The following is a 72089-nucleotide window of genomic DNA, read 5'->3' as shown; positions in this document are numbered from 1 at the left end:
ATAGCTATATGGGCCGGGCACCGTGGCTCATGCGTGTGTTCCCAGCAGTTTGGGAGGTCGAGGAGGGTGGATCATGTGAAGTCAGGTGTTCAAGACCAGCCTGACCAACAAGGTGAAATCCCATCTGTACTTAAATATATAAAAAATTAGTTGGGCGTGGTGACAGGCGCCTGTAATCCCAGCTACTCGGGAGGCCGAGGCAGAAGAATCACTTGAACTCGAGAGGCAGAGGTTACAGCAAGCCGAGATCGAGCCACTGCACTCCAGCCTGGGTGACAGAGGGAGACTCTGTCTTAAGAAAAAAAAAAGATTTTAAAAAACCCTACATGCCCCTAGTTGCTTCTGTAGGGGACGGCATGGTTCCAGAAGGTAGACTTTGTGTTGAGGACTCTGCAGCGTCAGGCTGGAGACAGTCTCCCTTCCTAGCAGCGTGGGCCGCTGGGCTGCTCTTCTAACAGAAGGGATGGTGGCGTCTCTGGGAGGTATTTGTGGACTCAGATCTGTGTGGATTAGTGACTTGTGTTACTCACAGATACTTAATTTTATGGGTAAATGAATACCTGGACTGGCTGCAACTTCAGGGCGAGATTCGGGAGTAGGGAGTGAAAAGTGACGACGGAACCCTGGGCTTGTCCTGCCATCCCCAGGAACCGGTCGGGGCGCCTTCTCGTCTGAAGTCCCAGCACGTGGTCAGGGTACCCCTCCCCTGTGAACCCCCCCGGAAGTGATCGGGGCACCAATCCCCTCTGAAGCCCCAGTACCTGGTCGGGGCACCCCTCCCTTCTGAATCCCCCAGCACATGGTCGGGGAGCCCCTCCCTTCTGAATCCCCCAGTACCTGGTAGGGGCGCCCCTCCCTTCTAAAGCCCCCAGACCTTCCTGGACTGCGGTGCTGCTTCTCCAAATTCTGCCCTTGGCTGTTTTCTAGGAATCACGTGTACCCGAACAGGCTGCGTGTGTCACTTCTTGTCGGATCTGGGGTGACGGTGAAGCTCATTTATCTTGTCTTCCTCCTCACGTGCCATATCTCACCTGTTGTCTGTCTGAGTTTGTGTGAGTGCGTGTTGTGCGTTCTCAGGCTGTGCTTGGTGCTTAGGTGACAAGAACGTCTTAGAGCAAGGGACTGCCTGCTCCAAAGGACGCTGTGAATGAATCGAGACACGGTTTACTTGTGGGGTTTAAATTTCCTGGGTGTTGGAGGCAATTAGGGGGAAACAAGGTCTAAAAAAGCCCCTGGGGATGAGGAAGGCAATAATGAAAGAAATTACTCTATACACACTTAGCAGTTGGTTTAATTTGTAGGTGAATTTTGCATTTTGGGAACTACGAAAGCTATTGTTTGTAGGGATTCCTTGATGAGCTTCTTGTTTTCTGTCAAGTAGAAAGTAAAGTGGATCGGTTTTGCCTTTAATTCTGACTGACTAGAATCTACTTCCTTTTTCCCCCCATTCACGTTAGGGTGGGGATTGGACTAGAAGAGCTGTAGGATCTCTTTATTTCTGATCTTAAATGAATTTTTTCTTTAATTAGTTTGTTTGTTTGTTTGTTTTGTTTTGTTTTGTTTTGTTTTGTTTTTGGTGAGCTATTACTTTTTCCTTCAATGCACTGTTCTTTGGTTTGGAAAACGGGCTCTATTTGTACCGTGCTTTAAATGTACACAATGGTTCTAAATTGCTACTTTTCGTTAAAGTTAAATACAACATCTTAATTGAAATGTCATCCATAATTGAGGCACAGTCTGAGGCCTGGAGACCCCTCTTGTCACTTCCTTCCAGCCGTGTCTCCTTCTCTGGCCACGTTGCCCCTGGCCACATCTCCTCCCTCCACCACGCCGTGTCATCCCCCCACCACGTCACCTCTGGTCACATCAACTCCCTCCCGGCCACATCACCTCTGGCCTCACTGCCTGCCTCCCTCTCTCCCTGGTAGCCTCTGACTCCTGCTGTCTACCCTCCCGTGGGTCTGTTCAAGGCTCCTTCCCCGTTTTCCACTCCTGAGTGGGTCTCAGGGCCTGGATGTTTCACAGGATGCAAGTTTCTTCCCTTCCAGCCGCGGGTCTCTGAGCGACAAGTCCAGAGAGGGCACTAAGCTCTCCTTACCCACCTCGAGGTCCCGAGCCCTGACCGCCGACCACCAGGGCTTTTCTGCAGGGTGTGGGGCAGACTCATGCGTGAATTGGACAAAAAAGGTGCTTCCAGGAATCCTTGTTTTAAGTGCACTGGAGCAGAGATGGGGAGAGGGGACCACCGGGTTTGCTTAGAATTTGGCCCTGCTCACAGCCAATGAGGCAACATAAGCACCTCCTAAATGAAGCATTCCACACACTGATTTTACACATGACGGTTGAGATGGCTGGAAAAGGCTTCACACAACGAGTGAGTTTGAGCTGCATTTGAAGGAAGAACAGGTCCCTGTAGGTGGAAATGAAAGATAAGGGTGACCCAAGCCATCAGCAGCAGCGGGGGTGGGGTGGTGCAGACTCCCCATGGATGGTGGGCATGGCTGAAATGCAGGAGAGGGCAGGGGTGCGAAGGAACAGCAGGGCGGCAGTAAAATTCCCCTGCAGAGAGGGGACGTGACTGAGATATTACCACATGTATACAACTGAGAGATGATCTGAGGATGATTTCTGGGAGCCTATGGGAAGAGCACGTGGTCATCATCAGTTCTCGGGATCTCTCTTTATGAAGTGAAAACAGTCATGCCTCGGCCTATCTTGTGAGCTGTTAAGATCAAATCAGATAATCTTCAGCGAGCCTTGTAAATGCTAAAGGTTATGACAGACTGTTCCAGCCCGCTTGTCTCCACCCTCCTTTCCTATTCGGTAACGTGAACCCTGCTGGGTACCTCACTATCTGCCTGGCTTTCTCCTCCATAACGTGAGCCTTGAGTACTTGCTGGGTACCTCGCTGTCCACCTTCCTTCCTCAGTAACGTGAGCCCTGAGTATTTGCTGGATACCTCGCTGCCTGCCATACAGCTGACTGTAGAATTGTCAAACGCACTTGACTGGCACATAAACAGAAGTGCTCGCCAGGCCTTGGGAGGGCTTTCTGACATGTGGGTGCCTTCTGTTCCCTGTTAGGCTGGAGCTGCAGGAGCCCTCCTAGACCAGACAGAGGACCAAGGCTGTGGCCTCGGGGTGGGGACTGGGGAAGCTCCCTGGGTTTATTGTGTGGGTGAGAGCAAACTTCAGTCCCGCTGTGGCATTGGGATTCAGGGTTCCTTCTGGAATGTTCTGAGTGAGAAACAGGAAGTGTGCACAGGTGCGTCTTCTGCGGATTTTATGGTTATCTTGGGAGAGCACTGGTGCCTCTGAGCTATGAACCTGTAGAACCACTTCTTCCACTAACGGCCGCCTTTATATAAAGAATGACTTACAAACGATGCCACTTCAGATGGAGGTATTTGCAGGTGTGGCCTGAAAAATGAACAGAATGACTTTCATCTCAAGGAAAGTACCTTACATTTTTCCCAATGATAGACATTTGAGCTTTCCAGCGAATATTAAAATATAAAAGTCTTGTGTCTACCACTTTCTCATGTGATTAATGATATTGATGCGGTTTGGTTTGGTTTGGTTTGGTTTTTTACATATAACGAAATGTGGAAGCTGCTCATAACTCTGAATCAGTGTTATCTACCCAATGTGTGATTACAAAATCGTGTGCTGGTAAAAGCCATTCAAGTGCAAAACGGACCAGTCGACTTAGAAGGAATTGGGGCAGAAAGGTCCAACGAGCAGAGCACAGACTGTGTTGCAGACAGCCTGTACGGAAGTGCCACTTGTTACATTTGGCAGCAGAGAATAACTAAAGTGATCTGAAAACACAGTGAAAATACCGCTTCCTAATTGTATATCAGTATGGGGTTGGACTTTCTTCATAAACTTCAGTCACGGTTCTGCAGCCCACTGAACGCAGATGCAGGCATGAGAATCCTGCTGTCTGAGGTGCAGAGATGTTAGGTGTTTTCACAGCAGCACAAACTGTTGCCACGCTGCTGCTTATTTTGGAAAATGGTTTCTTCTTTAAGACTGTGTTAAGATGTAATGACTTTATCCTTGTAAAATAAACTAAATTGTTACTTTTTTTTTTTTTTTTTTTTGAGACGGAGTCTTGCTCTGCCACGCAGGCCGGAGTGCGGTGGTGTGACCTCAGCTCACTTCAACCTCTGCCTCCTGAGTTCAAGCGATTCTCCTGCCTCAGCCTCCCTAGTAGCTGGTACTACAGGTGTTCGGCACCATGCCAGGCTAATTTTTGTATTTTAGTAGAGACGGGGTTTCACCATGTTGGCCAGGCCGGTCTCGAACTCCTGACCTCAAGTGATCCACCTGCCTCTGACTCCCAAAGTGCTGGGATTACAGGCATGAGCAGCCACCACTCCCGGCTTGATGAGAAAGCTTTTTTGTGCTCTTTAATAAAGTGTAAAGGGTTCCTGAGACCCAAAAGTTTGAAAACCACTGGCTTAAACTGACAAAATTGTCCACGATTCTTCAGTGTATCTTCTAATCTGTTGATGGAGAAAGGACGGTAAGGGTTGCTTTACTTTTTGCCTTTCACAACTCAGTGGTGCCGGGACAACTTGGGTATCCACATGGAAAAGGATGGACTGGACCCTTCCTCACCGTACAAGCAAAGCTCAACATGAATCCAACGTAAGGAGCTGACTGAGACCCATTCTGTCAGTCTGCTGGGTACCATAACGGACACCACAGACCGTGCGACTTAGACAATAGCATCTTATTTCCTTTTTCCTGGAGACTGGAAGCCTGGGATCAAGGTGCGGGCAGGGTTGGATTCTCTGGGGCCTCACCCCATGCTGTGTAGATGGCGTCTTCTCTGTGTCTTCACAGGTTTCTCTTATGTGCATGGAGCACTAAGGACTGTGTCTAAATTATCTTAAAAGAACATCAGTCATACTGGATCAGGGCCTACTCTTAAGATCTTATGGGACCTAAATTACCAAGCTAAGGCCCTGTATCTAAATACAGTGACATTTTAAGTTTCTGGGGTTGTGACTTTAACATGGGAATCTTGGGGGGTGGGGGGAATGGGACAGTTCAGCCCATAACACCTTCAGGGGAGAATCCTCGAGAAACTTAGGTTGGATTAGGCAATGTTTCCTTGGCTGAGACGTCTAAAGCTATAACAAGCAACTGAAGGGAAAAAGACGGTATCAAAATTAAAAATGTTCATTTCAGAGGATACTATTAAAGTAAAAAGACAGCCCACAGAACAGGATACATTATCACGATAAGGACCTGATATCAAGAATGTATTTTAAAGCTCTTAATAAAAATCCAATTTAAAAATGGAAAAAGGATTTGAATAGACATTCTCCAGAGAAAGACATATAAATGCCTTAAAAAGCACATGAGATGTTTAGCAGAATTCGTCATCTTAGAAATGGAAATCAAAACCACTGAGATGGGTAAAATCCCAGTATTGGACAGTGACTTGGTGGTGAATTTGGGAAAACTGAAATCTTGATATATTGCTAGTGGGAAGGGAAGTAAAATGGTACAGTTGATTTGGAAAAGTCTGGCAGTTCCTCAGAAAAGTTATGCATGAAATCACCATACGACCCAGGAATTTCACTCCTAGGCATATGCCCAAGAAAATTGAAAATATTTTTACAAAAAAAAAAAAAAATCTTATGCAAGAATCTTCATAGCAGCATTATTTGTAGTAGTAGAAACAGTCCAGGTGTCTGTCAACAGGTCACTCACTGTGAGATTCCACTCACCTTGGACGTGAAAGATGTCAGCACCGAAGGTCACGCCAAAGGTCATGCACTGTACGATTCTTCTCACAACAGATGTCAAGAATGGGCAAATCCAGAGAAACGGAAGTCGGCTGGCGATTGCCAGGTGCTGGCGGAAGGAAGGAGCAGGTGCTGACTCTTAATGGGTTCAAGGTTTCTTTGGCCCATGGTGAAAAAGTCCCAGAATTACATACTAGTGGTTGATGTGCAGCTTTGAGAATGTGCTAAAAAGACTGAATTGTATCCTTTAATATTGGGGCTTTTATGGTTTTTAAATTCCTTTCAATTTAAAAAGGAACTCAAGAACTTCTTTGGTGTTGATATTTAGATGGTGAAAGAGACAGTATCCAAAACAAGTTACTATGTAACTCACGTCGCCAGAGTTAAACTTCATTTTCTGAGGATCTTAAAGGAAGTGTGTGAGCCTAGGAGACACAACGATCCTACACTAGATGTTACACCCCATCTTACTGATTTCTATCTCACATAACCATATTCAGGGAAAACCGACATGTAAACGTGAGGTGAATGCTATGCAGAGGCACACTCTTCTTACCCGGATGATCTTTAGTGGCACAGTAAGAGATGAGGTCATAGCAACGTTAGTTTAGTTAAATTTCTATGGCAACAGAAATTTGGCACATCTGATGAGTTAAATCTCTCTGCACAGCTCCTAATGGGGTTGCCCATTTCTGTATGGTGTCTGTGTATATTCTCGCTGTGGAAATAAGTGATAGCACCTGCACAAACACTTGCCCGGAAACGTGCACGAAGCTGGTGAAGGCAGAGGACAGGCGAGAGGGAAGCATGGCTCAGCCCTGGCAAAGAAGACCGTTATTCCGAACGCAGAAGATTCAGGAACACAATCGTTGGGAAGACTGGTGATGTCCGTGGATCTCACTGCTGTTGTGTTGTATCTGTGCAGCCAGTTACCGGAGCTGTCAGAACCGCACGTGTTGGTATTGGTATCATCACTCAATGCTTCTGACTTTTCCTGGTGCTGAGGATGACTGCATGTGGCGGAAGCAAAGTACTGACCTAGCACAGATCATCAGATCCCAGTTCTTTTTTATGAAGGGGGGCAGGATTAGAACCACCCCCCCACACTCCCCAATGCTATAAGAACTGGGATCTGATGATCTGTGCTGTCGAGAGAGGCAGGGTTAGAACGCCCCACTCCCCAATCCCATTGTTGAAAATAATAGTTGGCTTGGGAGGGTTTTTATTCCTAAGGTTGAAGCTGTGCATTTCTGGAGCCTGGGCTGTCAGCCATGGTGGCTGGGGAATGCTGGGGCTGCGGTCGTCCAGCCGCTAGCAGCCCTGCTGGTGGGTTCTGCCTCTTTGACACCGTTCATTTCTGAGGCTTGCTTTCCCCGGTGTTGGAAGTAGCAGCACTGGAAGAATGGCCACCTTCCTACAGTGAAGCTCTGGCAGAAGAGGAGAAGACACGGAGTGTCTGTTCAAGGACGTGACGTTCTGGGCACCGCACCATGCGTTCTGCTTCTCAGCGGTGCCTCTTGGTTGATGTTACCATCACCTGGCATTTCCCAGGAGGTAACTCGCAGATGTCACACTGATGGAAAGCCGCAGCAGCGCGGTTCACGTCCAGGGCCAGCTGGAGCACATCAGCAAGGTCAGGCTGGATACATGTGCTTGCTGACAGGAAAATGACAGGAAATATGTCATTTCAGGGAAATGACAGGAAATGTGCTTGCTGACAGGAAAATGACAGGAAGACGACAGGAAAGAGGCCCATGGGGAGAGGAACCAGTGGATTCAAGGCGGGGAACTGAAGGAGCGGGTCATCACAGGGTGGGAGGCTCAGGAGCCAGCAGGCAAGTGGGATGTGGCCTCAGGGTGCTGCTGGGTTGGTGAGGGGCCTTCTGTGACTTTTCTAAGAGTGCAGTCAATTGTAGGGGTGGGTGCCGGCTCCCGGCTCCCGCACATAAGAGCCAAGCGTCTTGCAGGAGACCAACGTGTGCACTGGGAGTTCCTAGTTGCGTATCCCAGCATGCGGCCCAGAGGCCCCTGACAAAGCTCAGTGCACCAGGGACACAGTGGACTTTTGGTTCCTGACCCAACGAGGAAGTGAGGGAGTGAGTAAGGGCCGAGACACAGATGCAAGGATGCACAGGATGGGGTGCAGTCAGGTGGAGAGTCATGCTGTGGGGTCCGGGAGAGATGGGTTCGAGAATAAATGGGACCGGGTTGCAGTCAAGTGGAGAGTCATGCTGCTGGGGTCTGGGAAATGTGTTGTGTTTGCTTCTATGTGAACAGCGGGACCTGAGCATGTCTGTGCTTTGACATTTAATCTGTACACTATCCTTGGCAGGGTGTGTATCTCTGTGGCAGAGGACACCCCGGCCACAGTGGATGTCAGTGGCGGTGGCTGGACTCACGGTCCGTGAATGTTGCATGATCGAACGTGTTTGGTACATTCTCAGCTCCTGCCCAGGTGCCTCCCGAGTATCGGGTGCTGTGGCTCCCCACACCCTTCCCATCTGTGTGTAGCATGACCACCATCTTCCTACCATGTGTTTGTGCTACCACGGCTGCCATGTCTAACGGGCGCTTTGCTTTCCAGCTACTTTCCTATAACCAAACCCTTGAACGACTTTGCCTGCGTTTCAGAGATGATTAGGGTATTAGTCTTTCAAGATTGCTCTGAGGATTTCCAAAAGCAAATGCAACTTACAGGGTGCAAGATATTGGAAATGACAGTAATTATAGATGAGTTTTCTCAGTGTGTTGATTGCGGTAAAATTACATAGCACTGTATTTTTAAGTGTATGGTTTGGAGGCATTAAGTGTGTTCACACTGTGGTGCCACGATCACCGCCATCCATCTCCAGAACTTCCTGGTCTCCCCACGCTTGAAACTCGGTCTACCCAACACCAGCTCTCCTTCCGCCGCAGCTCTGGTAAGCACTGCAGGTTGCTTACCAAATAGGCTTTTTCAGTAAGAGAAGGGGCAAGGAAAAGAGCTCTAAAGACTGTCTTGAGATTTGAGGAAGTGTTTTAGGTTTTGCTGTCTGCTTTCCCACTGTGACGGGGGAACTTGCCCTCAAACCCGCCTGAGATAATCGCGTGAGGATGGTGCTGCATTGTGATAGCTCTGAACTTGATCTCCTTGAACGTTGCCAAGTACATAAGCTTTGGCGGTTACCGTCTAATGTCTGCGGAAGACCTAGAATTTGAACATTGTTGACTTTAGAACACTCTCATTTTTATAACACTCTACCTGTTCTCAACAATAGGAAATATGCTGTGTCCTTTTTTTTAATGCCTTAATATTCTGTGTTGTGGTGGCAGTAGTTGCAGCGGACGCTACTTCTGGTTCATGGTCATCGCCAAACACAAGCTTCTGGAAACCGTGTGAAAAATGAAGGGGAAAGTGTTTTTCTGCAAAGGGCTTTTTTGAACATCCTGTTTTTTTCTGGAATATCTGTTGTGGTGTAAAACGTTTTCATATTTAGGGGTTTGTAACGTGTTTTATACTGGTTAGCTTTGAAACCCCATGTTTTTGCATGTCATGGGGCTGCTTTATCCTATTCTATGATATAGCTGGTTTGCAAAACTATTGGTTATTTCACTTTAAAAACCAAAGCAGCTTACAGATTGAGTGTGATTCCTGTAAGAATTTAATTGTAAAATTGATTTGTGTTCAATAAGCTTACTGGAATGGCTAGATCCGTGGACAAAAAGATAAGAACATGTCAAGTCTCTGGGCCAGGAAGGACTTCCAAATAATACAAGTGATACACGGTAATTTCTTAACAAACAATTAGATTTAGTATATAACTGGTTAAGACCTCTATATTTTCTATTATAGCCATTCCACAGTGCCAATGGGGGTGGGCTGCAGGACTGCCTATGGAATCCAAGGTCTGTGGGCACTCAGGTCCCTGCAATAAAATGGCATCATGTTTGCATATGACATATGCACATCCTCCTGCAGACAGTCATGTCAGGGTTGCTCGTAACAGCTATACCATGCACATGCCATGCGAGTAGTTGTTTAATGAATAATAAAGTCTGAATGCTTACTACAAACACATTAAAAAAAAGTCTTGATCTAGGGTTGGTTGAATCCACAGGCCTGGAACCCCGGGAGAGAGTACAAACTCTAGAAGCAAAACGAACAAAGCACTTGAGGTCAGCAGTGACGGGTGTGGGATCACACTGAATCTCATGTGTTTTGCTGTCTGTGTCACTGTGTCCCGTGTAAACGGGAATCATTTGTAGCTTAAGGTAAAATAGGTAACAGGAAACACTACAGAATGGGCACGAAGGCGCGCCCCTCATTACCCCGTGTTACAGCCAAGCATCTGCCTCCTGGGGAAGGATCTGTTCTGTGGGGAGACTAGATGTTGATGATTTCCGGATGTGTGAAGGGAAACTCCCTCCGAGAAGCGTGGCTTTGGCCGGAGCACATCAGACGAGAGTTAGCGCGGCATGGAGCTTCCACAGTGCCCCTCAGGCCTGCTGCTTCTCTCCTCTCCCCACCCCTGGCCCTGACTCTTACCAAGGGAGGCAAGTTCAGCTCCAGCTGAGCCCCGCACAGGGCTGTGGGTCTCTAGGGCAGGTGCCACCTTCGTCTGAACAGGCTGTGTCAGAGGAGGGTCTGGCTGTACTTGAGCTGTGAGAGATGCTCTCAGAGATCCAGCATCCTGAAAACCCAGGTGCTGAAGGTTCCTCCTCTTCCACCATCCTGCGGGGAAGGGGGTCTTATCCTGCTTCCCCTCAACCCAAGCTGACTTCTTGTCTGTTCTGTACACCTAGGTTTTCAGAGCAGTTATTGTTAATCATCTAGCAGACAAACAACCATAAGGTGACAGCCTGGGAGGGTAGACGGCGCTGGAAGGTAGTTTTCTGAATAACAGCGTTCAGTTTCTTGTTTTGCCGTCATTTGACCCAAGGCCCCAAGATAATTGAAATACCGTCAGCCAAAGACCGATTTTTTGCCTGAGGTTTTTTTTTTTTTTTCTTTTTAAGTTATGGGTGCAAACTTATAACCAGGGAACTGACAAAAGAGAAGGATTTATTTGCAAAGTGAATGTCGGGGATGGTTGGCATTTGCCAACTCTGACTAGCAGGGACCCAGGCTGCTTCCGTTCTGCCGCCCGACTCCTGATCCTCCAGCTCCTGCCCCTGTTCCCACCAGCAGGAAGAGGAGCGGGAAGGTGCCTTTTCCCCTTTAAGGGGATGAGGTGAGAGTTGCACCTGCCAGTTTGCTAGTCCCTGGGGTGATTCTCCAGCATGGGTGGGAGTTGGGTTTGGAGGCCTGAGCCTCGTGAAGCTGGGGTTGCTGTTCCCTGAGCAGCAGGAAACTGGACTCTGGGAAGTGGGGTCAGAGGGTAGCATCCTCAGGAGGGGCCTCTCGTCCCATTTGACATCTTCACTGCAAAAGGGGGTGTGGGCTTCATGGTCCATTGACAAATAGAACGTTATTTTTGTGTTGTTTTTTAAGCACATCGAATCCTAATTCCTTTGGCCTTTACTAAAGTGGCATTTTGTAATTCCACATGATTTCATTGATATACTCGCAGGAGAGAATGCTTCCTGTAAACCAGAAGGATCTCTGAGACGGTTCTCGGCCCATAGAGAGTTCATTTTCCCAAGGTGAAAGACACAGCCTCAGGCGGGGTTGAGGACACACTGCGGCAGCCTCAGGAAGTCCTGGACATGTGTCCAAGGTGTTTGGGACACAACTTGGTCTTACACATTTTAGGGAGACGTGAGACATCAATATATATGAGATGTACGTTGGTTCGGTCCAGGAAGGGAGGCACGGCTCCAAGTGGGGAGGGGTTTCCAGGTCACAGGTAGATCAGACAAATGCGTTTCTGGTGTACCTTTACCAGAGGAAGCAGCCAGATCCGCATTTATCTCCGTGTGCGGATGGGGACTTTGAATTCTCTCCTCTGTCCATGAGGAATTTCCTTGTGGATCGGTTGTGAGGGAGGTACGTGGCTTTTTTTCCCCCTCCCCCCAGTAGCTGTCTCTGTTCGGAAGAGCATGGGAGGCAGGTTAGCTCTAAGCTCTTCCTCACCTTGACGTCCCTTTAGCGTAGTGATTTTGGGGTCCTGAGATGTAGTTTCAACTTCATGTTTCTGAACACACTGGCACTCAAAACAGTATTGTAGGAGGTATCTAACTTACTTAAAAGAAGAATCTATTTGGAAGGACTTGAGCACATTCGTCCTTGAGAGAACCAAGCCTTTGTTTAGTTTGCTTTGCCCCGAGGCTGTTACGCTGCCCCGGGCTGTGCGGCCTTAGAAAGCTGTGCCCCTCTGAGCTCCTGCCTGTGGAATCTGGTGACTTTGAAGTTAATCCAGCAGCTACAGGTTTTGGAAAGCAGATTGCCTCTTAAAGTGTTGGTGATTATGATTCTAGCACTAGAATTTCAGTGTGTATTTTCCACCTTCTCACTTTGTCTCCTCATACACTGAGATACTGCTGCATTTGCCCTTAGGCTTCACGGAGGGAGGGTCAGTTCTGACCCTTTCTTAGATATTGACCTTGAATGGACAGAATCGAGATTCAGAAAAACTCTCGAGCTGTGAGAGTGTGCTGATATCTATGTAAGTGGGGTTCATGTGTCAAACTCAGGTTTAAGAAAAACCAATTCTAGGCTGGGCATAGTGACTCACCCCTGTCATCCCAGCACCTTGGGAGGCTGAGGTGGGCAGTTCACTTTTGAGCCCAGGAATTCGAGACCAGCCTGGGCAACATAGCAAGACCCTGACTCTACAAAAAATTAAATAGGAGTGGTGATGTATACCTGTGGGCCCAGCTACTCGGAAGCTGAGGCTGGAGGATCACCCAAGCCTGGCAGGTTGAGGCTGCAGTGAACCATGATAGCACCACTGTACTTATGGTGCACTGTGCCTGAGTGACAGAAGAACAACCACCCCCCCACACACAAAGTATCAATTCATGCAGTGGCCAGTTCTGCTGGGACCACCTGTTAAGGCTACTCTGGGCCTCACGGTGTAAGAAGGGTCTGTCCAGCGGTGAGAAGGAGTGGCTTGAAGGCCTAAAACCAGTTGCTGTGGTTCAGCATGACTGCGGGTGTGGAGTTGGGGGAACGGCTCTCCATGGCATGAGTGGGTAAACGGATGGGCTTCCAGAACGAGCCCCTGTGACTTTGCCTGGTTTACATCCGTCCAATACAAATCCACAGGCTCTTACTCTAGCAGCTTCTGCCGGGGCTGATGGACTGGCCTGGGGACAGAGGGTGCCCTCAGAGCCTCAGGGTGCTGTCTGGTTTAGGAAGAGCACTTAGTCACCTAGATCTAGGATTTATGACACTACAAGGGGACTCGTCACACTCGGAGCAGCATCCATCTGCATTCTAGACTTGGTTCTAGGTGAAGTATTTTGGAGCCTGTTGGTACCCTGTGTTCTGTTTATGTGTAAAACAAGTTAGAGTTATAACTAGTTAAAACCTATTTTTAAAATTTTGCCACAGAATATGGCAATTGTGGTGGAGCCTGGCCAGAGACCCCCACACTTGGACGCTGCCGTGTGCTGGGGCTGCAGGCGTTGACTGCATCGGCTGTCCCTCCCGGCGTGTCTGTGTTCTTGACACGGGCGCCCATCGAGGCTCGGCCTGTGAGAATCGTGCCACCGTTTGTCTCCGTGTTCCTCTGAGGTTCCACAGACTTCACGGTCCCATGGCAGAGCGTACGGTATCTGCTTGCATCCTGATTTCCCCAAACCCCAGGACAGGCCAAGAGTTCGTTGCACACAACTGCAGAGGGCCCCGTGGTGTGGATTTGCAGTGACACAGCCTTTCCCCAGCTCGGCCTTCGTCTCCAGAGTTGGCTTTAGGGTGATAGAAGCTTCCTTCAGACTGGGGGCCCCTGAAGCTTTGGTGCTAGGAATTCGGTGAGCAGCACGGATGATACCCCGTATCTCTGCATTTGTAGCAATAGTTGTTACCACGACCACGAGATGTACAGAGGAAGGAAAAAGGAGGTTTTATTTTCAGAGTAACACTCTGTGCTTTGGGAAATGTGGTCTTGGGGGAGCTGTAAGCACACGCCCCTCAGGAGGAGAGGCCGCGGCGTTACACGTTCCGGGGTTTGTTGCCTGTGTGGGTTCATCGTGCTCAAGGAATGTCTGAACGTTTACAGGGAAAGTGGGGTTTGTTCATCCGGTTCGTGCAATGTCTGAACACTTACAGGGAAAGTCTAGCACTCATGCAGTGAGTTAACCTGTAACATCCATGTTCGCCTTGGGGCGAGCGTAACATTTGAAATGAGGTGGACTGGGCGTGTCATGTACAAAGGTGAGCTGTTGGGCGCATACGTTTATGCGCAGCCTCAGTCACAGCCAGGACTGGCTCAGGGTCTGCAGCTTGTGGCGGGAAAGGACACTCACGAGGTCATTCTGTCCAGTTGGGGCTGCCGGCAGGGTCCCGGGGGGGGGTTGTCTGGTCAGCCAGCGTCTGGAGTCCACCCAGGTCCCGTGGACAGCGTTCCTCTAAACCAGGCTTCTGATTGTGGAGGAGACTTCATGTTAGTTAACAAACTGTATAGGAGTAGTGCCGTGGGGCTTTGGGGTTGACCTTCCCTTTGATGCCAGTTACATTTCTCTCCAGATCTCATCATAGCCACAGAGATTGTACCTCATCTGACAGCTGGGGGTGCCATGTTGATATAGTAATTTATTGCATTAAACTTTTTATTACTATTTTAATAACCTTTTTTTTTCTTTTTAAAGAGATATAGGGTATTGCTGTGTTACTCAAGCCAGTCTTGAACTCCTGGCCTCAAGCAATCCTCCCACCTCGGCCTCCCAAAGTGCTGGGCTTATAGACGTGAGCCAGTGCGCCCAGCCTACAGCCATGTTTTTAAAACTCAGCAGTTTAAAAATCCTACTCCTTTCACCCCCTCAAGCAGGCTGGTTGGCCTTGTGCAAACTGGGGTGTCACGATCTTAGCCTCCCCCTTTTATTTTTCGCTTTGGCCTCAAGTTCTGATGAGAACATCAGTTACAAAATGGGCATTAGGTGATTCTTCTGTTACTAAAGCCAGAATTCTCACCAGTTGGAGATGTTTGTCCCCAGGATCCCAGAAAGCTGCTTTGAATCAAGCCCGTAGTAAATAAGTAAGGAACTAAACTCTTGGTCCTCTGCTTAGTACCAGGGGAATGGGTTAGTTGCTGATACCCTTTGATCTGTGCTCACGTGCTGCATCTCATCACGGGAAGCAGAGTTGCCCTGTGGAATAAAGCCCGGCTCATGGTGGCAGGTCGAGACGCTCGGGGCTGTCAGTCCCTTATACAGCGGCAGACTTGGAGACTCAGCATCGCGTGCAGAGCCCGGGCAACCAGAGTGCATCCACTTTAGAGACCACACGGACGGTCGGTTAGGTGGACGTCCGGGCATATGGCCTTGATAGGCCCACTGCGAGATGAATTAGGAATTCGTTAGCAAAGAAATCAAACTCGCCTGTGGGTCCCAGCTGCTTGGAAAGCTGAGGCGGGAGGATTGCTTGAGCCAGAAGGTCAAGGCTGCGATGAGCCATGATTGTAATACTGCACTCCGGCCTGGGTGACATAGCAAGACTCCAAGTCAAAAAAAAAAAAAAAAAAAACACAAAAAAACCCCCCAAACCTTACTCTTCATAGCAGGAGGGAGAATTTGTCAAAGTAACAGCAACAAAATCTTAGATGATATAATTTCAGTGGCTAAGTGAGCTGTCCATCCCACGTGGCTGGCTCACAACGCAACAGAGCCAGGTGCTGCTGCAACTGCCCCCCTCTCCACCCGATCGCTTGTGGACATTTTCTGTTTTCCCATATCTCCCTTTTGGATACATAGCTCGCTACTTTATAGCTAAGCATCAGTAAAACAGGTTGTCTATTTTGAAAAGTAACTATTATGTCTTTTAAGGACAGAAAATGAAGCAGGTGACAATAGCATGGCAACCTGGTGAATAGATTTAGAGGAATATTTAATACTTGGCACCACTCTGATCCCTTCTTCTCTCATGCTTAGTTACAGCTACCGCCTTCTAGGACAAAACACTTTCAGCTCTGTGAGTAGGAATTAAACATGTTCTAAATCAGAAGTTTTAGTTAAGCAGTATTTTACGTGAATGCCCAGATCCTAAGTGTTCACTGTACTGGTGTGTGGTGTTGAAGAAGGAACGAGGGCTTGGGGCCACGTCTATGGTGCAGCGTCCGGGTTCCCATATGTGAGATGAGGGCCATGAGACACGGCCTGGAAGGTTCAGACTGTGGGATTGAATGGATCTACCCAGTCCTGGAAAGCCTCAAGTCTAACTTGACTTGGGCTGGTTTTAGGGAGATGCTGGCAGCGCTGTCCTCACAGGTTACCGGGAGGGGCTCTGGCACCGTCCCCATCAGGTGTCTCATGATCAGCCCAGCTTGCTCATCTCAGAAGCTGTTGGTCGTGTTCTCGTTCCTGTTGTTTGTTGCGTGTTATTTAGGGTTCTGTTCATGTGGGGACCTAGGAAGTTTCACAGTGAGAGGAGAGCCGCTGAGCCGCCTTCCTGCCTGGACGCCAGCCCCACGGAGGACCGTAACTGCTTGAGGTTGGCTTCTGCCCCCGGCCTCACCTGTGGAGGCATTGATGCAGTGGTACTTTCTAAGCTCCTGGGGCACACAGTGCTGTTGTGTGGATCCACAGGCCACTGTGGCGTCCAAGCACGTGCTCCCGGAGGAGAGGACTCTGCGGGCACTGATAGTGGGAGCTGGCTGAGAGTCCAGCAAGTGAGACTCCTTGTGACGTGCACAGCTGCCATCTGCACAGCCCCTCCTGACGCCAAGATGGTCGTGCGATAAATGCACAAAGCGCGTCTCCAGCAAAAAGCCGCCGAGTGTCCACATCCAGGATATCCACCAAGGTGGCCTTTTGGTGTTAATACGATGAATGTGAGCAGCAGGTGGTCTGCGTCGAGTGTGACTGTGCCACTGCAGTTTTGTTCTCATGTCTTGATGAGCATGAACGGTTCCTGACGAGGGTAGGTAAGGATGCTGTGACCTGAGACTCTGCAGTATTGTAGCTTGAGGAACCAAGGAGTTCTTCTCTCTTGCAAAGCCGTCAGGGAGGATGTTCCAGGCTGGTGACTGCTCCATGAGGTATTCGGAGATCCAGGTTTGTTCCCGACCCCTGCTCTGCATTCCCAGGGACATGGCTGTCCTTGCTGTGGTTGGGACTGGGTGATTGTCATGCTGGCAGGGGAGGCTTAAGGTGAGAGTGGCCGTGATTTACCTAAGTTACATAATGGCAGGGAGCCTGGGAGTAAAGTGTAGCCATGGCCTGGAGGATGGATGATGGATGTTGGTGAACGACTGGCTGCACTCACCGCAGCTGGCCCAGGAATGGGGAAGGATGGCTGAGTATGCCGTTCAATGGTACCTGGTTCTTTCAGATTTGACTTCCTTATGGATTTTCTGCTGTAAAGAGGAGAGAGCCTGTGGTTCTAGGCCAAGCATCTCACTCATCTCATAACATCTTGTATCCCTCAGCCAACATTTATGTCAAGTTTTAGAAGTCCTATCAAACTGGCAAGCATTTCTCAATTTGGTTTAACCATTGGATTTTATATCTGTCTGCATGCCTATTTTACATCTATGTGGTTATTTGACACTCTGTAGTACCTTTGTAATAGGTTCTCTTTGGTGGAAGTTACTTTCAACAAACCCTTGCTGCTACTTGAATTTTCAAGGTTGCAAGTAGAAAGGAGAGAATAAAAACCACATCTTCTCTAATTTTAAAATGTGTTGTTTCTCAAATCACACCAGAAGTACAGATATTACAAATTACAAAAGCAGCCAGAATCAACGTTAAGAGATTTCTGGGCGATTCTGGCTAATCAGCAGTATTTGCTGAGGTGTGTGCAGCAGAGCAACATGCCAAAACGCCCGGGACGGGGGAGAGATGGGAGGCCAGGCTGTGACTTCGGAGGTGCTGTTGCCTCAGGGAGAGGAGCTAGATGTAGAGAGGATAAATGGACACAGGTGTGACCACCGCCATCCTTGCCGTGGCACGGAGGTCGTTGTACAGGGACCTTTGTGAGCTGAGTTAAAAATTGAAACAGAGAGTGCAATGCATTCTTAGTTTTTAAAATAAAATGCTAATAGAGAACGTTTTGTTTGTAAGAATGTAAAATGTTACATCTTTGTTAAAGAATAATAATTTGCTTCTGAGATCTTTGTGACTGAGATTTGAAATCTTAAGTATGGTTTTTTTCTTCCATGTTTTATACATATGCACGTATACACATATATGTAAGGTATATAAAAGGAAAATAAGCATATCTGTATTCACATTTATATACACTTCCATAATGTGTATACTTCTAGTCACAAATAAGTCTAAGAGACTATGACTTGACTTGATAACCATGAGAGGGTAATTAAATAATTTATCTGCTCTTAGCCTTGCTTTTGTATGTGAGCAGGGACCCTGCGAAACGCGCTTCCCGCGTTCCAGGCCTCACACAGCCCGTGCCAGGTTTTGGAAGCAGGAGTTTGTCTGCAGCCACTTCGGGAAACATGTGGTTGCCAGGATTGCCTAGAGCTCCAGGCTGTCTACAGTCCCAGCCTCCCTGGGGTAGAAGCTGCCCTACCAGGGGCCTGGACATGGATGTTAGGGCCTGGAGCCAGGGACCGCTCCTGAAGCGGGGGGCTCCCCTCACGGCTGGGCATGAGAACCGAGGATAGGAGGCGGAACCAGCCTCGGGCCAGTGCACGGCCTCCCTGAAGTGCTTGCGGGAAGCCCCATCTGCACTTTGCTGACCCCATAGACAGCACCTCACTCTGTGAGATCCCCCTGGCCCACCCCTCAGGTTCCTAAAATGATAGTTTCCTGAGCTGTGAATTTTTAGGTCTAGGCTAAAAAGTCCTGGGACAGGCTCACAGCGTTCTTTATGTAGAAATGATGAGTGTGCTGGTGACTCAGAGCAGGCACTGTACCCTCACTCCAGGGTCCTTTGTGCCAGGTGGAAACGAGCGTGTGGGTCACCCAGAGTCCCTGCATCCTCACTCCAGTCACTGCTCTTTGGTTTCTTAATTAAAAGCCTACAAGCCTTGATAATGAAAATGCATTCTCCCCAGAGAGTCGAGTTTCCGGTTATGGAGGCTCACCTGTAAATGCCGTGCCAGGTCAAATATGCTGAGATCTGGGCCAGGTCCTGCTTCCTGCTCACCGCCAAAGCAGGTACTTCATTTGGGAGGTGACCCAGGGAGATATCTGAGAGGCCTGCCGGTCCCCGAGGGATGAATCCGCTGGCCTTCACACTCTGCTCCGGCCTCCATCAGCTCCTTCCTACCTGCAAACTGCCGGCTTTGACATTGCAATCATTGGAGATATGTTAGGGACTTGGTATGGGTTGATGCCCATAGGACCAGCAGATCGTGAAAAGGTGGGAACCAGGGCTGGGAGGGTGGTGACCACGGCCAAACTGAGAACCGTGGTGGGCTGGGAGGTCCATCTTCTGTCTGAAGTGTTTTTTAAAATAAAAAACAGTGTCTCAGGAGCATGAGAGGGGAGGCCACAGACGGGGAGAACGCATCTGTAAAAGACTCATCTGAGAAAGGCTGTTATCCAAACCGTGCAAGGAACTCTCAAAACTCAACAAGAAAATGAACAACCTGATTAAAAATGGACCAAAGACCTGGACAGATACCCCAACAAAGAAGATACACAGATGGCAAATCTACACGTGGAAAGATGGCCCGCGTCTTATGTCATAGGGCGAGGCGTCACTGTGCACCCATCGGCCTGGCCAAAACACGAACTCCGACACCACCACGTGCTGGTGGGTGTGTGGGCATCAGGACCCTCACTCATCACTGGGGGAAGTGGGGCAGCTGCTGTAGGAGGCAGCGTGGCGGTTTTCCGTGGAACTAAGCTCTCCGACCACAGGAGCAATCACAGTCCTGGACGTTTACTCGGAGGAGCTGAAAGTTACTTCCATGCGGAAATGTGCACACAGACGTTGACAGCAGCTTTATAATTGCCAAAACTAGAAAGCAACCAAGATGCCCTTCAGCAGGTGAATGGATAAACTGTGGTATGTCAGATACTGGGATATTATTCAGCACTAAAAAGAACTGGACCCCTAAGCCATGAAGACAAGGAAGGATCTTTAATGCATGTTGCTAAGTGAGACTCCAATCTGGAAAGGCTGCCTGCTGTCTGAGTCCAACCACAGCACAGTCTGGAAAAGGCAAAGCTGTGGAAACAGTCAAACAATCAGCGGCTGTCAGGGGTTGGGGAGGGGAGAGATGAATGGGAGGAGCATAGGGGGTGTGTAGGGTGGGGCAGCAACTCCAGGTGGGGCTTTCATGGGGGATGCATGCCGTTCCACGTCTGTGAAACCCACAGAGTGAGCAGCAGCAGGCCGAGTCCTCGTGTGAGCTGTGAACTGTGGGTGGTGGTGCCGTGTTGATGCGGGTCTGTCGGTCGTAGAGACATGCTGGTCTGGTGAGGGCAGGAGAATGATGGAGGCTGTGCCTGTGCTGGGAAAGGAGATAGGTGAGGACTCTGTACTTTCCTCTTGATTTTGCTATGAACCGAAAACTGCTTTTAAAAACGTCTATTGAAAAGGCAAACAGAAAAGTGCTGGCCAGACAACATCACTGTGAGGGTGTGGCCTGTGTTCTACGTTCAGAATTTCCCTTTTAGAATACACGTATCTAAATTTTTCAAAGTTAAACCTTTGCATTAAGTAACTCACTACAAAGTTACAGTATCAGCTTGAGCACTGCCAGGATGGCCAGGATCCTGTATCCTGACCAGCTTCTCCCCTTACAGGTGCAGTTGACGTCCATGGCCACATCCCAGTAAGCGGCAGGGCTGGAATCAGGAGTCAGGCTTTGCGGGACAGAGAGGAAGTGAGATCTTGTAAGCACGTGGCTGAGGGCGGGCAGGGAGGAGCCCGTGGCGCAGGGAGCCGGCAGGGATGACTTTTTGACCAGTTTTCCTTATCGCTGAGGCCTTCTTAGACTTGGGGAGTTGGGAGTCCCCACTCTCGGGTGCCTCAGAAACCAAAGGCTGCTTGTAATGCTCAAGTTCCAGATGCCTCAGGGGAGGTACCTGGGTTGTTGGGTGCAGTTCCGTTATTTGCTGCTCGGTGGGATTTGCCCGCAACATTTCTGATTGTTTTTAAGAGCTGATGTTTGAGCTGCTTAAAATCGCATATGGATGTCGATTTATCTATAAAAGTTAAGAATGGAATTTGAGTGCAAAGAGTTGTGAAAATGCTCAAGGTTATGTACTAATGTATACATTACATTTGTGGAAATATTTGAAAGTGCAGGATTTACATTAAACACTTCTCTTGATTTTTGTAATATCTACCTGTCATTTTCCCATTTGATTAATAGATGTCAGAGGGCTTAAATTTTGAGTGCCTGAATTCACTGAAATTAAAACTTCTTACATCAAATGTAATCGAACTGAATGTAGCAACAGTACATGCTTTTATAAGTACTGATTAAAAATATATAAAAACACATATCCATGAACATGCAGATGGGGGCAACATATTAAACCACGGAAGTAGAATTCGTATTGTTCTCTGAGAAGACAAATTTTTAAAAAGCTAAGGGGTCTTATAACTTTCTAGTTTCCAACTTATTTACCCTAAAGTGGAAGATTGACAGCAGCAGAAGAGGAGATCCTGGGCCAGTGCAGGCTCTGGGAGCAGCGGGGTGAGTGCTGGAAGGAGCTGGCTGGAGGCAGAGCCAGGGAGGTGCTCAGACAGGCCAGGACGGCCTCAGGGCACGCGGCTCAGTGAGTGAGAAAAGGTTCACATTTCTTGGAGAGCCCTTGACTCTGCCCACGGAAAACCCAAACTCCTTCCAACGGGGATGTGCATCTCATGTAAAAGTTGTTACTCCCAGAAAGAAAACCAGTGGATGTAGAAATTTTACGTATGCAGAAATTACTTCAAATTTGTTTCTAACCTTATCCTTTTCTTCCCCCATCTTAATGTGTGGTGACTTTCTGCAGGTGACGCACACATCTTAGGAGAGCGCTGTATTTCAGTTGCTGTTGGCTCTGATGTGACTTTGTGGTGTCCGATATTCTGGTTCTGAGATTCTGCCCAGAACGTGGCTCCTCCCTGCTGAGCGTTGCTTGTTGAAGGCCCGTGTGGAAACTTTCCCTGTAAGCTCGTTGACCGCAGCAGTCTTGGTTAAGAAACCTTTGGACCTCCTGAGACTTCACACAGCCTTCTAACCTTTCTAGTGTGTCCTTTTCATTTTACTGTTCCCCATTAACCCAGATGTTTTCCAGAATGTAAGTAATCTGCTGAATGCAGGGTGGGGGATGCCCTCCGTTGGCTCTGGGGAGAAGCATCGCTGTTTCTCCGGGTGGAGCTTCCCGCCCACCATGGTGTGCTCCGAGACGCAGCAGGGTTCTTTGGCAGAAATAATCGTCGAAGGCCTGCGTCTCCGTGGCATGGTGGCTGTGGGTATGGGACCTCGCGGCCATACCGGCCCCTCCCCATCAATGGCACCACGGAGAGGAGCAGGGGGAGGCCTGGGATCTGTCTCCAGAGTCACAGCTGTGCTTCCGAGACTGCGTCGTCCGTATGTAACTAGACATGCAGAGAAAGTGTTGGAGAGAAGCAGGAGACGGTGTCTGTCCCTAATGAGCTCAGGCGTGCCCTTGAGAGGGTCAGGTTTCTGTGCGGCTGATCTGGACTCAGCCTGGCTGTGGCAGTGCAGGTGACTGCTGGGCTTTGGCAAGGCTGCACCCACTATCCGTCTGAAATGTCCCCCTTCCCTGGCTCGCGGTGCCAACTGGGCCCCCAGGCCTGATTTCCCGCCAGGACGGAGGCCCTGTGTATGTGTCGGGGAAGGGGTGGGTGGGGGTCCTACTTTATTGCCGTATCCAATGGCACGCGGGGTCAGCACTCAGGAAACATGTGCTGTGTGGGTCAGCGATTGAGTTCAGAAACCTGGAAAATTCAGCAGTGTAGGCTTTGGGCATGACCCGTCCAGCCTTGGGGCTCTTTCTTTCTCTGAATTTCCTTCCATGGCATCCTCCTCATCCCAGGGGCCCCTGTCCCCGTATGGCTGTTGGCAGCTTCACAGGTTCCTCTGCCTCCCCTCCCGGGCCCTGGTGTGGCTGGGACAGCTAGTGGCTGTGCAGACCCCACAGCCAGTAGATCATTGGTGCCAACGCCTTGGGCCTGGTTTACTTGAGTCAAGGACTGCAGTACATTGTTAAGCCCACCCCGAATGCCTGGATCGGAACGCCTTGGGTTGCAGAGGGGTTGGGGGTTGGATATTGAAGGACAACCTGCAAAGCAGAAGGGGAAATGGCTGTGCTGATGGGCAGCTAGAAGAGTCTGTGCAGAGCCTGGGACCCAGTGCAGACACAGAGCTGACATAGGCAATGCAGTGACACGGCCACCGTGGAATTGGGCAAAGTTACAGGCTTCAGACCGATATGGAGGGGCTGGTCTAAAACGATCCTCATTTTCCTTTAATCCTAACAATTGCTGGCTTACAGGGTGGGGGGAGTGAGATCTGTGGTGGCCGCGAGGAGAGACAGGGATTTTAATTAAACCCCTCTTTCTGGGAGAGGGGAGTAGCCGTTTCTGTAGGGCGGTAAGCATCATCATCTCAGGCAGCTCAGGCTGCAGTAATGAAACACCATTGACTGAGTGGCTTATGAACAACAGGAATTTGTTTCTCACAGTTCTAGAGGCTGGAAGGGCAGGATCAGGGTGCCTCACGGGTGGATTCTGGTGTGGGCTCCTTCCTGGTTGGCACACACCTTCTCTCTGGCCCTGACACAATGGGAGGGTGAGGGATTTGCTGAGCCCCTTTCTGAGGCACAAATCCCATTCAAGGGTCTCCAGCCTCGGGAACTCATCACCTCCCAAAGACCACCTGACAGCATCACATTGAGGCTGAGGATTTCAACCTGTGTTTTGGGGGGCAGGCAGGCAGTTCGTAACCTTCACCCTCTTTGTGTATTTCTGACTCAACATTGAGTCTGCCTTTGGCTCTCCAGGGGACAGAGCCTGTGTGGACACTGAGCAAGGTCAGAGCTGCAAGCATGTACACATCGGGGGCAAGGGAGCTGCCAGGGGTGTGAGAAGGGGGTTTCAGTGTCAATCGGAGCTGCTTTCCTGGCAAATGTACTCATAAGCTATCCTGGCAACATTTGCTTTTCACGAAGAGTCGATGAGGCAGTGGGGGCAGCAGGCGGTGTTGCCAGAAGCTTGGAACTGATGAGCAGCAGAGAAGGGGCAGAGGCCACGACCTTGGGGTAGTCAGCAGTGCCAGGTGTCTGCCCTCCAGGCCTCACGTCTGTGACTGTGTAGAGACCGAGCCGACCGGGGCTTGCCGGCCAGTGTGGCTCTCATGCAGGTGATTATCGCGTTGTGCTTTCTATGTAATGTTCCCTCAACCCCATGCCCACCCCACCAATTTCTGTGCCTAGCAGAAATGATGCTGCGTTTCCTTGATGAAGCCTTGAGTTTCCTGTGGAGATGTAGGAATAACACGATTTGGCTCACGTCAAAATACTTTGCAGTGAAGCTGCACGGAAGAGGATTCTAGGCTTCCATTTGACGTTTTCAACAATGCCTGAGTGTTACAGGACCGTCTTGCTTGTTAATAAAGCACCAGATGAAAAAGGCTACTGGTTAATAAAGGAGACTTTACATTAGCACAGAGAGGGTGGCTTGAGATAAATTCAGCGTAACGTAGGTGTGTTTGTAAGCCATCAAAAGGACCATCTCTCTGCTGGCGACACATGTTTTCCGGTATTGGTTTTGTTCTGAAAAAGGATGACTGGCATTCGGCAGAGTCATTCCAGAATTCACCTGGAAGGCGTCCACATGGTGCCTTGTTTTCTCCTGACATTCTGGGCACCACGAGGAATCATTCCTGTCTTCAGCACTAGCAGGAGACTTTTCCTGAACACCTGCTCCTCTTTGGCGTTGTGGGTGTGAAGGGGTCAGAGTGAGCCTGTCTTCATGGAGCTTTCAGACACCATGGGGATAGTGTGGCACAAGTGTCGGGCTCAGGGGGGACAGAGGCTTTCCCCCAGAAAACAGCTGCCGATTCCAGGATGGTCCTCGACCCCTCCTCCCTCTGTTCCTCTGCGTCATGTTTGAATTAGGGCTGTTCTATCGTAGCGGGGGTGTCATGTTAACTGGAAGTGTGCTTTTTTACTGGGCAGTAAGTAAATTAATGGTACATTTTCCAAGGACAGCGAGGTTTGATTTGATGAATCCAGTGGGGGAAAGGAGAAGGGGCTTGGCTGTGTGGGGATGTGTGTGATGGGAGCAGAATGGAGTAGCCATGCAGGCTGTTGGGATGGAGGGGCCACGCCCGCATTTCCATGGATCCGTCGCTGTTTGTGCCACTAGACCTGGACCTCTGTCTCTACTTCTAACACCCGCATAGTGAGGAAGCCCTGATGGGCCTGAGTTGTTACTTCCCATGGCCATCGCTGGGAAATGCCCCGGACGCCTCTCCTGGCTGGTGACGGCCCTGGACCTGGACACTGGCTTTGTCCTGAGTTGTTTCTTCTTGTGGCCATCGCTGGGAAGTGCCCCGGACACCTCTCCTGGCTGGTGACGGCCCCAGGCCTGGACACTGGGTTCGTCCTGAGCTCTGCGAGGGACTTGGGCTCCACGTGCAGCAGACATCTGTGCATCCCTTTGGATGTGAGATGTTGGCGCTCGGCTTGGAGGCCAGCGCAATCTGGGTGTGGTCAGGATCCAGTTCATCCTTTGGAGAGAGAGAGCAGCTGCCCGGGGACCCCTCTGAGGTACATAGTCATGCAGTGCCCTCACAGGATGCCCGGTCCCCCGAGAACTTCCCGCCATTCCCCTGGACCCTCAGGTATGGGAGTCAAGTGTGGTGTGTGTGTCACAGGCGGGGGTACTGAGGACACCACGTGCCTGCTCGTGCGAAGACCTGAAGTGCTGCGTGAGCTCGTTCCCAAGGGGCCGTTGGCATCTGGGGGCCTGTGGGTGTCTTTCCACTGGCAGGAAATAATGGGTGGCCCATGTTACCTTTTGTGTCTTTTTTTTTTTTTTCTTTGCCGAAAAGCCCTAATGCCAACGTCGCTGTCCTGCTATTGGAACCGCCCACCTCAGGCTCAATGGCCCTCCTGTTTCTGGGCTGCTGCAGTGTTGTGTTGGGGTAACTGTATTAACTTCGTTTGAATTTTCTTCCTGTTCTTTTGGAATAAGTGTTGATAGTTTGTGCTGCTTGTTCACCCCAGAGGCGAGGATGTCCTTTAGGCCTGGAGGAGCACAGCCCCTGCAGGGAGGTGCCGGGCCTCTACCTCTCATGTCATCAGCAGCCCTCTCCACACGTCTCCTCTTCGCTCCTCGTGCCCACGGCTGGGGTCACGGGCCGCTCGCTCTGCTGTTTGAGATCCTCGGAAAAGGTGTTTGCCCTGAAGGGAGATTGGGGGTGTGTGGCTGATTTTAAATAGGAGGAAATGATTGTAACAGAATGAGCAATGCCTAGCACTTAGTCTCAGGCTTGAGAAATTGTGTTTTAGAAGCAAGGTATCCCCAACTCCGGTTTCCTTCAAATTAAATCTTTTAAAGAGTCCACAAATATAAATAGTTAAAGCCTAAAACTATGCAACAGAGGGCCTAGAGCCCAAGCCACTGCCACCTCTGACTCCAAGACACCTCAAAAACTTGGCCCTCCTCCTCAGAGAACCCCCCTTCTGCTCCTCCTTCCACACTGCTCCCTCCACAGTGCTCCCTCCACACTCCTCCCTCCACTTCCTCCCTCCACACTCCTCTTCCGCCCCCTCCCCTTCTTCCTTCCCCTTCCCTTCTTCCTTCCTTTCTCTCCCCTTCTTCCTTCCCCTTCCCTTCTTCCTTCCTTCCTCTCCCATTCTTCCTTCCTTCCTCTCCCCTTCTTCCTTCCTTCCTCTCCCCTTCTTCCTTCCTTCCTCCCTTTCCTCCTCCCTCCTCTTCCCCCTCTTCCACCTCTTCCCCCTCCCTGTCCTTGGGCAACCTCCATGGAACTCTGGTTCAAAGTCACTGGTCTGTGGGGCCGCCCATTTGATAGACGAGCACGCTGGGGACCAGACACAAGTGACTGACTCAGACCAGCTCGCATGTCGTCTCCTGCCTCCCGTAACACCGGGTTGTCCCTAATGGAAGAGAATCAATGATGCTGCTTCACTGATCTCCAGGGAAAACAGGTTGATAACAGGTTATAAACATGGGAATGTTTTGGAAAAAGCGTCCACTTGTCAGCTCCATCTCTCCTGCCTGGAAGATGTAGGGGAAACCTGCCTTCAGCCCACCCTCATCCCATAACAGGACAGAGGACAAAGGGGCAGAGACCCAGGTCCTGTCAGTGCCCTCAGGAAACCCCCCATTTCCTCCTCATGGTGGAAGTGGAAACCATCCCACTGGACTAGATGTTCCCGGGAAGCCCCTTCACCCCGAAAGCAAGGAATCTGGTTTGAGCACACACCATTCTCGGTGCCATGACTTTCTGCTGCTGAACCCTGCATACGTGTCCCATTGATCTTGCTAGTCCAGTGTTACTGGGTCCTGGGAGTTTCTGTGGGCTGATGGCAGGTGTTTACCATTGTGTTCAGAGGGGAGAACAGAACTTTATTTGTCGAAATCAGATGATAACCATTGCCATGTGATTCCTTGGGTTGGTTTGGGTGGGGGGTGCTCAATGCTTTTCCTGAGGGCTAAGTTCTAGTTTGAGACCGTCTCTCTTTGTCGCCCAAGCTGGAGTGCAGTGGTGCGATCTTGGCTCACTGCAACCTCTGCCTCCTGGTTTCAAGCAGTTCTCCCTGCCTCAGCCTCCCAAGTAGCTGGGATTATAGGTGTGTGCCACCACGCTTGGCTAATTACAAAAATATTTAATATAGGCTGGGTTTTGCCATATTGATCAGGCTGGTCTCGAACTCCTTGCCTCAAATGATCGGCCCACCTTGCCCTCCTAAAATACTGGGATTACAGGCTTCAGCCACTGTGCCCGGCCTGATCCTGACATCTTTTAAAGCTGCCTTCATGTACCAAAAGCCAGTCTATGTTTGAAAATCAGTCTTGAAGAGCCTAGGAGGAGAGGGATAAGCTTCAACTAGGTGAATAACTATGCATATGTTAAAAATATGGGCCAAAATCTACCCCAAATGTTAACTCTTCTGCTTTGCGTATTATATCCATTTATAGTTATTTCAGCACTAAGATTTTTAAAGACTCTTTTGATAATTATGGAGAAATTACTATTAAAACTCAGCTGCATTTGTAACACTTCAAAGAACTAATTGGATGACATCATTTTTCCCAGAGGCATTTTGGATTGTTACATAATTAATGTTTATCTCTTTGCCAGAAATCTTTTTTTTTTCTTTTCCAGAACAGATACCTGAAAAGAAAATTTCCTTTGCATTAAGTGTTATTTCACTGTGTGACAATCAATTTTTGAACGTGAGAACAAGATCATCATGTATTTTTGGGATACTTCTTGCTTAATAGTGATAATGCTAAGTGTTAAAATTATGCAACAATTTGTTTCTTTGAAAATTACTATTTGCCTGCTCACCAGGTGGGAGCTGATGAGAACGTGGATGTAAAAATTAAATTGTATTTAGCTTGTATAAAAGAAGTTTAAAAAAAAAAGCTTTTTTTGTTTGTTTGTTTTGTGCTACTACTGAAGTTGCTTCGTTGTGGAAATGAGGTTATTGCAGGCACCTAGAATTTTATCTCCTTCACTTGTACAATGGGAAGAAATTCTCCAACAAGCACAGGAATCTGACTTTCTGATATTGAGACTCCTAGGCATCAAGCCCCGTGGAAAGGTTGGTGATTACGTGAGCGTTGGCGTTGATGTGGGTACCCTCCAAGCCGGACGCAGGGAGCAGGGAAGGGCAGAACAGGCCCCTCAGGAGCCATGAGAAAATCAAGTGTTGGCAGCAGTGGTGAGGGTTGATGTCAGGGGCCAGGAGGAGGTGGTGAAGGGAGCATGTGCCTCAAGGCAGCCCTGGAACCCGTGGTCCCTGCAGTGAGGTCTGATCTGCAGGGGACGTGGACGGCCACGTGGCAAGGCCCACGGACAGCCTGGACTTGGCTGCCTCAGAACTCTGGTGGACGTTGCAAACGGCCCCACAGGGTTGCAGTGCACATTCCTCAGACAGAGAGAAGACGCTTGTAACTGTTCTCGGCACGAAGCCAGCGCCCTGTGAACAGTGGCCACTGCTGTTGTGACTGAGTGCCGTCCAACTGGAGGCATTTGCTCTGCTCAGTTCACTTAATTGGGCCAGGAATGGGGTTGCCCTGCCTTCAACAAGCTTGACGCATTGAACGAGGACTCAGTAAAGTACTCTGTAAATATGCTCTCCTGGCTAGAGTGAGCAAAGCCCAGGGAGAGAGTGGTTCCTCAGTATTAGACAGGTGTTTGGCGGGGCCAGCTGTGTGGCTGCCAGAGCGAATGTGACCAGGAAGCCTCTGTTCCCCCGGAGGTGGCCAGCGTAACTGTTACACGTGCCGTAGGTAGAAAGTGGGCACTGCTGGGAAACTTGCTCATGTTGCTGTTTCCTGATTGGAAATTCAAGGTTTCTGAGCATCCTACATCGAATTTGTACATTGCTGAGACTGTACACCTTTCAACACTTGTTTTTTCCTGCTTTTCGGATCTATACAACCTGATATTTGGCCGTGGCTTCCAGAACAGGCTGGATGCAGAGTGAAGTCCTCTCCTCAGTGTCAATCTTTGCAGATGTCTTTCTTGAGAGTCTCAATTAGGTTTTTACTTAACTAGACTTTTTAAATTGCCATGCACATAACTCTACCAGTTACAATCGTGAGCTAACATGGGATTTTGGTTTTACTTTGATGAATGTTTAACATTTGCATGCTGGATGGTAGGGGTGGAGGTCATTTATCTGCTTTTCATTTCCTTCTTGGTTATACTTAGTGACTTTCAGGTACGGTGTGGAAAGCCTGGTACAGGGTGAATTGCAGGCTGCAGTGTGGCGCGGTGGACGAGAGGCGTGGGCTGCAGTGTGCACAGTGGATGAGAGTGAAGCTATTTCCATCGTGGAGGGAAACACACAGGAAACAATTTAAAAAACTGATCATCTAGCTTGAATGAGGTCCAACAAATTCAGTTTGCAAAGTTTAACTTCCAAGTTAACTTAGTAACTTTTCCCCTAAGTCATTAATTTAGTAGCTTATGTTTATTGCCTAAAGCATAATAGTCATAAATTCTAAAATGAATGACTAAACATGTAATAATTTAGGCATACAGCACCTGAAGGGAAAACTGCCAGTATGCTAAAATATTGGATACAGATGCTCAAAAAATATAATGTAGCATTCTTACAATGCATGTGCTTTTAGCATGTAACTTGGTGAGTAGTTTTGAGCTCTATTTGTAGGAATGTGTATCTTGAATACTTTAGGACACCACTGGAGATGTGTGCTTGAGAGGTATAAATACTGAATGTTCTTCTCCCTTCCTTTAAATGAAAAACATTAGCTCCCTTGATTTTTATTTTTATTTTTTGAAGTGGACTCTCACTCTTGTTGCCCAGGCTGGAGTGCAGTGACGCAGTCTCGGCCCACTGCAACTTCCGCCTCCAGGGTTGAAGTGCTTCTCCTGCCTCAGCCTCCCCAGTAGTTGGGATTACAGGTACCCACCACCATGGCCCGCTAATTTTTGTATTTTTATTAGAGATGGGGTTTTGCCATAGTGTCCAGGCTGGTCTCAAACTCCTGACCTCAGGTGATCTGCCCACCTCGACCTCCCAAATTGCTGGGATTACAGGCGTGAGCCACTGCGCCTGGCCAGCTCCCTTCTATAATGATTTATACAGTTGTTTTTGCTTTTTGTTTTTTCGAGACGGTGTCTCACTCTGTCGCCCAAGCTGGAGTGCAGTGATGCAAATCTGGGCTGACTGCAGCCTTCACCTCCTGGGCTCAGGTGATCTTCCCACCTCAGCTTCCTGAGTTGCTGTGACTAGACACACGTCACCATGCCCAGCTTTATTATTATTATTATTGGTATTTTTAGTAGAGACAGGGTTTTGCCATGTTTTCCAGGCTGGTCTCGAGCTCCTGGGCTCAAGCAATCTCCTGGCCTCAACCTCCGAAACTGCTGGGATTACAGGCGTGAGCACCACATTTGGCCCATTTTTTTTTTCTTCCAGCATTAGGAGTCGACTTTCAGAAAATCCTTCAACCTTGCAAGCTTAATTTTCCATAAAAGTATTCCTCTAGGATAAAAACAAGACACAAAGAAGTACGTGTGGACTGCAGTTAAAAATTTTCAACACAACTTAGCTTAGGAAAGTTGACATTTACAAAGAGCAGGGGGCCCGTTCAGTGCCTTCTAGGCAGTGGGAATGGCGGTCTGTGGGCGACCCTAACATGTGCGGCGTCCTGAGACGTGATCGTGGTGTTCACGCTTTTACCGAGAGCTTCCCGGGAGTACCAGAGGCTGTTCTTCTGCAGTCGGCCAGCCAGGCAGCAGCTGCTGGAGAAGGAACAAATAGCAAAAGACAGATGTGCACGGTGTTATTGTGGCAGAGAGGTTAAAACCAGGGTCACTTTGTTCTTGCAGTTTTAAAAAACTAATAATGAAGTCCTTAAATATGTTTAGGATTTCAAAGTAGTTGTGGGTGTGTCTGTGTGTCTAGCTCCCGTTCGGGTGCTTCCTGCGAAGAGAGCTCAGAGACGCCACCTTTCCTTGATGAGGTGACAGGGCCTGGAGAGGTGTGAACCCCGTGGTGGGGGGATGACTGACCTGGGGTGAGGCTGGGTCAGTGTGGGGATCCAACCCCACTCCACATTCCTGTAGGGAATCCACAGTTCTAAGTCTTTATGATAGGGGTAAAAATAACCTGGAAGAGGTGTTATTTTTTAAGAAGTAAGTGCCATGCTCTTTTTTCCTCATACTTTTCCGTGTTTAAGCAGCATTGAAGGATAAGGCACTAGTAGCATGTTGTTTTGGAAACAATGTTGTTGGTTATTTTACGTTGAATATGGTACTAAGGTTGCCTGGTAACAGAAGTTTTCCTTAAACAACATGGAACTCTGTTGAATCTGTTGCCCCATTGGCTGAGCCGTCTGAAATCAGTGCAGTAGCAGCTGAAGAGGCCTCTTCCCCTTGGAGGAAGCCGCTGGATTGGCAGGAGGCACCGCTCTTGATTTGAGGGAGTGAGGCGCCTTTGCAGGGACCCCACGTGGCCCCTGCAGCTCTCTCCTGCCCCCTGCTGGTTGGCCAAGCAGCCTTGCGACAGTGTGCTCAGTGTGAATGTTCACTGGGGCAGGCCGAGGCTTTTGTTCCAGAAACACTGACTTCAGAAACGGCCGGCTGTGTGTGTTGAGCATGGCAAGAAAGACTTACGTGTGTCTTAAACCTCTTGAACAAAGCAAGTTGATGTTTCAAATGCATCTCAAAGGCTAATGACTTTGCTATGATCAATATTCAGGAGAAAAGAGGGTTTGATGAAACAGAAAGACAGGAGTGGCAAGTGACGTGCTTGTGCCCCGTATGACTAAGCGATGTCCTGGCCGTTCCACACCACGGCCTCTGAGCAGCCAGCCTGCAGATACTGGGTCAATTTAGATATCCCTGATCTCTGCAGAGGTTTGATCAGGTAGCCCAAGAGCAGATAAACACAAACGCTGACTGGAAACCCTGGCACACGGAGACACTGGAAACAGCAAGCTGCTATTAACATCATAGTAAGAGACAGTCGCCTGCTCTCAGGGGTGTCAGTTTCTTTTGCTTCTAGACGTTCATCTGCGTTACAATACAGTTTTGCTCAGTTTATCCCCATTACTCTACTGTCTTCGCTGTTAAAGTCTCAGCCAGCACTTAGCTCTGACACTGCAGGAGTTTCACTGTGCGGCTGACCAGGCCTACCTGGCTTGGCTGTAAAGCAGGTGAGATTTTCCGGAAGGCAGTGACGAGAACCCGAGGCAGGAAAGAGCATTGCTGGTCTACATAGGGCAGTGCACCTGCAGCAGAGCATGTACGTGCACGTTCAGGCTAAACAGGTGTAGGAAAGAAGAAAATCACCTACAATTAGTCACTTAAAATGCCACACACCCAACCCTTGAGACCCTAGCACATAGAGTAGTAGTGGTCTTGGAGATGGCAGGTGTGCTGAAGTCTGACTTTCTCACTTAGCTTTTCCAGCAGCGTTTTCCTCATCTCTAAGCTGGGGCTAACAACTGCCACGCGTAGATTTGTGCATGGAACCGTGCGTGTAAAGTGGGGTAGCCCCCAGGACCTAGGAAGGACTCGTGGTCAGTGTCGGTGGTCATGCGTGCTGTACGGGTCCCCCAGGAAGATGATTGCTACATATAACTCCCTCCGTTCAATGTCACTGAATGTAAAAGGTGGGACATTGGCTTCTGATGTGTCTGGTTTGCTGCAGGCCACGCTGCACCCCGTGGTTCCTGAGCCCTGAGCTGAAGTACATCCTGCTGCATCGCCTGTGTCGCTTTTGCTGTGTCACTTAGAGCTCCTGCCCTGGGAAACTTCCTCGCGCCTGACGAGCACCACAGTTTGCAGCAAGACCTGTCCAAAGCGTGGACTGCGAGAGCCCCGCTGTGGTCCTGTCCTCTCCATGTTGGGAGCGACTCTGTGGGGTTTGTCGGCCCTTCTCTCAGGTGTCCTGTGTCTCATGGATCAGCCGACGAGCCCCGTCTGGAGGAGCACTCTGCAAAACGTTGCCGGCCACCCAGATCTCCTAGCGCAGAGTGAGGCCACATCTGCAGACTTGACCGCACAGAGTCCCGAGGCATTCGGCAAGAAGGGGAATGGGATGTGTGTGAGATCCCACTGCGGAAGCCGGCTCTGCTCCGTACTCTGCGTGCGGGGTGCCTGATGTTCAGACCTGCTGTGTCTATCGGGGGCCATGGCGGGGTGGTGGGAGTGGGGGCAGGGAGCAGCGCGGATGGATCCAGGAAAGGACTTAGTTGAATCCCAGCTGCCCACATACCTGTTGCTGGTCTTGGACAAGGTCCCTAGTTTCTCTGGGCTTTCGGTTTGATTGTAAGACTAGGACGCCGCCCCAGTCTGAAGATGTCGGTGTGTGCGGGAATGTCTGGCGCAGTCACCATGGGTTTTCCTTCAGCCTCCTCCGTGCCCCTCCCTGGGTCAATCAGTATCCATGCGTGCCACAAGTAAATTACAGTCCCTCCGAAAATCCAGTTGACCCGAGTTTTATGGTCGAGCATGGTGAGTGTCCTTGCCAGGAAATGCCACTAGATGTCTTGGGCCTGCTCCTCTACCTCCACAGCAATCCCCGGAACAGGCTGGTTCAGGACGTGGGAGGTGGGAGTCGGTGTTGTACCTAGGACAGGCTGAAGTCAAAGGCTCATTTGCTCTGTGAGGGGTGATCAGGATGACACATCAAGTGGAGCCCCATGGCTGACCCTGGAGGTGGACGGTCGGGTCGGATTGGCTGCCCTCCAGCACGTGTTTCGAGTGATGCCTTCCCTGGGTTACGCAGCCCTGATCTGTAGCGCACAACTTCCCAGCTCCAGCCAGTCTGGTCTTGCCGTCTCCTTCCAAGAAGGTAGGTGCGGCGCAGTTGCCTTTAAGCGGCTCCTTCTGGACACCGCAGGGCAGCAGCAAGCAAGCATGGGCGACTTTTTTCTTACGTTGACCACAATACGCGGGGCCAGCTTTGCACGATCCCATTCAGCATCACACGTGTGCATCGGCCACTCACCTGTCCATCTGCCACAGACAGGCTTGCACAGGACCATTGAGTGGCCTTTACGGCAAAGAGCCTAAAGGGCTCACAGGAAACCTGGACCCAGCGCAATGGTAACAGCGCAGCAATACCTGTCATTGATCAAGGGGTATTCTGGGCCCGACATGGTGTTAAGTGATCCAGTTCGGTTAGCACTCTTAGAATTAACCCCCTTTTGCCTATCGGGAAATCGAAGACGGAGGGCATTAACGCCAGGGAGCAGGGAGTAAGGGGACACACAGAGGGGCTGAGGGGCTGGGCATTCTGAGCCCACGGATCTGCCCACAGGCCCCGGCTGCACGGGCACCAGGGCTGCTGCTCTGGAGGGGATGAGGAGCTCTGGGGAAAAGATGGAGCCTGACGTGGGTAAGATTTGGATATTTTCAGAAGAGATTTTCAGCCTGGTATGAGGGTGTAAGTGACTGAATCGGAGTGATGAGCCAGATAGCCCGGCTGCGGGAGCTCCCCTGTGGGGTGAGGGAGGAAGGCCTTGGGGGCGTGTGGCTGAGCAGAGGCGCTGGGTCGCCAGGAGCCGCCGCGGGTTTGGAAAGGGGGAGAAACGCAGCGCCCTGCACTGCAAGGGCACCGAGACGTGGTTGTGGTTCTTCCTGACCGTGACAGGCACAAATGGTGCTGATGGTGGAATGCACGGAGTTTGCCTTCAGAGAACTCCTGCTGTCTTTTAAAACCTGGGCCTCTCATTTAAACTTGGTGGCCTCAGGTGAATGGTCAGAAACAGTTTCTGATGAGGTTGCAGAGACTGTGCATGGCCTCTGATTGTGCACATCCTGTGATTGTGTATAGTCTCTGATTGTGGCCTCTGGCCTCTTTGTGGCCTCTGATTGTGTGGGTCTCTGTGTGTGGTCTCTGTGCAGCCTCTGATTGTGTGTGGTCTCTGATTGTGCTCAGTCTCGGATTGTGCGCGGCCTCTGATTGTGTGCGGCCTCTGATTGTGGGTGGTGTGAGTTTCCCGGGATTAAGTAGATGAGCCTCGTGCTGGGGCAGGTGGGCCTTGTGTTGGGCATGTGGATAAAGAAGTTTAACCCATCTCCTCTTTGAGAATGGCAGGGCAGTAACAAAGGCGGTTGATTTATACATGGCCATCCTCGTGAGGTGAGGACCTGAAAGGTTTACTGCTTTCCCGGAAAGCTGCTCTGGGCGTCACCATCACTGATCATGGACAGCAGCTCAGAAGCCCCCTTAAGGTGCAGGGAGGGACCGGCGCTGGTCCTGTCTGTGCCCAGGCTGCTGGTCACCCTGACGGCCAGGCGATGGCTGCCTGTGCACGAAGCTGGGGTTAGAGTGAATTTGGGCAGTGTCGGCTTTGATTTAGGTCAAGACTGATCAGTCTTCCTAAAATACTAGCCATGAAAGCTTTCATAGATTGTAGTTCTTTGGGAGATTTATATGTGGTTTTTAAAGCACAGGGCCCATGGCCAGTGTTGAATTACATTTTGTTCAGTGTAACTGACAGGACACTGGACCTGAGTCTCAGGCCTGCCACAGGGTTCAGGGAGCTTCAGAGAGGGCGATGTTTGTGCTCAAGTTTTCGCAGATGGGATGGGACATGGGCATGGGGCTGGAATGCTCTAACCTTCAATCTTCAGTCATCGGTATCACCTGTGCACACGCATATCGTTTTCAAAGATGGACAAGCTTTTGGGAAATATCTGAAGACTTTTCCAGTTTTGAAAGAAGCCGGGATGACACTGGAAACGTCAGGTGTCTTGGCTGCTGATCAGGTCCATCACCACGCACATGGTCCCTAACCTGGCCCACCTCTGATCATGCACAGCGGGTGACGAGGTCCATAACCTCACACTTCTGTGCACAGCAGGTGACCAGGTCCCTAACCTCAAAATCTTCTGATTGGGTGCAGCTGGTGACCAGGTCTGCAACTTCGCATGGCTCTGATTGTGCAGAGCTGGTGACCAGGTCACTAACCACCCACACCTCTATTCATACCCAGCGGGTGACCGGGTCCATCACCTCACACCTCTGATTGTGCATAGTGGGTGACCAGGTCTGGAACCTTGCACACCTCTGATCGTGCACAACGGGTGACTAGGTCCATGACCTCACGCCTCTCTGCACAGTGGGTGACCAGGTCCATAACCTCACACCTCTGATCGTGCACAGCTGGTGGGCGCAGGACCCACTTCAGTGAGGGGCTGACTTCCCAGGTGTGAAGGGGGAATGCTGTGTGGCTCGCTAAGCCCCTCCATGCTTTGGGGCTCCAGGCTGTGGCCGGCAAGTAGGAAGTTGTCCCAGGAGGCTGCTGTGTGTTGGGGATGGGAGGCAGCTGCAGGGTGGAAGTACGATGTTGTCGTAGGGGGCCACTGTGGGGGGGTGGGACGGGAGGCAACTGCAAGTTGGAAGTAGGATGTTGTCCCAGGAGGCTGCTGTGTGTGGGGGAGGGAGGAGGCAACTGCAGGGTGGTGTGGTGGTCCCCGTGCCACTGATTTCAGGTTAAAATAGAATGTGGACCTCTTTTTACCATAGTTTTTAATTACTCCGCTAGTTTGTGTTGCTGTCTCTTGCTATGAAGTCCACAGTCTGATGTCTCTGTGGTCCCCATGTTTCCCTTCTGCTTGTGTTACCCGATCCTGTGGGTCAGCTGTGAGGAAACCACTCTCCACTCCTCATCTGGAGTGGTCTCGAGCTGGGTGTGCTGGTCTCCTTGTGGGCTAAAGTGTTCTTCTGTTACTGTTTTCTCTGTTTCTTGACCAAATTTAGCAGACTTGTGTATGATGCAAACACTTTAAAAAATGTCTTTTGCCTTTATGAAAAAAACACTTGCATTGCTTTAAAATGAACCTTTCCTGTGTCTCCATCCTTCCTCACAGATTGCTCTGTGTTAGAAACTCGGTGGTGTGTGCGCTTCATGGCCTCATTCCATCAAGCACTGTAACCTCTGATTGCAAAAGTGACTACACTCAAGGCAAAAAACTTTGCAAATGTTGAAAAGAATGAACAAAAACAATATATTGTTCTCTTGTCATCCTGAAATGGCTACTCTTAATATTTTGATGTAGTTCAAACTACATCAAAGTCTCACCTACTCCTGTGCCAATATTCATCCTTCAGCTCTGCCTCCGTTCTTCCTTTCTTTTTTCATGCTATGGGGTCTGCTTTGGAGATGTTATCTACTTTCATTCTTCCAAAGTCAAGCTTCTAGCTTTGGTTGGAACTGCAGACCCATTTACCCATTCAGCAACTACTTTCTAAGCACATGGATAGTCACTGAGAATACCGTGGTTCACCAACATGACTGCAGCCCCTGCTCACACGAACTTGCGGCCTGATGGGGAGAATGGGCACTAATATGACAATCAGTCTAATGGGTTTCTGATGAAGAATTGAGGAAAGCGCACCAAAGAAAGGGAAGCGGGGTTCTCTAAATTTATGCTGTAAAAGAATCTGGCGTATCTTGGGATGAGAGGTAGAAAACCGATGCATTCTGGAAGGTATGATCCCCTTGCAGTCTGGAGAGAAGTAGAGGTTGCTTGTTGAGGGGGGTGGAGTGTAGGGACACCACGGTCTAAACAGAGATGGGGGTGCGTGCAGAATGCCTCTTGCAGCAGGAAACAGGCACGGGCAAGGAAGTAAACACGGGAGAAAGTGGCACAAGACAAGAATGAAGGCAGGCAGGCAGGGGCTGGGAGATGATGGTAGATGCTTTATTCTCTTAATAACAGCAACAGGATGCTGTTGAAAGCACTTGAGGGAGGTGGGGAAGTGCGTATGACATGTTTTGTGTTTGTAAAATTATCACATTGTCTTACCAAACTATACTCCCTATTTTTTATTTTTAAATTTTACTTTAAGTTCTTAGATACATATGCAGGTGTGTTACATAGGTATACATGTGCCATGGGGGTTTGCTGCACCTGTCAACCCATCATCTAGGTTTTAAGCCCTGCATGCATGAAGTATTTGTCCTAATGCTCTCCCTCCTCTTGCCCCCACCCACCAACAGGCCCCCGTGTGTGTCGTTCCCCTCCCCGTGTCCATGTGATCTCATTGTTCAACTGCCACTTATGAGTGAGAGCATGTGGTGTTTGGTTTTCTGTTCCTCTTTTAGTTTGCTGAGAATGATGGCTTCCAGCTTCATCCATGTCCCTGTAAAGGACAGGAACCCATTCTTTTTTATGGTTGCATAGTATTCTGTGGTATATACGTGCCACATTTTGTGTATCCAGTGTATCATTGATGGGCACGAGATATCCTCTTAACATGTGCTCCAGCAATTGCACTCTTAGGTATTTATCCAAAGGAGTTGAAAACTTGTGTTCACAGAAAAACCTGCACATGGACATTTATAGAAGCTTTAATCATAATTGCTCAAACTTGGAGGCAACGAAGAAACCAAAATGTTCTTAACTAGGTGAGTGGATAAATAACCTGTGATATATCCAAACAATGGAATATTCTTTAGCACTGAAGGGAAGTGAGCTGTCAAGCCATGAAAAGACACGTAGGAACTTTAAACATGCACGGCTACACAAAAGAGGCCCCTCGGAAGAGACTAAATACTAAAGGACATCCCGAAAAAGGCCAGACTATGGAGTGAAAATGTCCGTGCTTCCCAGGTGTTGGGAAGAGGGAGAGATGAGGAGGTGAAACACGGAGATTTTTAGGATTTTAGTGCAACTGCTCTGTACGATGCTATCATGGTGGATACATGTCATGACATATTTGTTCAAACCCATAGAACAAGCACCAAGACGGAGCCCTCATGTAAACTGTGGACTCTGGGTGACAATATGTCAACGTCGGTTCTTCAATTATTACAAATGCTCCTTCTGGGCAGGAGTGTTGTTAGTTGGGGAGGCTGTGCACGTGGGGGAAGGGAAGGCATATAGAAGGTCTCTCTGCACCTTTCCCTCAATTTTTCTGTGAACGTGAAACTGCCTAAAAGATAAAGTGTATTTTTAAAAAATAAAGGAAAAAAAGGAAACAAAAAGTCCTCACAAAAATCAAAGGAGAAAATGATCACACTGGGTGCTTCAGGTCAAAATGGAAGAACAAGGGCTGTATTTACCATCCCACCTGATGACTTTTTTCTCACTGCTTTTCAGCATTTTGCTGGAGTCTAGTCAGTGCAATAAGGCAAGTTAAAACATATAAAATGCACTCTTATTAGAAAATAAGATTTAAAACTATCTGTATCTGCAGGTGACGTGATCACCCGTGTGGAAAATCTCCTGAAATCACAAAAAGCCACTAAAACTAATAATAATAAATTACTTACTAATAAGTGAGTTTGTGTTTAGCTTGTATCTTGCAAACTTTCCATAAGCAGTATTTATCTCTTTATACACTGGCAAAGAAATAATTGGAAATGGAAATTTACAAAGTAATATTAAGACTAAATCTGACAAAAGATGTGTAAGATCTATGCACTGTAAAGCAGGCAGTGATGCTGAGATAAATTAAAGAACTAAATAAATGAAGTGATATACTGTGTTCATGGATCAGCAGGCTCAATATTGTTAAGATGTCAGTTCTGCGCTTGTGGATCAGAGGTTTAATGCAATTCCAATCAAAATCCCAGCATGATTTTATTTTATTTTTTTTCAGTAGAAATGAACTAGCAGATTCCAAAATGTGTCTGGAAATTTAAAGAACCCAAAAGAGCTAAGACAACTTGGAAAAAAAATGGTGGAGGACTTACCTGAACTATCAAAACTGGGTTAATGAAACCTCCTAGAGGGTCTAGTAATAATCTCACAAACATGTTACACCTATACATAGTGGATTTTTGAATCAAGGTTCAAAGACATTAAATTAGAGAAAGGACGATAATGATGATAGAAGGATTAAATACTACAGGCCAAAAAGAGAAAAAAGAGCTCCTGTTAAATATCTTCACATTGTTGGTGTCACTCATGCAATTCAATTCACATTTTGTGTGTCTAAAAGTTGAACAGACTTCTTCATTCTCTTTCCCCAATTCACTCCACAGAGATGCTGATGTCTTTCAGTGGAACTTGGAAGTTTGCTCTTCTTTTTAAAATGACTCTTAGATACTGTTTATGCAAGAAGTTGTGGGACTCTAACTTACAAATACTGTTCTAAACCTTGGAATCACACGTTTCCCTTTTTCTCTACTTATCGTTTCTAGTCAGTTTCCCATTTCCTCTTCTTCATATTTACACTGCATTCCTTTTAGTTCAGGCTCTTGTTACCCCACTTGATCTCTTGATGTGGTCACCTGAATGTCCTTCATGTTCCAGCCTCCTGGAATCCTTCCTTCATGACCCTGAAGAACTGCCCTCCAGCCCCGCAGGTGTGACCCGGAATCAAGGATCTCAAAGCCGAGTGGGATCTGAGAGGCTATCTAGACCAATCCTCCATTACAGACGTAAACCTTTTGATGACTTCACTTCAGAGCCCAAAATATTTGCACTGCAGGCAGAATCACCTAAATCACTTAATGTGATGTTCAGTCTTCCCGTGGTATCTTCCTCTCTGCATCTCCCTACTTTCGGTCAGCCATTTCTCACTCATGACACCGAACCCTTCATTCACATCACATTATTGTTCTTCTCCACACACACTTGTTTGTTTTCTGCCTGGGTTTTTTGTTACATTCTTCCCTCTACTGGCAATATCATTTTCCAAGATCTGACTACAGAATTTTAACGTATTCCTCAGAATGACTCACATATCACATATTCGACCAAATGGCTGCAGATTCTGTCACTTCCTCTCTTGTCCTATGGCAACCTGGAGAATCTTCTTCTCTTAGCCAATAGGATTTATCATGGTCCTTCTTTATCTTAACAATAGTTTAGCAGGACTGAGAACTGGGAAGTAGATTTTTCTCCCAGGGGTGAGAACTGTCTTAGTTTAGCAGATCTCCCTGGGTCTCCATTCTGGTTGTAGAAAAGCAGCCCATAGGGCATGGTGGGGAGGAGAAGAAGGGGAACTAAGCTGTGTTGCATGAAGATGGACAGTTGTGACCCTTACTCCAGGGTTGGGAGTTGAGGCCCCTAGGAAGGAGAAGCTGTAAGGATGAAGACGAGGCATAAAAAGTGATGCAGGCTGGGTGCGGTGACTCACGCCTGTAATCCTAGCACTTTGGGAAGCCAACGTGGATGGATCACGAAGTCAAGAGTTCAAGACCAGTCTGACCAATATTGTGAACCCCTGTCTCTACCAAAAATACAAAAATTAGCTGGGTGTGGTGGCACATACCTGTAGTCCAGCTACTCGGAAGGCTGAGGCAGGAGAATCACTTGAACCCAGGAGATGGAGGTTGCAGTGAGACAAGATCATGACACTGCACTCCAGCCTGAGTGACAGAGACTTCATCTCAGGAAAAAAAAAAAGTGATGCATAGTAACAAGACTGCCCGAGGAGAAGAGGCAATCAGCAACCTTCTCCAGGGTGGGATGGCTGAAGACCCTTTAAGAACAAAGGTGTCTACTTTCCTTCTTTAGGATGCTCTATCGTGATTTAATGAACCCTCCCAATCTACTGTATTCAGTATTTGGCATGAGTCAATTTAGGGGAATTCTAGAAAACATAGCTGGCTGATATCAGGTTAATGTAGATTGGGAGGTCGGGAAAAACCCCAGGAGCCACGTAGGAAGGACAATACGTGAAAACAGAAGAAACTTGGAGTCAGTTCACCCTTCAAACAAAATCCAGTTTCCAGAAGACATTGTGAGGGCTGCTGGGTCTTCCTCACCTGCAGATGGGGGATTCCAGATAATTATTATACTTGAATCTCACAGGATGGGGTGATCACCACCTGCTCTCAAATGGGATGAGTTACACTATCTTCTATCGGGAGGCGGTAAATAAGAGGTTAGGTACACGTCTGTAGTCATCACAATTTTGTCAAGATTGCTATTTTTACTTCCATGTCATAGATGGGGAGCCTGATGCTTGTGGAAATGATTTGCTCAGGGTCTCACCATTAAAAGTGGCAGAGGAAAGATTCCAACATGTTTTAAAAGCTGCAAACTGAGCTGACTCCCATCCATGCTGTCATACCGACTTTGAGATTTCAATCCTCCTGAAGGCAGGAAACTTATTCCATTTGCTTTTATACCCTCCATAACACTAGTGAGCAAGTTTTGCTCAAAGTAACATGGAATATTTTGCTGACTCAAGGGGAAAAAGTAAGAGACTTAAATGACACCATCACAAGTCAACCTTCAAGGAACAGAGACATTTAGCATTAGCTGTCTCAGTCAAATCAACATAGACATGCACGTTTATCCTTCACATGGCAGTAAGACAGCAAACACAATTGAAAAAATGAGCCAAGTGTAAAAAATGTGTCACAAAGGGATGGATTTAGACAGGAGAGCAGTGAAGTAGGTTATAAAATGGTCAGCATCATCCATTTTAATGAATTATTAGCTGAAACATGCAAAGCATTTAGGATTTCTGGGAGAAGTGTACAAACACACCAAATGTTTGTCCGACATTTTCTTCACTGCTGCCGTCTTTCCACAGGGCTGGAGATGATGTTAACCAACGGCCTTGGGAGGAGAGATTGCAGCTGAGCCCACACCCTCTCCAACTCCTTCAGACTGTTTCTGTTTTTGTAGACTTTACCATTAACAACAAATCCTAAGATTTACTCAATCAGTACAGCAGTCATTGGCCCGAGTTCAAATTTCTGATTCGAAGGAATCTGCACTCTGCCTGCCAGGATCGACTATTAATGGCTTCGTCCATAGAGGAGCTGTGTCTTTGCTCACTATGGAACAGTATTGAGGCTTCGAAAGGGGTATTTTGCTGGTCACCTCCTTGGTCATCCTTCTGCTCACCAAGAGCAGATACTGTTCTCAGCCCCTTACATTTACAAGGTCGTTTAATTCTCACATAGCCCTTTCAGATAGATGCGACTATTACCCCCCTTTTACAGAGGAGGAAACCGAGAGGCAGAGGACATAGGTGAATTGTCCCAGATCACAGAGCTGGCTATGGAGCTGGGACTTGCACCCGGCCAGCCTGGCTCCAGAGTTCACTGCCCTCCTCCTGTACAGCACGTGTGACCTGCAGTAATCACCGCCCAAACAGGCAGGCACTGCGGATAGCCAAGCACACCTCTTCCGACTTCAGCACGGAGGACGGTTCGTTTTCATTCTGGTGTTCAGCTCAGGACTGTTTTTATCACAAGGACGCACCACCCAGAAAGCTCAGTCATGTGCTGTTACCTTCTACGGTCATGGTTTTCTACTTTTTGGCCCCATTTTCCTGAGGACTTGGCCTGCTGGGACGTGAATGATGCGTTACTACTGTAGAGACAGAGGTTCAGGTCTAGTGGCACAAACAGCGACGGACCCCATGGAAATGCGGGCGTGGCCCCTCCATCCCAACAGCCTGCATGGCTGCTCCATTCTGCTCCCATCACACACATCCCCACACAGCCAAGCCCCTTCTCCTTTCCCCCACTGGATTCATCAAATCAAACCTCGCTGTCCTTGGAAAATGTACCATTAATTTACTTACTGCCCAGTAAAAAAGCACACTTCCAGTTAACATGACACCCCCGCTACGATAGAACAGCCCTAATTCAAACATGACGCAGAGGAACAGAGGGAGGAGGGGTCGAGGACCATCCTGGAATCGGCAGCTGTTTTCTGGGGGAAAGCCTCTGTCCCCCCTGAGCCCGACACTTGTGCCACACTATCCCCATGGTGTCTGAAAGCTCCATGAAGACAGGCTCACTCTGACCCCTTCACACCCACAACGCCAAAGAGGAGCAGGTGTTCAGGAAAAGTCTCCTGCTAGTGCTGAAGACAGGAATGATTCCTCGTGGTGCCCAGAATGTCAGGAGAAAACAAGGCACCATGTGGACGCCTTCCAGGTGAATTCTGGAATGACTCTGCCGAATGCCAGTCATCCTTTTTCAGAACAAAACCAATACCGGAAAACATGTGTCGCCAGCAGAGAGATGGTCCTTTTGATGGCTTACAAACACACCTACGTTACGCTGAATTTATCTCAAGCCACCCTCTCTGTGCTAATGTAAAGTCTCCTTTATTAACCAGTAGCCTTTTTCATCTGGTGCTTTATTAACAAGCAAGACGGTCCTGTAACACTCAGGCATTGTTGAAAACGTCAAATGGAAGCCTAGAATCCTCTTCCGTGCAGCTTCACTGCAAAGTATTTTGACGTGAGCCAAATCGTGCTATTCCTACATCTCCATGGGAAACTCAAGGCTTCATCAAGGAAACGCAGCATCATTTCTGCTAGGCACAGAAATTGGTGGGGTGGGCATGGGGTTGAGGGAACATTACATAGAAAGCACAACGCGATAATCACCTGCATGAGAGCCACACTGGCCGGCAAGCCCCGGTCGGCTCGGTCTCTACACAGTCACAGACGTGAGGCCTGGAGGGCAGACACCTGGCACTGCTGACCACCCCAAGGTCGTGGCCTCTGCCCCTTCTCTGCTGCTCATCAGTTCCAAGCTTCTGGCAACACCGCCTGCTTCCCCCACTGCCTCATCGACTCTTCGTGAAAAGCAAATGTTGCCAGGATAGCTTATGAGTACATTTGCCAGGAAAGCAGCTCCGATTGACGCTGAAACCCCATTCTCACACCCCTGGCAGCTCCCTTGCCCCCGATGTGCACATGCTTGCAGCTCTGACCTTGCTCAGTGTCCACACAGGCTCTGTCCACTGGAGAGCCAAAGGCAGACTCAATGTTGAGTCAGAAATACACAAAGAGGGTGAAGGTTACGAACTGCCTGCCTGCCCCCCAAAACACAGGTTGAAATCCTCACCCTCAATGTGATGCTGTCAGGTGGTCTTTGGGAGGTGATGAGTTCCCGAGACTGGAGGCCCTTGAATGGGATTTGTGCCTCACAAAGGGGCCCAGCAAATCCCTCACCCTCCCATTGTGTCAGGGCCAGAGAGAAGGTGTGTGCCAACCAGGAAAGAGCCCACACCAGAATCCACCCGTGCGGCACCCTGATCCTGCCTTCCAGCCTCTAGAACTGTGAGAAACAAATTCCTGTTGTTCATAAGCCACTCAGTCAATGGTGTTTCATTACTGCAGCCTGAGCTGCCTGAGATGATGATGCTTACCGCCCTACAGAAACGGCTACTCCCCTCTCCCAGAAAGAGGGGTTTAATTAAAATCCCTGTCTCTCCTCGCGGCCACCACAGATCTCACTCCCCCACCCTGTAAGCCAGCAATTGCTAGGATTAAAGGAAAATGAGGATCGTTTTAGACCAGCCCCTCCATATCGGTCTGAAGCCTGTAACTTTGCCCACTTCCACGGTGGCCGTGTCACTGCATTGCCCATGTCAGCTCTGTGTCTGCACTGGGTCCCAGGCTCTGCACAGACTCCTCTAGCTGGCCATCCAGCACAGCCATTTCCCCTTCTGCTTTGCAGGTTGTCCTTCAATATCCAACCCCCACCCCTCTGCAACCCAAGGCCTTCCGATCCAGGCATTCGGGGTGGGCTCAGCCATGTACTGCCGTCCTTGACTCAAGTAAACCAGGCCCAAGGCGTTGGCACCAACGATCTACTGGCTGTGAGGTCTGCACAGCCACTAGCTGCCCCAGCCACACCAGGGCCCGGGAGGGGAGGCAGAGGAACCTGTGAAGCTGCCAACAGCCATACGGGGACAGAGGCCCCTGGGATGAGGAGGATGCCATGGAAGGAAATTCAGAGAAAGAAAGAAAGCCCCAAGGCTGGACGGGTCATGCCCAAAGCCTACACTGCTGAATTTTCCAGGTTTCTGAACTCAATCACTGACCCACACAGCACGTGTTTCCTGAGTGCTGACCCCGCGTGGCATTGGATACGGCAACAAAGTAGGAACCTCACCACCCCCCTCCCCGACACATACACAGGGCCTCCGTCCTGGCGGGAAATCAGGCCTGGGGGCCCAGTTGGCACCGCGAGCCAGGGAAGGGGGCCATTTCAGATGGACAGTGGGTGCAGCCTTGCCAAAGCCTAGCAGTCACCTGCACTGCCACAGTCAGGCTGAGTCCGGATCAGCCGCACAGAAACCTGACCCTCTCAAGGGCACGCCTGAGCTCATTAGGGACAGACACCGTCTCCTGCTGATCTCCAACACTTTCTCTGCATGTCTAGTTACAAACGGACGACGCAGTCTCGGAAGCACAGCTGTGACTCTGGAGACAGATCCCAGGCCTCCCCCTGCTCCTCTCCGTGGTGCCATTGATGGGGAGGGGCCAGTATGGCCGCGAGGCCCCATACCCACAGCCACCCTGCCACGAAGACACGGGCCTTCGACGGTTACTTCTGCCAAAAAACCCTGCTGCGTCTTGGAGCACACCATGGTGGGCGGGAAGCTCCACCTGGAGAAACAGCCATGCTTCTCCCCAGAGCCAACGGAGGGCACTCCCCACCCTGCATTCAGCAGATTACTTACATTCTGGAAAACATCTGAGTTAATGGGGAACAGTAAAATGAATAGGTCACGCTAGAAAGTTTAGAAGGTTGTGTGGAGTCTCAGGAGGTCCAAAGATTTCTGAACCAAGACTGCTGCGGTCAACGAGCTTACAGGGAAAGTTTCCACACGGGCCTTCAACAAGCAACGCTCAGCAGGGAGGAGCCACGTTCTGGGCAGAACCTCAGAACAAGAACATCGGACACCACAAAGTCACAACAGAGCCAACAGCAACTGATATACAGCGCTCTCCTAAGATGTGTGCTTCACCTGCAGAAAGTCACCACACATTAAGATGGGGGAAGAAAAGGATAAGGCTAGAAACAAATTTGAAATAATTTCTGCATACAAAAAATTTCTATATCCACTGGTTTTCTTTCTGGGAGTAACAACTTTTACATGAGATGCACATCCCAGTTGGAAGGAGTTTGGGTTTTCCGTGGCCAGAGACAAGGGCTCTCCAAGAAATGTGAACCTCTTCTCACTCACTGAGCCGCGTGCCCTGAGGCCGTCCTGGCCTGCCTGAGCACCTCCCTGCTCTGCCTCCAGCCAGTTCCTTCCAGCACTCACCCCGCTGCTCCCAGAGCCTGTACTGGCCCAGGATCTCCTCTTCTGCTGCTGTCAATCTTCCACTTTAGGGTAAATAAGTTGGACACTAGAAAGTTATAAGACCCCTTGGCATTTTAAAAATTTGTCTTCTCAGAAAACAAAGAATACTAATTCTACTTCCATGGTTTAATATGTTGCCCCCATCTGCATGTTCATGGATATGTGTTTTTATATATATTCTAATCAGTACTTATAAAAGCATGCACTGTTGGCTACGTTCAGTTCAATTACATTTGACATAAGAAGTTTTAATTTCAGTGAATTCAGGCACTCAAAATTTAAGCCCTCTGACATCTACTAATCAAATGGAAAAATGACAGGTAGATATAACAAAAATCAAGAGAAGTGTTTAATATAAATCCTGGACTTTTAGATGTTTCCACAAATGTAATGTATACATTAGTACACGACCTTGAGCATTTTCACAACTCTCTGAACTAAAATTCTATTCTTAACTTTTATTGGTAAATAGACATCCATATGTGATTTTAAGCAGCTCAAACATCAGCTCTTAAAAACAATCAGAAATGCTGCAGGCAAATCCCACCGAGCAGCAAATAACGGAACTGCACCCAACAACCCAGGTACCTCCCCTGAGGCACCTGGAACTTGAGGATTACGAGCAGCCTTTGGTTTCTGAGGCACCCGAGAGTGGGGACTCCAACTCCCTAAGTCTAAGAAGGCCTCAGCGATAAGGAAAACTGATCAAAAAGTCATCCCTGCCGGCCCCCTGCCATGGCCTCCCCACTGCCGGCCCTCAGCCACGTGCTTACAGATCTCACTTCCTCTCCGTCCCGCAAAGCCTGACTCCTGATTCCAGCCCTGCTGCTTACTGGGATGTGGCCATGGACGTCGACTGCACCTGTAAGGGGAGAAGCTGCTCAGGATACAGGATCCTGGCCATCCTGGCAGCACTCAAGCTGATACTGTAACTTTGTAGTAAGTTACTGAATGCAAAGGTTTAACTTTGAAAAATTTAGATGTGTGTATTCTAACGGAAATTCTGAATGTAGAACACAGGCCACACCCTCACACAGATGTTGTCTGGCCAGCACTCTTTTGTCTTTTCAATAGACATTTTTAAAAGCAGTTTTTGGTTCATAGCAAAATCAAGAGGAAAGTACAGAGAGTCCTCACATATCTCCTTTCCCAGCACAGGCACAGCCTCCATCATTCTCCTGCCCTCACCAGACCAGCATGTCTGTACGACCGACAGACCCGCATCAACACGCCACCACCACCCACAGTCCACAGCTCACACGAGGACTCGGCCTGCTGCTGCTCACTCTGTGGGTTTCACAGACGTGGAACGGCATGCATCCCCCATGAAAGCCCCACCTGGAGTTGTTTCCCACCTTCCATATCTCCTATGCTCCTCCCATTCATCTCTCCCTTTCCCAACCCGGGCAGCCGCTGACTGTTTGACTGTCTCCAGAGCTTTGCCTTTTCCAGACTGTGCTGTGGTTGGACTCAGACAGCAGGCAGCCTTTCCAGATTGGAGTCTCACTTAGCAACATGCCTTTAAAATCCTTCTGTGTCTTTTCATGGCTTAGGGGTCCAGTTCTTTTTAGTGCTGAATAATATCCCAGTATCTGACATACCACAGTTTATCCATTCACCTGCTGAAGGGCATCTTGGTTGCTTTCTAGTTTTGGCAATTATAAAGCTGCTGTCAACGTCTGTGTGCACATTTCCGCATGGAAGTAAACTTTCAGCTCCTCCGAGTAAACGGCCAGGACTGTGATTGCTCCTGTGGTCGGAGAGCTTAGTTCCACGGAAAACCGCCACGCTGCCTCCTACAGCAGCTGCCCCACTTCCCCCAGTGATGAGTGAGGGTCCTGATGCCCACACACCCACCAGCACGCGGCAGTGTCAGAGTTCGGGTTTTGGCCAGGCCGATGGGTGCACAGTGACGCCTCGCCCTATGACATAAGACGCGGGCCATCTTTCCACGTGTAGATTTGCCATCTGTGTATCTTCTCTGTTGGGGTATCTGTCCAGGTCTTTGGTCCATTTTTAATCGGGTTGTTCATTTTCTTGTTGAGTTTTGAGAGTTCCTTGCACGGTTTGGATAACAGCCTTTCTCAGATGAGTCTTTTACAGATGCGTTCTCCCCGTCTGTGGCCTGCCCTCTCATGCTCCTGAGACACTATGTTTTATATTTTGAAAAACACTTTAGACAGAAGATGGACCTCCCAGCCCACCACGGTTCTCAGTTTGGCCGTGGTCACCACCCTCCCAGCCCTGGTTCCCACCTTTCCACGATCTGCTGGTCCTATGGGTGTCAACCCATACTAAGTCCCTAACATATCTCCAATGATGGCAACGTCAAAGCCGGCAGTTTGCAGGTAGAAAGGAGCTGATGGAGGCCGGAGCAGAGTGTGAAGGCCAGCGGATTCATCCCTCGGGGACCGGCAGGCCTCTCAGATATCCCCCTGGGTCACCTCCCAAATGAAGTACCTGCTTTGGCCGTGGGCAGGAAGCAGGACCTGGCCCAGATCTCAGCATATTTGACCTGGCATGGCATTTACAGGCGAGCCTCCATAACCGGAAACTCGACTCTCTGGAGAGAATGCATTTTCATTATCAAGGCTTTTAGGCTTTTAATTAAGAAACCAAAGAGCAGTGACTGGAGTGAGGATGCAGGGACTCTGGGTGACCCACACGCTCGTTTCCACCTGGCACGAAGGACCCTGGAGTGAGGGTGCAGTGCCTGCTCTGAGTCACCAGCACACTCATCATTTCTACATAAAGAACCCTGTGAGCCTGTCCCAGGACTTTTTAGCCTAGACCTAAAAATTCACAGCTCAGGAAACCTTCATCATTTTAGGAACCTGAGGGGTGGGCCAGGGGGATCTCACAGAGTGAGGTGCTGTCTATGGGGTCAGCAAAGTGCAGGTGGGGCTTCCCGCAAGCACTTCAGGGAGGCCGTGCACTGGCCCGAGGCTGGTTCCGCCTCCTATCCTCGGTTCTCATGCCCAGCCGTGAGGGGAGCCCACCGCTTCAGGAGCGGTCCCTGGCTCCAGGCCCTAACGTCCATGTCCAGGCCCCTGGTAGGGCAGCTTCTACCCCAGGGAGGCTGGGACTGGAGACAGCCTGGAGCTCTAGGCAATCCTGGCAACCACATGCTTCCCGAAGAGGCTGCAGACAAACTCCTGCTTCCAACACCTGGCACGAGCTGTGTGAGGCCTGGAACGCGGGAGGCGCGATTACCCTCTCATGGTTATCAAGTCAAGTCATAGTCTCTTAGACCTAAGTGTGACTGGAAGTATACACATTATGGAAGTGTATATAAATGTGAATACAGATATGCTTATTTTCCTTTTATATACCTTACATATATGTGTATACGTGCATATGTATAAAACATGGAAGAAAAAACTATACTTAAGATTTCAAATCTCAGTCACAAAGGTCTCAGAAGCAAATTATTATTCTTAAATTCTAAACAAAGATGTAACATTTTACATTCTTACAAACAAAACGTTCTCTATTAGCATTTTATTTTAAAAACTGAGAATGCATTGCACTCTCTCAATTTCGATTTTTAACTCAGCTCACAAAGGCCCCTGTAGAAAGGCCTCCGTACCGCGGCAAGGATGGCGGTGGTCACACCTGTGGCCATTTATCCTCTCTACATCTAGCTCCTCTCCCTGAGGCAACACACCTCCGAAGTCACAGCCTGGCCTCCCATCTCTCCCCCGTCCCGGGCGTTTTGGCATGTTGCTCTGCTGCACACACCTCAGCAAATACTGCTGATTAGCCAGAATCGCCCAGAAATCTCTTAACCTTGATTCTGGCTGCTTTTGTAATTTGTAATATCTGTACTTCTGGTGTGATTTGAGAAACAACACATTTTAAAATTAGAGAAGATGTGGTTTTTATTCTCTCCTTTCTACTTGCAACCTTGAAAATTCAAGTAGCAGCAAGGGTTTGTTGAAAGTAACTTCCACCAAATAGAACCTATTACAAAGGTACTACAGAGTGTCAAATAACCACATAGATGTAAAATAGGCATGCAGACACAGATATAAAATCCAATGGTTAAACCAAATTGAGAAATGCTTGCCAGTTTGATAGGACTTCTAAAACTTGACATAAATGTTGGCTGAGGGATACAAGATGCTATGAGATGAGTGAGATGCTTGGCCTAGAACCACAGGCTCTCTCCTCTTTACAGCAGAAAATCCATAAGGAAGTCAAATCTGAAAGAACCAGGTACCGTTGAACGGCATACTCAGCCATCCTCCCCCATTCCTGGGCCAGCTGCGGTGAGTGCAGCCAGTCGTTCACCAACATCCATCATCCATCCTCCAGGCCATGGCTACACTTTACTCCCAGGCTCCCTGTCATTATGTAGATTAGGTAAATCAGGGCCACTCTCACCTTAAGCCTCCCCCGCCAGCATGGCAATCACCCATTCCCAACCACGGCAAGGACAGCCGTGTCCCTGGGAACGCAGAGCAGGGGTCGGGAAGAAACCTGGATCTCCGAATACCTCATGGAGCAGTCACCAGCCTGGAACATCCTCCCTGAGAGGTTTGCAAGACAGAAAAACTCCTTGGTTCCTCAAGCTACAATACTGCAGAGTCTCAGGTCACAGCATCCTTACCTACCCTTGTCAGGAACCGTTCATGCTCATCAAGACATGAGAACAAAACTGCAGTGGCACAGTCACACTCAATGCAGACCACCTGCTGCTCACATTCATCGTATTAACACCAAAAGGCCACCGTGGTGGATATCCTGGATGTGGACACTCGGCGGCTTTTTGCTGGAGATGTGCTTTGTGCATTTATCGCACGACCATCTTGGCGTCAGGAGGGGCTGTGCAGATGGCAGCTGTGCACGTCACAGGGAGTCTCAACTCGCTGGACTCTCAGCCAGCTCCCACTATCAGTGCCCGCAGAGTCCTCTCCTCCGGGAGCACATGCTTGGACGCCACAGTGGCCTGTGGATCCACACAACAGCACTGTGTGCCCCAGGAGCTTAGAAAGTACCACTGCATCAATGCCTCCACAGGTGAGGCCGGGGGCAGAAGCCAACCTCAAGCAGTTACGGTCCTCCGTGGGGCTGGCGTCCAGGCAGGAAGGCGGCTCAGCGGCTCTCCTCTCACTGTGGAACTTCCTAGGTCCCCACATGAACAGAACCTAAATAACACGCAACGAACAACAGGAACGAGAACACGACCAACAGCTTCTGAGATGAGCAAGCTGGGCTGATCATGAGACACCTGACGGGGACGGTGCCAGAGCCCCTCCCAGTGACCTGTGTGGACAGCGCTGCCAGCATCTCCCTAAAACCAGCCCAAGTCAAGTTAGACTTGAGGCTTTCCAGGAGTGGGTAGATCCCTTCAATCCCACAGTCTGAACCTTCCAGGCCGTGTCTCATGGCCCTCATCTCACATATGGGAACCCGGACGCTGCACCATAGACGTGGCCCCAAGCCCTCGTTCCTTCTTCAACACCACACACCAGCACAGTGAACACTTAGGATCTGGGCATTCACATAAAATACTGCTTAACTAAAACTTCTGATTTAGAACATGTTTAATTCCTACTCACAGAGCTCAAAGTGTTCTGTCCTAGGAGGCGGTAGCTGTAACTAAGCATGAGAGAAGAAGGGATCAGAGTGGTGCCAAGTATTAAATATTCCTCTAAATCTATTCACCAGGTTGCCATGCTATTGTCACCTGCTTCATTTTCTGTCCTTAAAAGACAAAATAGTTACTTTTCAAAATAGACAACCTGTTTTACTGATGCTTAGCTATAAAGTAGCGAGCTACGTATCCAAAAGGGAGATATGGGAAAACAGAAAATGTCCACAAGCGATCGGGGTTGGGGGGCAGTTGCAGCAGCACCTGGCTCTGTTGCGCTGTGAGCCAGCCACGTGGGCTGGACAGCTCACTTAGCCACTGAAATTACATCATCTAAGATTTTGTTTCAGTTACTTGGATAAATTCTCCCTCTTGCTATGAAGAGTAAGGTTTGTTTTTTTTGTTTTTTTGTTTTTTTTTTTTTGACTTGGAGTCTCGCTGTGTCACCCAGTCCTGAGTGCAGTATTACAATCATGGCTCATCGCGGCCTTGACCTTCTGCCTCAAGCAATCCTCCCGCCTCAACCTTCCAAGTAGTTGGGACCCAAAGGCGAGTTTGATTTCTTTGCTAACGAATTCCTAATTCACCTCGCAGTGGGCCTGTCAAGGCCATATGCCCGGACATCCACCTTGCCGACCGTCCATGTGGTCTCTAAGGTGGATGCCCTCCTGTTGCCTGGGCTCTGCACGCGATACTGAGTCTCCAAGTCTGCCGCTGTATAAGGGACTGACAGCCCCAAGCGTCTCGACGCGCCACCTTGAGCCGGGCTTTATTCCACAGGGCGACTCTGCTTCCCGTGATGAGATGCAGCACGTGAGCACAGATCAAAGGGTATCAGCAACTAACCCATTCCCCTGGTACTAAGCAGAGGACCAAGAGTTTAGTTCCTTACTTATTTGCTACGGGCTTGATTCAAAACAGCTTTCTGGAATCCTGGGGACAGACACCTCTAACTGGGGAGAATTCTGGCTTTAGTAACGGAAGGACCACCTAAAGCCCATTTTGTAACTGCTGTTCTCATCAGAATTTGAGGCCAAAGGGAAAAATAAAAGGGGGGCTAAGATCGTGACCCCCCAGTTTGCACAAGGCCAACCAGCCTGCTTGAGGGGGTAAAAGAAATAGGATTTTTAAACTGCTGAGTTTTAAAAACGTGGCTGTAGGCTGGGCGCACTGGCTCACGTCTATAAGCCCAGCACTTTGGGAGGCCGAGGTGGGAGGATTGCTTGAGGCCAGGAGTTCAAGACTGGCTTGAGTAACACAGCAATACCCTATCTCTTTAAAAAGAAAAAAAAAGTTATTAAAATAGTAATAAAAAGGTTAATACAATAAATTACTATGTCAACATGGCACCCCCTGCTGTCAGACGAGGTGCAATCTCTGAGGCTGTGAGGTCCGGAGAGAAATGTAACCGGCATCAGAGGGAAGGTGGACCCCAAAGCCCCACAACATTACTCCTGTACAGTGTGTTAACCAGCATGAAGTCTCCTCCACAATCAGAAGCCTGGTTTAGAGGAACGCTGCCCACTGGACCTGGGTGGACTCCAGATGCCGGTCGACCAGACAGCCCCACCCTGGGACCCTGCCGGCAGCCCCGACTGGACAGAATGGCCTGATGAGTGTCCTTTCCTGCCACAGGCTGCAGACCCTGAGCCAGTCCTGGCTGTGACTGAGGCTGCGCATAAACGTATGCGCCCAACAGCTCACCTTTGTACATGACACGCCCAGTCCACCTCATTTCAAATGTTACACTTGCCCCAAGGCGAACATGGATGTTACAGGTTAACTCACTGCATGTGTGCTAGACTTTCCCTGTAAGTGTTCAGACATTGTACGAACCGGATGAACAAACCCCACTTTCCCTGTAAACGTTCAGACATTCCTTGAGCCCGATGAACACACACAGCCAACAAACCCCGGAACGTGTAATGCCGCGGCCTCCTCCCCTCCTGAGGGGCGTGTGCTTACAGCTCCCCCAAGACCACATTTCCCAAAGCACAGAGTGTTACTCTGAAAATAAAACCTCCTTTTTCCTTCCTCTGTACATCTCGTGGTCGTGTTAACAACTATTGCTACAAATGCAGAGAAACGGGGTATCATCCGTGCTGGTCACCGAATTCCTAGCACCAAAGCTTCAAGGCCCCCCAGTCTGAAGGAAGCTTCTATCACCCTAAAGCCAACTCTGGAGATGAAGGCCAAGCTGGGGAAAGGCTGTGTCTCTGCAAATCCACGCCACGGGGCCCTCTGCAGTTGTGTGTAAGGAACTCTTGGTCTGTCCTGGGGTTTGGGGAAATCAGGATGCAAGCAGATACCGTACGCTCTGCCACGGGACCGTGAAGTCTGCGGAACCTCAGAGGAACACGGAGACAAACGGTGGCACGATTCTCACAGGCCGAGCCTCGATGGGCGCCCGTGTCAAGAACACAGACACGCCGGGAGGGGCAGCCGATGCAGGCAACGCCTGCAACTCCAGCAAGCAACAGCGTCTGAGTGTGGGGGTCTCTGGCCCGGCTCCACCACAACTGCCATATTCTGTGACAAAATTTTAAAAATAGGTTTTAACTAGTTATAACTCTAACTTGTTTTACACATAAACAGAACACAGGGTACCAACAGGCTCCAAAATGCTTCGCCTAGAACCAAGTCTAGAATGCAGATGGATGCTGCTCCGAGTGTGAGGAGTCCCCTTGTAGTGCCATAAATCCTAGATCTAGGTGACTAAGTGCTCTTCCTAAACCAGACGGCACCATGAGGCTCTGAGGGCACCCTCTGTCCCCAGGCCAGTCCATCAGGCCCTGCAGAAGCTTCTAGAGTAAGAGCCTGTGGATTTGTATTGGACGGATGTAAACCAGGCAAAGTCACAGGGGCTCGTCCTGGAAGCCTATCCATTTACCCACTCATGCCGTGGAGAGCCCTGCCCCCAACTCCACACCCGCAATCACGCTCAACCACAAGAACTGGCTTCTAGGCCCTCAAGCTACTCCCTCTCGACCCCGGACAGACGCTTCTCAAACCATGAGACCCAGAGTAGTCTTAACAGGTGGTCCCAGCAGAACTGGCCACTGCATTAATTGATATTTTGGGTGTGTGGGGGTGGTTGTTCTTCTGTCACTCAGGCACAGTGCACCATAAGTACAGTGGTGCTATCATGGTTCACTGCAGCCTCAACCTGCCAGGCTTGGGTCATCCTCCAGCCTTACCTTCCCGAGTAGCTGGGACCACAGGTGTACATCACCTGTCCTATTTAATTTTTTGTAGAGTCAGGGTCTTGCTATGTTGCCCAGGCTGGTCTTGAATTCCTGGGCTCAAAAGTGAACTGCCCAACTCAGCCTCCCAAGGTGCTGGGATGACAGGTGTGAGCCACTATGCCCAGCCTAGAATTGGTTTTTCTTAAACCTGAGTTTGACACATGAACCCCACTTACATAGATATCAGCACACTCTCACAGCTCGAGAGTTTTCCTGAATCTCGATTCTGTCCGTTCAAGGTCAATATCTAAGAAAGGGTCAGAACTGACCCTCCCTCCGTGAAGCCTAAGAGCAAATGCAGCAGCATCTCAGTGTATGAGGAGACAAAGTAAGAAGGGTGGAAAATACACACTGAAATTCTAGTGCTAGAATCATAATCACCAACACTTTAAGAGGGAATCTGCTTTCCAAAATATGTAGCTGCTGGATTAACTTCAAAGTCACCAGATTCCACAGGCAGTAGCTCACAGGGGCACAGCTTTCTAAGGCCGCACAGCCCGGGACAGCGTAACAGCCTCAGGGCAAAGCAAACTAAACAAAGGCTTGGTTCTCTCAAGGACGAAGGTGCTCAAGTGTTTCCAAATATTCTTCTTCTTCTAAGTTAGATGCCTCCTACAACACTGTTTAGAGTGCCAGTGTATTCAGAAACATGAAGTTGAAACTACATCTCAGGACCCCAAAATCACTACGCTAAAGGGACGTCAAGGTGAGGAAGAGCTTAGACCAAACCTACCTCCCATGCTCTTCCTAACAGAGACAGCTACTGGGGGTGGGGGGAAAAGCCACGTACCTCCCTCACAACCGATCCACAAGGAAATTCCTCATGGACAGAGGACAGAACTCAAAGTCACCATCTGCACACGGAGATAAATGCGGATCTGACTGCTTCCTCTGGAAAGATGCACCAGAAATGCATTTGTCTGATCTACCTGTGACCTGGAAATCCCTCCCCGCTTCGAGCCGTCCATCCTTCCCAGACTGAACCAACGTACATCTCACAGGTATTGATGTCTCACGTCTCCCTAAAATGTGTAAGACCAAGTTGTGCCCCAAACACCTTGGACACATGTCCAGGACCTCCTGAGGCTGCCGCAGTGTGTCCTCAACCCCTTCTAAGGCTGTGTCTATAACCTTGGGAAAATGAACTCTCTATGGATCGAGGACTGTCGCAGAGATCCTTCTGGTTTACAGGAAGCATTCTCTCCTGCGAGTATATCAATGAAATCATGTGGAATTACAAAATGCCACTTTAGTAAAAGCCAAAGGAATTAGGGTTCTATGTGCTTCAAAAAAAAAAAAAGTAACGTTCTATTTGTCAATGGACCATGAAGCCCACACCCCCTTTTGCAGTGAAGATGTCAAACAGGACGAGAGGCCCCTCCTGCGGATGCTACCCTCTGACCCCACTTCCCAGAGTCCGGTTTCCTGCTGCTCAGGGAACAGCAACCCCAGCTTCACGGGGCTCAGGCCTCCAAACCCAACTCCCACCCATGCTGGAGAATCACCCCAGGGACTAGCTAAGTGGCAGGTGCAACTCTCACTTCACCCCCTTAAAGGGGAAAAGGCACCTTCCCGCTCCTCTTCCTGCTGGTGGGAACAGGGGCAGGAGCTGGAGGATCAGGAGTCGGGCGGCAGAACGGAAGCAGCCTGGGTCCCTGCTAGTCAGAGTTGGCAAATGCCAACCATCCCCGACATTCACTTTGCAAATAAATCCTTCTCTTTTGTCAGGTCCCTGGTTATAAGTTTGCACCCATAACTTAAAAAGAAAAAAAAAAAACTCAGATAAAAAATCGGTGTTTGGCTGACAATATTTCAATTATCTTGGGGCCTTGGGTCAAATGATGGCAAAACAGGAAACTGAACGCTGTTATTCAGGAAACTACCTTCCAGCGCCGTCTACCCTCCCAGGCTGTCACCTTATGGTTGTTTGTCTGCTAGATGATTAACAAAACTGTTCTGAAAACCTAGGTGTACAGAACAGACAAGAAGTCAGCTTGGGTTGAGGGGAAGCAGGATAAGACCCCCTTCCCCGCAGGATGGTGGAAGAGGAGGAACCTTCAGCACCTGGGTTTTCAGGATGCTGGATCTCTGAGAGCATCTCTCACAGCTCAAGTACAGCCAGACCCTCCTCTGACACAGCCTGTTCAGGCGAAGGTGGGCACCTGCCCTAGAGACCCACAGCCCTGTGCGGGGCTCAGCTGGAGCTGAACTTTCCTCCCTTGGTAAGAGTCAGGGCCAGGGGTGGGGAGAGGAGAGAAGCAGCAGGCCTGAGGGGCACTGTGGAAACTCCATGCCGCGCTAACTCTCATCTGATGTGCTCCGGCCAAAGCCACGCTTCTCGGAGGGAGTTTCCCTTCACACATCCGGAAATCATCAACATCTAGTCTCCCCACAGAACAGATCCTTCCCTAGGAGGCAGACGCTTGGCTGTAACACGGGGTAATGAGGGGCGCGCCTTCGTGCCCACTCTGTAGTGTTTCCTGTTACCTATTTTACCTTAAGCTACAAATGATTCCCGTTTACACGGGACACAGTGACACAGACAGCAAAACACATGAGATTCAGTGTGATCCCACACCCGTCACTGCTGACCTCAAGTGCTTCGTTCGTTTTGCTTCTAGAGTTTGTATTCTCTCCCCGGGTTCCAGGCCTGTGGATTCAACCAACCATAGATCAACATATTTTTTAATGTGTTTGTACTAAGCATTCAGACTTTATTATTCATTAAACAACTACTCGCATGGTATGTCCATGGTATAGCTGTTACGAGCAACCCTGACATGACTGTCTGCAGGAGGATGTGCATATGTCATATGCAAACACGATGCCATTTTATTGCAGGGACCTCAACGGCCAAAGACCTTGGATTCCATAGGCAGTCCTGCAGCCCACCCCCATGGGCACTGTGGAATGGCTATAATAGAAAATATGGAGGTTTTAAACAGTTATGTACTAAATCAAATCTTTTGTTAAGAAATTAATGTGTATCACTTGTATTATTTGGAAGTCCTTCCTGGCCCAGAGACTTGACATGTTCTTATCTTTTTGTCCACGGATCTAGCCATTCCAGTAAGCTTGTTGAACACAAATCAATTTTACAATTAAATTCTTACAAGAATCACACTCAATCTGTAAGCTGCTTTGGTTTTTAAAGTGAAATAACCAATAGTTTTGCCAACCTGCTATATCATAGAATAACAGGATAAAGCAGCCCCATGGCATGCAAAAACATGGGGTTTCAAAGCTAACCAGTATAAAACACGTTACAAACCCCTAAATATGAAAACGTTTTACACCAAAACAGATATTCCAGAAAAAAACAAGATGTTCAAAAAAGCCCTTTGCAGAAAAGCACTTTCCCCTTCATTTTTCACACGGTTTCCTGAAGCTTGTGTTTGGTGATGACCATGAACCAGAAGTAGCGTCCGCTGCAACTACTGTTACAGCAACACAGAATATTAAGGGAAAAAAAAAAAAAAAAAAAAAAAAAAAAAAAAAAAAAAAAGGCCGGGCGCGGTGGCTCAAGCCTGTAATCCCAGCACTTTGGGGGGCCAAGACGGGCGTATCACGAGGTCAGGAGATCGAGACCATCCTGGCTAACACGGTGAAACCCCATCTCTACTTAAAAAAAACAAAACAAAACAAAACAAAACAAAAAACCAAAAACCTAACCGGGCGAGGTGGCGGGCGCCTGTAGTCCCAGCTACTCGGGAGGCTGAGGCAGGAGAATGGCGTAAACCCAGGAGGCGGAGCTTGCAGTGAGCTGAGATCCGGCCACTGCACCCCAGCCTGGGCGACAGAGCGAGACTCCCTCTCAAAAAAAAAAAAAAAAAAAAGGACACAGCATATTTCCTACTGATGAGAACAGGTAGAGTGTTATAAAATGAGTGTGTCCTAAAGTCAACAATGTTCAAATTCTAGGTCTCCCACAGACACTAGACAGTAACCGCCAAAGCTTATGTACCTGGCAACGTTCAAGGAGACCAAGTTCAGAGCTGTCACAATGCAGCACCATCCTCACGCGATTATCTCAGGCGGGTTTGAGGGCAAGTGCCCCCGTCACAGTGGGGAAGCTGCCCAACCCAGCACTTCCTGAGATCACAGACCTTCGCCTTCCCACGTCTTCAATAGTTCCTTTACACCGGGAACCACACAACAAAACCTAAAACACTTCCTCAAATCTCAAGACAGTCTTTAGAGCTCTTTTCCTTGCCCCTTCTCTTACTGAAAAAGCTTATTTTGTAAGCAACCTGTAGTGCTTACCAGAGCTGGGGCGGGAGGAGAGCTAGTGTTTGGTAGACCGAGTTTCAAGCGTGGGGAGACCAGAAAGTTCTGGAGATGGATGGCGGTGATCGCAGCACGACAGTGTGAACACACTTAATGCCACAAAACCATACACTTAAAAATAGAGTGCTGTGTAACTTTACCACAATCAAAAAACTGAGAAAAGTCATCTATAATTACTGTCTCCAATATCTTCCATCCTGTAAGTTACATTTGCTTTCGGAAATCCTCAGAGCAATCATGAAAAACTAATACCCTGTCGTCTCTGAAACGCAAAGTCGTTCAAGGGCTTTGGTTATAGAAAAGTAGCTGGAAAGCAAAGCGTCCGTTAGGCACAGCAGCCGTGATAGGACAAACACACGGTAGGAAGGTGGTGGTCATGCTACACACAGATGGGAAGGGTGTGGGGAGCCACAACACCCGATGCTTGGGAGGCACCTGGGCAGGAGCTGAGAATGTACCAAACACGTTCGATCATGCAACATTCACGGACCCCGAGTCCAGCCACCACCGCTGACATCCACTGTGGCTGGGGTGTCCTCCCAGCCTGTGATGGCTCGCTCCTTCGGTTAACTGCCTTGAATCTACTGGTTCCTCTCCTCATGGGCCTCTTTCCTGTCGTCTTCCTGTCATTTTTCTGTCAGCAAACACATTTCCTGTCATTTTCCTGAACTGACATGACATTTCCTGTCATTTTCCTGAACTGACATAACATTTCCTGTCATTTTCCTGAACTGACATGACATTTCCTGTCATTTTCCTGTCAGCAAGCACATGCGTCCAGCCTGACCTTGCTGATGTGCTCCAGCGGCCCTGGACTCGAGCCGCACTGTTCCATCAGTGTGGCATTCGCGAGTTACCTCCTGGGAAATGCCAGGTGATGGTAACATCAACCAGGAGGCACAGCTGAGAAGCAGAACGCATGGTGCGGTGCCCAGAACGTCACGTCCTTGAACAGACGCTCCGTATCTTCTCCTCTCCTGCCAGAGCTTCACTGTAGGAAGGCGGCCATTCTTCCGGTGCTGCTACTTCCAACACCGGGGAAAGCAAGCTTCAGAAATGAACGGTGTCAAAGAGGGAGGACCCACCAGCAGGGCTACCGGCAGCCAGACAACCGCAGCCCCAGCATTCCCCAGCCACCATGACTGACAGCCCAGGCTCCAGAAATGCACGGCTTCAACCTTAGGAGTAAAAACCCTCCCAATCCAACTATTATTTTCAACAATGGGATTGAGGAATGAGGTGTTCTAACCCTGCCTCTCTCGACAGCACAGATCATCAGATCCCAGTTCTTATAGGATTGGGGAGTGGGGTGGGGTGGGGTGGTTCCTAACCCTGCCCGCCTTCATAGAAAAGAACTTGGATATGATGACCTGTGCTAGATTAGCACTTTGCTTCTGCCATATGCAGTCATCCTCAGCACCAGGAAAAGTCAGAATCGTTGAGTGATGACAGCAATACCAACACACGCCGTTCTGCGGCTCTGGTAACTGGCTGCACAGATACAACCCGATAGTGGTGAGGTCTAAAGACATCACCAGTCTTCCCAAGGATTGTGTTCCTGAATATTTTGCGTTTGGAATAACGGTCTTCTTTGCCAGGGCTGAGCCATGCTTCCCTCTCGCCTGTCCTCTGCGTTCACCAGCTTCGTGTGCGCTTCTGGACAAGTGTTTGTGCAGGTGCTATCACTTATTTCCACAGCGAGAATATACACAGACACCACACAGAAATAGGCAACCCCGTTAGGAGCTGTGCAGGGAGATCTAACTCATCCCATGTGCCAAATTCCTGTTGCCATGGAAATTAAACTAACTAAACTAACGTTGCTATGATCTCATCTCTTACTGTACCACTAAAGATCATCCGGGTAAGAGGAATGTGCCTCTGCATAGCATTCAGCTCACATTTACATGTCGGTTTTTCCTGAATATGGTTATGTGAGATAGAAATCAGTAAGATGGGGTGTAACATACAGTATAGGATCGTTGTGTCTCCTAGCCTCAAACACTTCAAGATCCTCAGAAAATGAAGTTTAACTCTGGGGACGTGAGTTACATAGTAACTTGTTTTGGATACTATCATATCAACACCAAATAACTTCTTGAATTCCTTTTTAAATTGAAAAGCAATTTACAAAGCACAAAAGCCCCAATATTAAAGAATACAATTCAGTCTTTTTAGCGTATTCTAAAAGCTGCACATCAACCACTAGTATGTAATTCCGGGACTTTTTCACCACAGGCCAAAGAAACCTTGAACCCATTAAGAGTCAGCACCTGGCTCCTTCCTTCTACCAGCGCCTGGCAATCACCAGCCAACTTCCTTTTCTCTGGATTTGCACATTCTGGACACCTGTTGTGAGGAGAATCGTACAGTGCATGACCTTTGGTGTGACCTTCGGTGCTGACATCTTTCACGTCTAAGGTGAGTGGAATCTCAGTGAGTGACCGGTTGACAGACACCTGGACTGTTTCTACTACTATGAATAATGCTGCTGTGAAGATTCAGGCATGACATACTTTTTGGAAAAATGTTTTCAGTTTTCTTGAGCATATGGCTAGGAGTGAAATTGCTGGGTCGTACGGTGATTTCATGCTTTTCTGAGGAACTGTCGGACTTTTCCAAATCAACTGCACCATTTTACTTCCCCTCCCACTAGCAATATATCAAGATTTCAGTTTTCCCCAATTCACCAACATGTCACTGTCCAATACTGGGGTTTTACCCACCCATCACGGTGGTTGTGAAGTGTTATTTCACGGTGGTTTTGATTTCCATTTCTAAGATGACGAATTCTGCTAAACATCTCATGTGCTTTTTAAGGCATTTATATGTCTTTCTTTGGAGAGTGTCTATTCAAATCCTTTGTCCATTTTTAAATTGGATTTTTATTAAGAGTTTTTGAATATATTCTTGATATCAGGTCCTTATCGTGATAATGTATCCTGTTCTGTGGGTTGTCATTTTACTTTAATAGTATCCTCTGAATTGAACATTTTTAATTTTGATACCGTCTTTTTCCCTTCAGTTGCTTGTTATAGCTTTAGACGTCTCAGCCAAGGAAACATTGCCTAATCCAACCTAACAGTTTCTCCAGGATTCTCCCCTAAAGGTGTTATGAGCTGAACTGTCCCCCTCCCCCAAGATTCCATGTTAAAGTCACAACCCCGGAAACCCAAAATGTCACTGTATTTACATACAGGGCCTTTAACTTGGCAATTTAGGTCCCATAAGATCTTAAAAGTAGGGCCTGATCCAGTATGACTGGTGTTCTTTTAAGAGAATTTAGACACAGTCCTCAGTGCTGCATACACGTAAGAGAAACCTGTGAGGACACAGAGAAGAAGCTGTCTACACAGCATGGGGTGAGGCCCCAGAGAATCCAACCCTGCCCGCACCTTGATCCCAGGCTTCCAGTCTCCAGAAGAAAGGAAATAAGATGCTATTGTCTAAGTCGCACGGTCTGTGGTGTCCGTTATGGTACCCAGCAGACTGACAGAATGGGTCTCAGTCAGCTCCTTACATTGGAACCATGTTGAGCTTTGCGTGTAGGGTGAGGAAGGGTCCAGTCCATCCTTTTCTATGTGGATACCCCAGTTGTCCCAGCACCATTGAGTTGTGAAAGGAAAAAAGTAAAGCAACCCTTGCTGTCCTCTCTCCATCAACAGATTAGAAGATACACTGAAGAATCATGGACAATTTTGTCGGTTTAAGCCAGTGGTTTTCAAACTTTTGGGTCTCAGGAACCCTTTGCACTTTATTAAAGAGCACAAAAAAGCTTTCTCATCAGGCCGGGAGTGGTGGCTGCTCATGCCTGTAATCCCAGCACTTTGGGAGGCAGAGACAGGTGGATCACTTGAGGTCAGGAGTTCGAGACCGGCCTGGCCAACATGGTGAAACACCGTCTCTACTAAAATACAAAAATTAGCCTGGCATGGTGCTGAACACCTGTAGTACCAGCTACTAGGGAGGCTGAGGCAGGAGAATCGCTTGAACTCAGGAGGCAGAGGTTGAAGTGAGCTGAGGTCACACCACCGTACTCCGGCCTGCGTGGCAGAGCAAGACTCCGTCTCAAAAAAAAAAAAAAAAAAAAAAAGAACATAATTTAGTTTATTTTACAAGGATAAAGTCATTACATCTTAACACAGTCTTAAAGAAGAAACCATTTTCCAAAATAAGCAGCAGCGTGGCAACAGTTTGTGCTACTGTGAAAACACCTAACATCTCTGCACCTCAGACAGCAGGATTCTCATGCCTGCATCTGCGTTCAGTGGGCTGCAGAGCCATGGCTGAAGTTTATGAAGAAAGTCCGACCCCATACTGATATACAATTAGGAAGCAGTATTTTCATTGTGTTTTCAGATCATTTTAGGTATTCTCTGCTGCCAAATGTAACAAGTGGCACTTCCGTACAGGCTGTCTGCAACACAGAGTCTGTGCTCTGGTCGTTGGGCCTTTCTGCCCCAATTCCTTCTAAGTCGACTGGTCCGTCTTGCACTTGAATGGCTTTTACCAGCACACGATTTTGTAATCACACATTGGTTAGAAAATACTGGTTCAGAGTTATGAGCGGCTTCCACATTTCATTATATGTCCAAAAAAAAAAAAACAAACAAACAAACAAAAAAAAACCCACAACAGTATCACCATTGGTCACATGAGAAAGTGGTGGACACAAGATTTTTATGTTTTAATATTCACTGGAAAGCTCAAATGTCTATCATTGGGAAAAATGTAAGGTACTTTCCTTGAGATGAAAGTCATTTTGTTCATTTTTCAGGCCACACCTGCAAATACCTCCATCTGAAGTGGCATCTTTTGTAAGTCATTCTTTATATAAAGGCGGCCGTTAGTGGAAGAAGTGGTTCTGCAGGTTCATAGCTCAGAGGCACCAGTGCTCTCCCAAGAGATAACCATAAAATCCACAGAAGACGCACCTGTGCACACTTCCTGTTTCTCACTCAGAACATTCCAGAAGGAACCCTGAATCCCAATGCCACAGCGGGACTGAAGTTTGCTCTCACCCACACAATAAACCCAGGGAGCTCCCCCAGCCCCCACCCCGAGGCCACAGCCTTGGTCCTCTATCTGGTCTAGGGGGGCTCCTGCAGCTCCAGCCTAACAGGGAACAGAAGGCACCCACATGTCACAAAGCCCTCCCAAGGCCCAGCGAGCACTTCTGCTTATGTGCCAGCCAAGTGCGTTTGACAATTCTACAGCCAGCTGTACGGCAGGTAGCGAGGTACCCAGCAAATACTCAGGGCTCACGTTACTAAGGAAGGTGCACAGCGAGGTACCCAGCAAGTACTCAAGGCTCACGTTATGGAGGAGGAAACCAGGCAGATAGTGAGGTACCCAGCAGGGTTCACGTTACTCAGGAGGAAAGGAGGGTAGAGACAAGGGGGCTGGAACAGTCTGTCATAAGCTTTAGCATTTACAAGGCTCGCTGAAGATTATCTGATTTGATCGTCACAACAGCTCACAAGATAGGCAGAGGCAAGACTATTTTCACTTCATAAAAAGAGATCCCGAGAACTGATGATGACCACGTGCTCTTCCCACAGGCTCCCAGAAATCCTCCTCAAATCATCTCTCAGTTGTATACATGTGGTAATATCTCAGTCACGTCCCCTCTCTGCAGGGGAATTTTACTGCCGCCCTGCTGTTCCTTCGCACCCCTGCCCTCTCCTGCATTTCAGCCATGCCCACCATCCATGGGGAGTCTGCACCACCCCACCCCCGCTGCTGCTGATGGCTTGGGTCACGCTTACCTTTCATTTCCACCTACAGGGACCTGTTCTTCCTTCAAATGCAGCTCAAACTCACTCATTGTGGGAAGCCTTTCTGTCATGTGTAAAATCAGTCTGTGGAATGCTTCATTTAGGAGGTGCTTATGTTGCCTCATTGGCTGTGATCAGGACCAAATTCTGAGCAAACCAGGTGGTCCCCTCTCCCCATCTCTGCTCCAGTGCACTTAAAACAAGGATTCCTGGAAGCATCTTTTTAGTCCAATTCATGCATGAGTCTGCCCCACACACTGCAGAAAAGCCCTGGTGGTCGGTGGTCAGGGCTCAGGGCCCCCCAGGTAGGTAAGGAGAGCTTAGTGCCCTCTCTGGAGTTGTCGCTCAGAGACCCACGGCTGGAAGGGAAGAAACTTGCATCCTGTGAAACATCTAGGCCCCGAGACCCACTCAGGAGTGGAAAACGGGGAAGGAGCCTTGAACAGACCCTCGGGAGGGCAGACAGTGGGAGCCACGGAGGCCACCAGGAAGGAGGGAGGCAGGCAGTGAGGCCACAGGTGATGTGGCCGGGAGGGAGGTGTTGTGACCAGAGGTGAGGTGGTGGGCGGATGACACGGCGTGATTTGGGGAGGAGATGTGGCCAGGGGCAATGTGGCCAGGGAAGAAGACACAGCTGGAAGGAAGTGACAAGAGGGGTCTCCAGGCCCCAGACTGTGCCTGATTTATAGATGACATTTTACTTAAGATGTTATATCTAACTTTAAAGAAAAGTAGCAATTTCGACCATTGTGTACATTTAAAGCACGGTACAAATTGAGCACATTTCCCAAACCAAAGAACCGGGCATTGAAGAAAAAATTCATTTAAGATCAGAAATAAACAGATCCTACAGCTCTTCCAGTCCAATCCCCACCCTAACGTGAATGGGGGGAAAAGGAAGTAGATTCTAGTCAGTCAGCATTAAAGGCAAAACCGATCCACTTTACTTTCTAGACAGAAAACAAGAAGCTCATCAAGGAATCCCTACAAACAGTAGCTTTAGTAGTTCCCGAAATGCAAAATTCACCTACAAAGTAAATCATCTGCTAAGTGTGTATAGAGTAATTTTTTTCATTATTGCCTTCCTCATCTGCAGGGGCTTTTTTAGACCTTGTTTCCCCTTAATTGCCTCCAACACCCAGGAAATTTAAACCCCACAAGTAAACTGTGTCTCGATTCATGCCCAGCGTCCTTTGGAGCAGACAGTCCGTTGCTCTAAGACGTTCTTGTCACCTAAGCACCGAGTACAGCCTGAGAACGCACAACACGCACTCACACAAACTCAGACAGTCAACAGGTGAGATACGGCACATGAGGAGGAAGACAAGATAAATGAGCTTCACTGACACCCCAGATCCGACAAGAAATGACACACGCAGCCTGCTCTGCTGCAGGTGACTCCTGGAAAACAGCCAAGGACAGCATTTGGAGAAGCAGCACCGCAGGCCAGGAGGGTCTGGGGGCTTAAGAAGGGAGGGGCGCCCCGACCAGGTACTGGGGGATTCAGAAGGGAGGGGCTCCCCGACCAGGTGGCTGGGGGATTCAGGAGGGAGGGGTGCCCCGACCAGGTGCTGGGGCTTCAGAGGGGATTGGTGCCCCGATCACTTCCTGGGGGCTTCAGAGGCAAGGGGTACCCTGACCACGTGCTGGGACTTCAGACGAGAAGGCACCCCGACCGGGTCCTGGGGGCAGCAGGACAAGCCCAGGGTTCCGTCGTCACTTTTCACTCCCTACTCCCGAATCTCGCCCTGAAGTTGCAGCCAGTCCAGGTATTCATTTACCCATAAAATTAAGTATCTGTGAGTAACACAAGTCACTAATCCACACAGATCTGAGTCTACAGATACCTCCCAGAGACGCCACCATCCCTTCTGGTAGAAGAACAGCCCAGGGGCCCACGCTGCTAGGAAGGGAGACTGTCTCCAGCCTGACGCTGCAGAGTCCTCAACACAAAGTCTACCTTCTGGAACCATGCCGTCTCCTACAGAGGCAACTAGGGGCATGTAGGGTTTTTTAAAATCTTTTTTTTTTCTTAAGACAGAGTCTCCCTCTGTCACCCAGGCTGGAGTGCAGTGGCTCGATCTCGGCTTGCTGCAACCTCTGCCTCTCGAGTTCAAGTGATTCTTCTGCCTCGGCCTCCCGAGTAGCTGGAATTACAGGCGCCTGTCACCGCGCCTGACTATTTTATTTATATTTTTAAGTACAGATGGGATTTCACCTTGTTGGCCAGGCTGGTCTTGAACACCTGACCTCACATGATCCACCCGCCTCGACCTCCCAAACTGCTGGGAATACACGCATGAGCCACGGTGCCCAGGCCATATAGCTATTTAAATTTGACTAAAATTAAATAAAATTAGAAGTTCTCATTTACACTTCAAGCATTCAGTTACCCCCAGGCGGCCACTGACCAGAGGCTGGTAGAGATGTCACACTCCACACTGCAGAAGGATCTAGGGACGAAATGGCTCTAAGATCATCTCAGAATCTTTATGTTGAAGCTACTGAAGTTTTACTCTGATTATTATAGACATCAGCATTCTCCCACTTAAAAATGTCAGTGCTATTGCAATGATCAGATCTGTGACTTCCCATCAGCTCTTCTCTTCCTGGATAGATAACTGTAGAGCATCTGCACTCTGCCTCCACACTAAGGGGTAGTAGAAGGCTCCGTGTAAAATCAGGGGGAGAAAAAAAAATGAATCCCTAGTCCGCCTCTCCCCCTATGATTTTGTGAAACTCCTCTTAATATGCAGAGTAACTGCCAGAGTTGCAATAAAGAAGCATCCGTTGACCAGGAAGCAGCAGGGAAGCAAGAGGAGGGAGATGCAAAGACCCTCCGTTCCCTCTGGGACCCCAGGCCCAGCCAGGACTGAGAAGGGCCGCACAGCCCGGCAGACCCGCACACCTGATGCGAACCATACACACGGCTTCCCTGGGCCTCGGTCCCCTGCTCTGCCCTCACTGGCCACTGTGGCTCTGGGTAGAGGCAGCTCCCTGAGCCCCAACACCCACAGCCAGTCCCCTCCTTGCAGGTCTCAGCTGTGCTCTCACTGCCTCCCTGACGCTTCTCATCATCCGCGTACCGTGTCCACTCTACCCCACAGCCCTTGCTACCGCCCACCCCACCACGGAGCCTAGCACACAGCAGGTGCCCAAGACGCCCCAGTGGGCGGGCATGCCAGGGTAGGGCTTGGAGTTCCAAGGGCCTCGTCCTGCATAACACCACAAACGCCACGGAGGCTGTGGAAGGGGTCCAGGTTTCAGGCCTGTACTCAGCTTCTCCTGGCCCCCGAGGCCAAGAACCTAGCAAGGGAGCGCAGCCGGAAGCAGGGTCCCAAACCCCCTTCATGCTCCTCAAGAGGAAGGGGGCTTCGGGGCACAACCCCACGAGCGTCTTCCTCCTGCCAGGCTGCCTGTCACAGCCCCGACACCTTCACAGCAGGGAAACCCACTCCTGTGAGGAGAAAACCACCAAGTACAACAGGAGCCACGTCCCCCGCAGCGTCTGCTGAGCCCAATAGCGACAGCAGCAGCCGGGCCCCCACTCAGCACACACCGACTCCGAACCCGCCACGCACACCACAAGGCCGACCATCTTGAAGCTCAGCTTCCACTCGTCAGGGCCCTCTTCCAGGAGAGCTCGGCATGTCTATCTTCCCTGGGCTCACAGAAAGGAGTGGGACCCAACCCCGAGTGTGCACAAAGTTAAGCTCCCACTAGCTGTGCAGACAACCTCCCTAGCCCTGGACTGAGAAGGGGCCAAGCGCAAACAGCCATATTTTGCCCGCACAGGTACGGAATTCAGTCAGCTCTCTCAATGAAGTCGTGACAGGTCAACTCCAGGCTCCTCAGTGCTCTGGGGTTCACCTCGGGCCACTGCACCTTTGAAACGTGGCTGTGGACTCCTCTAGGGTGCTCACTTTCACGGTCCATTTCATTCAGACACTGCAGGCCCCTACCGTGGTGTCACTACCCAGGACACCCCTGCTGGCATCCTCTGAGATGCTGCTGCAGCTGCTGTGATCTGAGAACAGCCATGCACAGGCATCAAAGGGAGGAATTCTCAAGTCTCCTCCAGGGGCAGTGACTACAGCTTTGAAAGACGTTGCACTGAATCCTGGGTGAGCCTGGCTTGGTCCGCAATCTAATCCGGGTTGCTGGGGAGACACACTCTGTTGTAATTGACAGAGGCTGTGGGTGGCAGCTCTACCAAGACTGATAATTGCAACTAGTCTGAGATTTACTATCCATACTTTCTATTTGATGTTTCAAAGGAAAGCATCGTGAAGTTCCAGTAGCAAGGAATTTTCTACAATCTATCACATTAAGATACAGCAGAAATGTAGCTAAAATGTTCATAGGGTCTATGCAGAGGAAGAGATGGGTCTATTTCAGGAAAAGTGCTTGCTGGCTTTTTAGAAACATAGTGAAATCCCTGACAAGTAAAAGGTTGTTTATACTTTTTCTTTGGAACAGAGGGAAAGTTCTTTCTTATTATTTGAATACATTAACTATATTTAAGTGTTCTGGTAGACTGAGTATTAAATATTCAAAAGGAAGTAATTCTGTTCGGTCTATTTCATTCTTTAAATGTAGCTTTCAAAAACTGACAAATACCTGGCCGGGTGCAGTGGCTCACGCCTGTAATCCCAGCACTTTGGGAGGCCGAGGCTGGTGGATCACGAGGTCAGGAGATTGAGACCATCCTGGCTAACACGGTGAAGCCCTGACTCTACTAAAAACGCAAAAAATTAGCCTGGTGTGTTGGCGGACACCTGTGGCCCCAGCTACTCGAGAGACTGAGGCAGGAGAATGGCGTGAACCTGGGAGGTGGAGCTTGCACTGAGCCGAGATCACACCACTGCACTCCAGCCTGGGCGACAGAGCAAGACTCCATCTCAAAAAAGAAAAAATAAATAAAAAGTGGAAAACACCCCATATCTGCCCTGGCTCCGGCCATCTCCATGGAGTGGACAGAGCTTGAGAAAAGCTCACTGTGGAGGCGTAGAAGGCCAGGCCGGGCCGGGCCGGGCCGGGCCTTTGCTCAGCAGATGAGCAAGAGGGTCAGCCACCCTAGTGAAGAAGCCCATGTTTGCTATGTTACTGATGATACCCACATAAATTTCTCTTTGCCTCCCACACAGACCTGGGATCTATGTTTGAGCAAGCGACTCATACCAACAGTCGCTCCATGCCATCATTTCCCTGACCTCCCCCAGAAAAGCCAGGCCAGGCAGCGTCCCCACACGGGCACTGGGGCCCAGGAAGATCCTGGTCCTGCCCCTCTTCTCTCTCGTCCCTGCAGCACCCTGGCTTGCTGTGGAAGCCCAGCAGTGCTGGCTGAACCCACGTTCACCTGGGGCATTCAGAAGAAGCCTCTGTGCAGAAATCAACTGGGAAGGAGGGCTGTGTGTGCTGGTGCTGGCAGGTCACTCCAATGGATTTGCAGAACTCAGTTTTCAACACAGGTGCGCCACCAAGTCCCTCAAGCCCTTTGTGAGCCTAGAGCCACAGAGCCATTTGCGGCACTCTCACAATCTCTAACAACCCTGCACAGAGGCCCTGTTTTTCCAAAGGACCATAAAATTTTCCGTGTAGACAAAGTTTGACATAATGAAATAAAGTGAAGTCACCACTTCTATTTTCTATTAATCCATTCATTCAAACAAGTATCTCTTGAGTATGTGC

The sequence above is a fragment of the Macaca nemestrina genome, unplaced genomic scaffold, assembly GCF_043159975.1.
Source record: "Macaca nemestrina isolate mMacNem1 unplaced genomic scaffold, mMacNem.hap1 Scaffold_78, whole genome shotgun sequence".
In the NCBI taxonomy this organism is placed as follows: domain Eukaryota; kingdom Metazoa; phylum Chordata; class Mammalia; order Primates; family Cercopithecidae; genus Macaca; species Macaca nemestrina.
The sequence above is the reverse complement of the archived record's forward strand: the minus strand, read 5'-3'. Positions refer to the sequence as shown.